At 47.3% G+C, this 69,739-nt stretch overlaps 5 protein-coding genes across 8 annotated transcripts in view; 3 read left to right on the forward strand and 2 right to left on the reverse strand.

The window, feature by feature from the left end:
• LOC144159093 (uncharacterized) overlaps positions 1–8,890 on the forward strand; it is a 155,104-nt gene extending 146,214 nt beyond the window's left edge. For both annotated transcript variants that reach the window (XM_077690367.1, XM_077690368.1), the window contains exon 4: positions 1–8,890. This exon is cut by the window's left edge and continues 462 nt beyond it. In XM_077690367.1, coding sequence (XP_077546493.1) covers positions 1–102 — 102 coding nt within the window. In that variant the 3' untranslated portion in view covers positions 103–8,890.
• A 10,709-nt stretch (positions 8,891–19,599) lies between these two features.
• Positions 19,600–37,846, forward strand: LOC144159095 (uncharacterized). 3 transcript variants are annotated; one of them, XM_077690370.1, is made up of 9 exons: positions 19,600–19,917; positions 21,993–22,115; positions 23,543–23,657; positions 25,473–25,583; positions 25,991–26,136; positions 28,676–28,769; positions 30,419–30,547; positions 34,462–34,566; positions 35,552–37,846. In XM_077690370.1, the coding sequence occupies exons 1-9, from the start codon at positions 19,729–19,731 to the stop codon at positions 35,605–35,607; spliced, it is 1,068 nt and encodes a 355-aa protein (XP_077546496.1). In that variant the 5' UTR covers positions 19,600–19,728; the 3' UTR covers positions 35,608–37,846. The 3 variants fall into 3 exon arrangements, with proteins under 3 accessions (XP_077546496.1, XP_077546498.1, XP_077546497.1); XM_077690372.1 differs by having other exon boundaries at positions 34,465–34,566; XM_077690371.1 differs by having other exon boundaries at positions 23,546–23,657.
• Ift52 (intraflagellar transport 52) lies at positions 37,839–49,158 on the reverse strand. The gene is made up of 10 exons (XM_077690369.1): positions 48,925–49,158; positions 48,751–48,838; positions 46,488–46,617; positions 45,565–45,700; positions 44,502–44,631; positions 43,661–43,747; positions 42,958–43,181; positions 41,694–41,781; positions 40,236–40,478; positions 37,839–37,982 (listed from the first exon to the last, which is right to left on the reverse strand). Exons 1-10 carry the CDS (start codon positions 49,038–49,040, stop codon positions 37,914–37,916), a joined length of 1,311 nt encoding a protein of 436 aa, XP_077546495.1. The 5' UTR covers positions 49,041–49,158; the 3' UTR covers positions 37,839–37,913.
• Positions 49,159–52,763: 3,605 nt separating this feature from the next.
• On the reverse strand, positions 52,764–65,302 carry LOC144159098 (uncharacterized). The gene is made up of 8 exons (XM_077690374.1): positions 65,123–65,302; positions 64,815–64,896; positions 61,441–61,611; positions 59,951–60,085; positions 59,284–59,507; positions 58,077–58,622; positions 56,325–56,656; positions 52,764–54,096 (listed from the first exon to the last, which is right to left on the reverse strand). Exons 1-8 carry the CDS (start codon positions 65,160–65,162, stop codon positions 53,923–53,925), a joined length of 1,704 nt encoding a protein of 567 aa, XP_077546500.1. The 5' UTR covers positions 65,163–65,302; the 3' UTR covers positions 52,764–53,922.
• Positions 65,303–65,573: 271 nt separating this feature from the next.
• The window catches only part of LOC144159096 (uncharacterized), a 16,415-nt gene continuing 12,249 nt past the window's right edge, over positions 65,574–69,739 (forward strand). The window contains exons 1-4 of the mRNA XM_077690373.1: positions 65,574–66,296; positions 68,327–68,500; positions 68,586–68,651; positions 68,996–69,104. Of these exons, the coding sequence (XP_077546499.1) occupies positions 66,033–66,296; positions 68,327–68,500; positions 68,586–68,651; positions 68,996–69,104 (613 nt within the window). The 5' untranslated portion in view covers positions 65,574–66,032. The remainder of the gene's footprint in view (positions 66,297–68,326; positions 68,501–68,585; positions 68,652–68,995; positions 69,105–69,739) is intronic.

A 69,739-nucleotide genomic window follows, 5' to 3' on the forward strand; every position in this document is an offset into this window, starting at 1 on the left:
GCAGAGCGGTCCCCCGCGGACGACGGCGACCCGTTCAGCTGCCTCTACCTGCTCGTGGACGTTGCGCTGAGCGAACTCGAGAAGCGAGCCGTGTCCAGCTGATAGCGGAAGACGGACCCCGCTTCCTCCCTCTCCACCACCACCACCTTTAACGTTCATACTGTGTGTGTATCAGGGGGCTGACTGCGCGACCTCTGCCGAAAGCTTTGGACCCAAGACGCCGACTGGCGGGAAACCCTCGCTTGGGCCGTAGCACCCCGGCTGTGGGACATACAAGAGTAGAGGTCTTTCCTTGCTTCTTCCGCGACCTCGAAGAGGGTGCGGCAGCGGGTTTTGACCGCTAAGGCGCGGCTTGATTCCAACGCTTTTGACTGGAGTTGCAAGAGTCCACGTGTGGCGTGTGTTCCCGCGCTCCTCGACTGACCCTCGTTCTTTCTTTCCTCTTGCTTACTACACATCCTCCTCTTGTCTCATTTTTTTTTAAACCGTCCTTTCTAGAACATTGTCGTCCTCGCCTCCCATCTCGCCCCGCGACGTGGACACCGCCGGCACCTGCAGCGACATACACCGTCCTCGTCACAAGCACCACCACAACAACCGGCATTTCTCGACAAAGACACACTTAACTTATTTTGGGGTGCGTGCGCGAAACCTGGCGTGTGTTTTCTCAAAAGCAGACACTTCAACTGCATGGCTGCGCTGAGAGAATCAAGGCTCCGTCTCGAACGGCGTGTGTGTGTGTGCGTGCTCGTTTGTGCCTGCGTTCGTGCGTGCAAGGGTGAACGGCGTGCTGGCGGGGAACTGTGCTACGCCGTGAAGAACGCGCCCTGCGCTGGTAGCGACTGCTTCGAAGAGTCCTCCCCCGTGGCCGTTGCAGTTTGCATTCTCCACGACCATTTCGTTTCCATTGTAAGTTCCCTCCCACCTTAACGCCCTGGAGACTTGTCTGTGGCCAGACGTTGGACACCGTCGCCCGTGTGAATGCTGCGCCGTCATTCAGTTTTTTTGTTTTCTTTTCTTGGATGGGCACTTCTGGTTCTCATCCGTTGGGGTCGACGAGACGACGATCGCAAAGCCTGCAATGCTGTGACGTCTGTACACTTATTTGCGTGTTTTGTGCGTGCACAAAAAAAGAAAACGTGCTATGTCGATGCTAGCATTGGGAGTCCCCTATCACCGTCTCAGCTATAGACCGTCGCAGCACTGTGGATATCTGCAGCCTTAACCGACTGACCCTGAGAATGAGAAGGCACTTGAGCACAGAAAGCCTCTTCGATTGTCAGTACCGGACTCAGTGCGGACTGTCCAGGACTGTATTGCTGAAGAAGTACTTGTCCCAGGGCAGTCCTCTGACTGCCCGCCGACTACCCGGCACTCTTCAATCGAAGAGGCTTAGCAACACCTCGCCTCTTGCCCCAGGGCAGTCCTTGGACTTACCGCGGACGGACTACCCGGCATTTTTCAATCGAAGAGGCTTAGTGACACCTCGTCTCTACATTTGGTGCATTTTTTTTCAACCCTTGCTTCATCGTTATCAACAAATTTCTGGAAAAGCACAGCCACATTTCCTTCCTACTGAGGCACTTTTAAGCTAGTCTGTGTACTGAAATGCCTCGGCATGATGCATGTTTTATCATTGATACCGCAGTGAAGCGATTCAAAAGCCTTACCGCCTTCTGTGCTGTCCCATATCGCGGTTTTTCAAGGCTGCATCAGTATTCTCTCAGCGATCAAGGGTTGAGCAGGCAGGCCATGGGTAGTCAGGCTTGCTGTTCATCCAAGCGTTCTGTGCCCGTGATCGATTTAGTCCAGAGCCCGTAGGTTCGATTCGGCCTGCTGTACTGCCTTAAACCAGTTCACCGGAATTCAATGCCCCTGTAAGCTTTGGAGCTTCGCCGACGTGGTTTCCAGGCCGAAGTGGCTGTGCTTTTGTGTCCAAGTGTGAAAGCACTGGTGTGGACACACTAAGTTAACCCGGAAGCTGCCTGCTATGGTGGTCTGTAGCTTCAGTGAGTCAGTCCCCCTGGTTCAGGCACTACAACATAAGTTTAGCGCAAGGACGGGATTGTACGCTCCCGGTTGCTCAGCTTCGACAGTGCTGCGTCGGGCTCTTGGACTGTGCGTAGTGACGTCATCGCCCCCTTCGGCTCGAATAGTATCGAAGGGTCGCAGGTGTAACGGGTCTTCTTGCATTTAACAGCTTCGAGACGTGTGTTAGCCTGGCGAGTGTTACCGATGACGTAGTGTGTCAGCAAGCAATGCCTTCTTGGTATTGGCAGCAGTGTTGCCTTTTCCCGCATGCTTATTGGGCTCTCGTTATTTTGACGTCTTTCTGGCCTGGACCACCCACAGAGCACCAAAACTGGGCGCCACTTAGGTGACCAGTCTTCGGATATGAGCGAAGACAACACTGCGGAAAGCGCCCAATGTATTTTTAGAGGGCCGCCAAAAAATGTCCCCGGTGTTCACACTTGCGGCGCTATATACACACACTGCCGCAACACGCACGCTCATTACGCCGCAAAGTGGGCGTCTGTTCGGTGACGTCACGGCAGCCGGAAGCGTCCGGGGGCGCCGAGGGTGCGAACAGACTGCGAGGAAAAAGTGGAGTGTGGTGTTCTGACCCCTTATGAATTGTGTCGCCTTTCTGTAGCGACGGAAAGGCTGAGTGTTTGTATGGCGATGGCAGATTTAGCTGTTAGCGGATAATGTCCTCAGAGTGTTTTTTTCGTGTCGTGCTGTTTACGCGGTGGTTTGCATCTTGCGGGCACCGTTCATTGGGAAGTTTCTTGACCCCGCATAGAAGAGTGAATGTATAATAGTTTGGTAAGGCGTCCCCACATCATAACATAAGCGATGCGCGCGGATCGGCACTCGGCCGTTTTCTCGCTCCTAGTCGACGCGTCAAATATATATATATATATATATATATATATATATATATATATATATATATATATATATATATATATATATATATATATATATATATATATATATATATATATATATATATATATATAATGATGAAGTGGTCCGTCCGCGAGTCAGTCCGTCCGTTCATTTGTTACGTCTATATTTTCCCCCTTCGGCGATTCTTAAAAGTTGTTTGTACATTTGCATAGTTTACGAGAGTTCGCCTTTAGGCGCCGTCTGCAGCACACGGCGTGTACCTCACCTCGCGTGCCCGACATACATAATCCTAGTCCGTTGGCAGAATCGCGGTGCCGTCAGTCTCTCTCATATATTCTCGTACACAGCTGCTGAAAGGTATATAGAGATATTTGTACAGTTCTATGTATACACAAGTCAACAAGGCCGGTGCATTACCTGGATGCTTATAGAATGACCATTACTAACTCGACGAATGTAATCAGCTTTTGAAGCGCTTTCGTTCGCAGCTTTTGTCAGGCCAGTCAGATGTGGACGTATAATTTGGCTAGAGTGAGCGACGTACACTGCGGCAGCACTTATCGCCCGCTTTCCATTTAAAACCAGTTAACCCTCGTAACAAAATCGCTTTATTTGAGGTGTCTCATGGTCTCCCCAACAATGCATTGAGAGAGAGTCATCTCCGTCGTTACCGAAGTACCGGTTATAAGGAAGTGAATGTCTTGTCCCAAGGACTTCGTTATAGCAAGAGCTTGCTGCACGGCTTGAAATACCTCCTCAAGCAGGATTGCCCAACTTGTCGCGTTTCCATTCTTTTTGGCGTTCTGAACACCTTCCCCCCTCTTCCCCCGTTATCGGACAAGCCACCATCTGAACCTTCCGGTGAATCCGACAGTGCTAGTAACGATCCCGGTGACTACTAGCCTCCTCCTGTCTGTTATAGTTCGGTGGGAGCTCGGAATGTAACCACGGGAGTGATGGAAATTTATTCAAAATGCGATCAGCGTTTCTAGTATACTTCTATATTTCTAGCATATTTCTAGTAAATACGAAATGGCATTTCGCAGAGGCTTGTGGCCAAACTTGTGATGCGGCATAATCGGCACAAGTATACAGGGAAAAAAAAAGAATGCTTTCGAAAATTATATTTCTCTATTGGCTATTGTGACAAAAAAGCACCCACAAAGATCGCTGCTAAAAAGGAGAAAAGAGTGGTTTACATTAGTTTCGAAGCGGTGCGTTGCCTTGGGACCCACGAGAGTGATTGCTGATGTTAGGGCATCCGCCCTGTAGGAGGCCGGCTAGCCAATATAGCCCCGGTCATGTTTCGAAAGTTCTTGCGACGTAAAAATGGCGCACGTTTCGACGGGATGCTGACTCAGGGGAAGGCGCCAACGGCTTGACGATCATTCGTTAACGAACGGAACGGGTGACAGTCATCATTATTGCTCACGGGCAGCGATAACGATGCGCATGACTTGGCGGTATCGCTAGAGCAGCCCATTTCCTTTATCAATAAACATCTGCTCCTATACAATCGCATTCGACCTTGTTCCCAATGGAGTCCAGTCAGTCTCCCGCGTTTGAGACTTCGGCCACATGGATTCACGATTAGATATACACTCAGCGTCTGCCCCGCCTGCATCGTTCGAGTCACGCTTGAAAACCATGTACCTTTGCGCATCGAAGAATTGGGCCCTGCGTGAATGGTCCCTCCGAACCGATATTCGGTCAGTGAGATTCGCACCTGGTCAACCCTAGAAAATGCCACTAGGTAACGATGCTTTTGGGTAAATTGCCCTCACGGTGGAAGCGGCTCGGTGTTGAATATCCGACCTCGTGCGGTATTATCAGTCGTGTGCGTTTCAAAAACGTCCATTGCGCGCCCATTTCAGTAGTGACGTAGTTGCACTTGCGAAGCCTCTGGCCAATGACGTGCGCAGAAGCCGACGCCCGCCTCATGCTGCGTCACAACTAATCGCCGGCATTCTGCCAATCACGGCTCCCCTCAAAACGGGGAGGGTCAAACGGACGTCAAATGGACAAAACTGAAAATTCCGCCGTCGAGGGAGGAACTGAACGGCAAGCGTTCGTCGAAACACGTTTGGCGCCCAACGTGGACACGTGTCTCATTAAATGCAAAACGCACCTTTGGAAACAGGCGGCTTGTTGCACGTGGTTGAGCAGAGTGTGAGCTCGTGTATTTGTCGGCTGTGGTTTAATGAAGAGGCCGCGTGCGGAGGCTGTTGGTGCCAGCCAGGCGAAGCGTTTGTACACCTCCCGACACGTGCGCGAAGCTGCGATGAGGCAGCTGCGGAGTCTGCGTTACGCGGTTGATTAAGTTCGCGGGCCTTGCACGGCCGACTGCTCTTGGCGTGTGGTTGATGACCTCGTTGGCACGACGGGCAATCCCGGTATTCTTTGGGGGGGGGCTTTGAGCATCGGAAGGCGTCGGAACGCCCGCCGGCGTTTACGAACGCGAGCTGGAACATCCGTGCGCGCTGTGTAAAGAGACCGTTACTAAGTAGCGTGTTTTCTGTTTTTAGCAAGCCAAAAGGTAATGCCCAACAAGAGTGTATTTGCTCCGGCAGACAATTATGGCGGACGAAAAACTCGCTCTGGTGTACAGCAGTGGACGTGGGCGAGTAACGGTGCCTGTTCCAAGACAGACCATCAGCGAGGCCTGAGATTTGGCGGTCAGTCGCGTCTGATGCCCACCTGCTATGAAGAGGGACTTGAAAAAAAGGCTTTCACTAAACAACATTATTTTAGTGGGCTGACCTCCGTGCACTTGGTTTTTCTTACCTAAACTGCGAGGTCAGCCGAGCTCTGCCCAAGCCAACTTCCAGGCCATGCTCGGACGCAACCAACCTTCCATTCGTGGTCATTGCCATTGTTCAAGCTATAAACGAAGTTTTCCGTTGGGCTGACGCTGTCTGTGGCCTGCTGTTTGCATTCGGCAGCCAACAGCCTGTTACTTGACCTTTCCACGTACAAAACTCGTAGTCCCTGCCCTGGGTGGCGTGACTATCGTGTTTTCTTCTAGAAATCAGTCTTTTTTATTCATTTATTTGTGACACTGTCTGCAATAGTTATCGCGAACGTTTCTCGGGGGAAAACTGGCGTTGGGGAGGGTGGCATACAATGGATACGCAGAGAACCAGGCGGGGAATCCTGAACCTGAGTTTAACACCAACATGTCTCGGAATCGGTGGCCCTCCCACCACTTTCGACTGCTCTACACAACGGCACAAACCTGGCATTTCAGGGACTTCCAGAAAATATCTCATTCGATCCGCAGTGCAGGAAAGTTGTTGCCCGGGTTGCGTTATAGCAGGTCATCTCTGGTGTCGTTAGAAGGGCGTCAGGAAAATCGCCCTGTGTTTGAGTATAGCCTTCCCATTAGCCGATTGGCCTGACAGCGCTTTGATAGCGGCGAAGCGCCTAATGTCTCCCAAGCTAACCAGACGAGTTGGGACATTACCACCGGAAGCAACAAGGCCTTAGCGTTTTTTGTTCGAAAGGGACCGGCATTCTGCGCTGTTGTTCGCTTGTTGTTGTTGCTGCTGCTGCTCTTGTTATTGTTGTGGAAAGAGATATACCCTTGTCTCCGGTGTTTGTTGTTCGCGAGAGGTCATTTTCACCGTTGCGTCCCGCAAGAAAATGTTGAGCAGCGTAATTACGCCCACGCGATTTTTTGCGTGTTGTGTTCTGACGCATTATGTGGACTTTCATTCGGCGCTGCCAGGCGTGCCTTTTGTTTGGCAGGAGTCTGTCGGTGCGCAATCAAAATGATGTTACCTTCACTGTGAAACAGGAGCGCATGCAGGTGCTACCGACTGTGTGAGAATGCTAAAAAGGTTTTGATAGCCAATCAGGAGGTTCATGAAATTTACTTATTTTTAGTGTAAAACAGGCGGTCATTTGTGAGCCCACGTGACACCGCCATGCGTGACGTCAGCGAACTTCCAAAGACGTCGTGATCAGCTCACGCATGAGCTCTTGATGTCGAAACTAAAAAAGCGTTTTGGTAAATTGTTTGGAGCACACTTCAGTACAGTGGTTTGCGGGCATTATTCGGGAGCGAACGCGTCTCCTGAAAATTTGGTGTCTCCACCCTAAACCTGGCCGTTGAAGCACGCCAGTGCGGCATGATCTGCATAATCGACGTGATGAATTTTTTTTTTAATTTTCGATTGAATTTTTACGTGGTGACTGCTGCACTGCGTGTAGTTGTTCTCCTCTACTGACACGGATACTTTGCAGTTAATCGCAGCTACGGCTTGACGCGTGGAGTTATAAAAGTGTCATATCTGCAGCCAGCATTCAACCTTCTATCCCCCACCTCAAGAAAAAAAAAAGAAATGGGGAGCACCAAAATCCCTATACATCATCTCACACAAAAAGTGATTTCACACCCTTACTACCAAAAAAGGGAGCGCCCGTTTCACTATACAACCTCTTACAAAAAAGGTGCGTCCCTGTTACTCTACAAACACTGCTTGCTCCAGATTTGACGCCCCTATTACTCCAAGCTGACTCTAGAACAAGAGCCTGGTCAAATGTTCCCTTGCATTACTCTTGTAGTGACCGAACTTTATAATACCTGTGCTACACGACTGTTTCGAATTACATTTGAGTCGAATGACCTGCGAAATTTCAAATGCCATTGAACTAGAAGGAGTTTCGGCGATCTACAGGACCATTCTCAAAGGCAGTTGAAAGTTTCCGCGTTCGCCCGCCATGTTTTGGTGTCGCCACTGCTGCCAAGTTTTGTCCTCAGCAAAAATTTAATTTTAGAGTTAAAATGTGCAAAACACAATTATTACTGATCAAATTGATAAGAATCTACAAGCGCCCACAAAATATGCACAAGGCAGCCAGTTTCTCTTTTTTTTTTTCTTTTGTTATCGTAGAGCGAGTGACAGAACAAAAGGAAGTGAAAAATTAGGGATATCGCGCACTTTAAACACCTAGTTTTACTCATAATTGTTCTTGTTATTATGGCATGCAGAAACTGCGCCTGATGGCGCGACCGTTCGCGTTACAAAGGCCTTTGAGATTCTCAAAGGTCAGTTGTGCTCCTTCGACTCAAATGCCATTTCGACCAAATGCCTTTGAAAAGCGTCGTGTGGCAGCCCAAAGGTGCAATCTGAGTCGAATGACTCGAAGGCTTTCGAAACGCTCCTGTAGCACGGGTATAAGAGGGCGTTAATTCCGTCGGCGGCCGGCTTGATAACGTCCAGTGTACAAGCAGTGACCCATGCTTTACTTCTATTTATTTTTTAACGAAAGCGGCTTTGATGGGCCATAACGACGAGAAAATATGATGCCAGGAGAATTATAACTGGCGACTCTTGATCTAGCTTTGCAAAGTTGCTAACCTCGCCAATTGGCTTTTACTTCCCCGGTGATTCACAAGACTCGTATATTTGGCTCAGGGTAGTCTATTAGCGTGTTCAAAAGCCTGTTTAGGTTCTACTGTTGCCTGTGATGATTGTGCCATTTAATGAACGAAAAAATATATTTAATTAACTCGACGAAAGCAAGGAAGGAGGACGTAACACTGGCTCGAACTGAGTGACTTGTTTTTTGTTTTGTTTTTTGCATCTGATGCCATAAAGAAAAGTGCCCCTTTCTTGGGTACATTGTTAGATGCATAGCTGCGCTCTTTGGCGCGTAGTTTTTAATGTGTGTGTGCCTGAAGGGACGTTTTGTGTGTTGTTATATTTGGTTTTCTTTTGTGTTCTAGTGCAATGAGAAAAGTTCTGGGTTTTTTTTTTTTGGTATTGCGTGAGTGCTTTGTTGTCACTGCGGCAATAATGAGTATACACCCCACGCGTGTGAGAATAAAAAAAAGTGAGTGCATACACCACCACCACCACCCCCAATTGTCATCGTCGTTGAGGAGCAGCATATTGAATGAACTGCCATATTCCTTATTACCTTCCTTTTTTTAGAGTGCAATAAAAATGACGAGAGAGTTTCCTTGTAGAAACGATGTCCTTACTTTTTGCGTGTCTGTTGGTCGGTAGGGCGCCACTACCATCATCATCAAACGACCACAAGGTGGGTGCAGCCGCACTTCAATTAAAAGCGGTATGGCACGGGTTGTTTGAGTGGGTCCTCCCCCGAACGAACTGGTGTATGTGCACAAACCCTATTGCGATCACCATGCACTGGCCCATCAATTGCAGGTTCCAAGAACTGGCCCAGTTATTGAGTCTACTGGGAACAACCAGCATTAATTTGTTTATTTTCTCTTACCCTCCCTCCCCATTCCTTTCCCCCATCGTGACCAGTGGTCATCCCTTTCTATTAAAGGTTGTCTCTCTCTCTCTCTCTCTCTCTCTCTCTGTGGTTGCTACTAGAAGGGCCGTGAAGAAAAAATACAAATTTGTTTGTTTAAAAAGCTTCCTTTGTCCAGATAACTGTGATGCCAAGTTTATGGTAAACCTCAAACAACTAGTCGAGATATTAAAAAAAACATGGAGTGCGATTTTTCTACGTCGTCGCAAACTTGTTTGTGCGATAGGCGGCGCTAACAGCTGTCGACCTAAGCCACCGCCAAGTAATATGACTCGTGTGATTTTAGAAGGGCATCTAGCTTCGTTTGATCGTATCACTGGAATGCGAACGTTAAAACGCTCATACAAATGTTTTAGTGCTAGCCCATAATGCGTCTGCAAAAGGCGCACAACACTGAGAATTCAGCGGTGGTAACACTGGTGGTGAACGCGACGACGCCATTAGAAAGAAAGCAGGTAGTAGCAACGCCGTTGCGGTTGCACGTTTTCGCCCACGGCTTCATGAGTCTGTTGCCCCACGACGCGTATGCAATTACGTGTACGGGAGCTACCCCATAGCAACTCTGTGCTCGCAGCCTTTTCGCTTCCTTTCTAATGGCGGCGCAGCGGGTGCACAGTGTTGCCAGAGTGGCTTGCTGCTTTTCCGCCAACGATTTGGCCATTTTGCAAAGGGTCTATTACGTCTCTGTGGCACCAAGTATGAAAGTTTTTCAATGTTTCTTGCGGTTTTTTTTTTGTTAAAAAAATGTCTGGAACGAAGGTGAGTGAATTACCAACGGCTTGTTCTTTCAAACTGACCCAAGTTTTATTTTGTTTTCCTGGCTTATTTAAAGTCAGGCGCACCTCTGCAAGCAAACAAAACTTGCAGGCGCCGCTCGTCTTGGCAGCGGCCTAATTTGTTCTCAGATGGTCTCTGGTCGCGCGAATGATAGCCATATGAAGTCACGACCAAGCCTCACCATACCAGTACACAAAGGCCGCAGAAATGGTAGCCATAGGAAGCCACGGCAAAACTTTACCTTACCAGGATAAAGTCTTCGCCTGGAGACCATGCAATGGCCGAAGACTGGCACACACACTGAATCTGTAACTTCGTTGTAAACGGAACTGTACTTCCGTTTCGGGGGAGGGATTCACACGGAAGTGACACAGTGGCACTGCAGCATCATGTCAAATTCCCATTCCAGATCACTCGCTTCTAACACAAAACTGACATCACTTCGTCGGAAAAATTTGCTATCATTGCGGAGGCCGAGGAGGTAGCCATTGCCTTAGCAATGACCCGGCCGGAAACTAGAACGATAGTGAGCGACTCTAAATCGGCCATCAGAAATTTCGACCGAGGGAGGATCTCCAGCGCCGCTTGGAGTATCCTCGCAAACGTAGAAAACTTTAAAACCGACGAGGTAACGTTAGTGTGGACACCAGCTCATCGGGGACTCATTGGGAATGAGAAAGTCCACGTGGTGCGAACTTGTCCTTCGTACAAGAAACTGCACCGAAACGTATACCATCCTGGGAGGCACTACTTCTCAGCCGAACCTCCGAAGCCCAGCGCAAGATCATCGGTCTCGCCCTAAAAGCCGCCAAGTCCAAATGGATACCGGCCGACTGATGGGGGGAAGGGGCACCTAACGCTCCCTCTTTGACTGGTGTGTAATAAAGTTTTCACTGACTCATTGACTGCTATCATTGCGAAAGTCACCTATTGTTGCGCAGGCAAATACCCACGAAATTTTCAGGGGGGGGGGGGGGGGGGTGGCACTGAAATTTGAATATGAAATCTCGCTGGAAGGCTCGAATAGCGCCGTTTACGACCCAGTCCGCTTCTCACGGCGAGCTTGAAGCTGAGAGGAAAGCGGCCAATAGCGGCGGTGTTGCTTCTGTGATGTCACATAAGAACGCCAACTTTGAATAACGCGGGAAATGGAAACGTTGTTTGAGCGAGCTTCTGAGTACGTGGTGTGCCTCGGGTACTTTGTATCCGCCTGACCTAAGAGCTGGATGCACTTATTATAGCGTGTTCTAAAAACGTTTCAGGTGTTGCAAAAAAGTTGAAAACAACGCTTCAGAGTCCCACTACAAGGCGATAGCATGGCGCAGCCTTTGCCAAAATTTTCTAGGCGATGAGAAGAGCGTGTGGAGTCACAAAAACTTCAAATTACAAGCTTACCTTTCAAAAGATGCTGAAACGTAATTGTTCCAGAAAGCGGGAGAAAACACTTTTATTTTTTACTGTCAAAAAGAATGTTGGTCACAGTTAGACGTTAGGATGTTACATTGAGTTCTTTGTGATGCAGGAATCTTTGGGGTTGCATAAAAACTTTTGACAAATACTGTGCATCTGACCGACTCGTAACGTTTTTAGACTGCCCATAATCCTGCCGTGTTCGCATGCCAAACCGTTTTAGAGCAACTTTGGCATTAAACAAGGTTGGTATTCTTATAATGTTTACTACTCTCATCAATCACGCGAAATAAAATTTACCGTCTGGACAGGGTTTGCTAAAATCCTAAAAAGTGACTTTAACATTAATATGAATGCTACGTCATCGTGGCACAAAGGAGGGACGAAACGCTTGATAAATTGAATGGCTAGATATTATTTAAAATGACATTGTAGGCGCCAGAGTGCCGAGTAATGTTTTCGCCTCTATGTTTTCGGCTCTATATTCATTGCGTGAAAAAAAGATCAAGATTCTGAATTAAATTGGGGGTGTGTACAAGAGCTTTGGAGAGTAGCTGACCACATCTAAATATGTATACCGGTCATGCGAACTCCAATTATCAAAACACTCAATCATTTTAATGTGTTTAATGTGAAATGAACGTTGTAACAAAGATTGAGTGCCATAATTAGTGTGACAAAAGTCGAAGGACGAAAAGAAAAAAAGGAAATGCATGAGACGCACTGCAGGCATGTTTAAAAAGAAAAACGCTTAGCTCCTCGCAAAACTTACAAAAAGGGGATCTCCTCCTATAGTCGCGAAGTTGCGAGATATGTTCATCAGTATGCAATGCAGCGGTTCCTTTGCTTCTTCTTTTTTTTGTTCTAACCCAAGACGCGGTCGATACAACACTTGGCATTCTGAGGAGCTGAGTTTCCGGTTGGACATGTTCGAAGTGAAAAAGGATGAAAAAACACAAGTTCTATGTGCGCTCTGAACGCGGTTAAACCTAGTCACGTTTTCTTCCACTGTCTGCCTCTGTTCGTTCAGGAACTGCGTGCTTGTCCTGTAACCAACAGCAAGAGATAAAAAAAAATCGTCTTGAAATGCGCCAAGAAACTTTCGTTCAAGATGTTGCTTCAATTCCCGCGTCTATTTCCATCTCCCGCGTTGTCGCGTGGCCTCGCTCTTTCGCGCCACATCGAATATGCCGCTTTGTATTGGACGATTAGTTAGTTTGAGTTGTGTCAATCCAAATGTTTGATATATAACCACTATGAAGGACAACGCATAAAGGCAGAAAAGAATATTCAAGACATGAGTGAGTGAAACACTTCATTAAAACGCGAAGCCATGAGGTTCACGGGGGAATTAAGCGAAGCGGGTCACAATTCCTGCTACTCAACCAATACGCCTTAAAAGCGGTTTTTACAAAAAATCCCGGGCCATCTCCACCAACGTGAAACCTGGGGAGGGGCGTAGCATGCATGCAGTGTATAAGTGTATTCTTGGCCCCTTGGAGTTTTAGCCAAAGGAGATGAAACCGATTGATTGTAGGGTTTAACGCGCCGGCGCAACGCAGGCGGTGAGGCGCGCCGTAGTGGAGAGCTCCGGATTAATTTTGACCACCTGGGGATCTTTAACGAGGAGATGAAACCGTTGGGAGGTAGAGGTATACAGCTTTTCGTAAAAGTCTCTCGGCTTTGAAGCACGAAGCACTCCAGCGCGAGGCGTAAACGAGTGTCCCGGTGTGTTTTTAGCACGCGTTACGTTCCAGCGCGAGGCGTAAACAAGTTTCCAGGTGTTTTAGTACCGTGACTACACGAGACGACGCTTACGACGACGACATGAGACGCCGACAGTCCCAGCCCCTAATAGGTGTAGTTCCATTCTTATTCAGACAGTGGCACCAAAAATGAACATTGAGGGTGGATAGATACGGTCAAATTATTTATTATTTATTTTTTTTATTTATTGATACTGCGATCTTTTACAAGATCATAGCAGGGGTGGTACAAAACATGAACATCAGTGGTAACAGGCAAACAAACAATCAAAAACAAATGAAGTACAAACTTATGTAACTGATAGCTGCAGTGATTCTTCGAGACAAGAGAATCAACAAAAAGCAAGGTACAAACATAGATAACAATCATTTCTGCAGTGAATCTTCAAAAGCAGACAATGTACTTAGGGTAACAACATCGTTATGTAGATTATTCCAATCCACGATTGTCCTAGGAAAAAAAGAATATTTGAAACAATTGGTTCGTTGCATCAATGGAGAGATAGTAAGATTGTGTCTCTGTCTTGTCGCGTAACCCGATGAAAAGTGAACGATATGTGATGTGTCAACTGCATAGTGACCTTTTATCAACTGGAAGAGAAATTTTAAGCGCAATATTCGATTTTGGTCCGGAATGTTTGGCAATTTGCTTTTCAAGAGAAGGTTTGTAATCGAAGTAGGACCGTACGAGTTATAAATGAACCTAACAACCTTTTTTTGCACCCTTTCAAGTTTTTGGATATCAGTCTGAGTGAACGGGTCCCATATGACCACAGCATACTCCAGTATAGGACGGATAATGGCATTGTAAGCGAGGAGACGAATAGTTGGTGTGGTTGATCTTAAAGAACGCCTTAGGAAAAAAAGTTTACGGAGAGATTTAGCTACTACAAAATCTATGTGTTTTGACCAGGATAGATTTTTTGTAATCCAGAGACCAAGGTACTTGTATTGAGTTACTTCTGACAGAATTGTATTGTTGGTGGAGTACTGGAACAAAAGAGGGTCTTTTTTAAGGGTAATTCTCATAAAGACTGTTTTAGCAAAATTAACAGGCATCTGCCATTTGTCACACCACGAAATTACTTTTAGAAAGTTCCGATTTAGTTTAATTTGATCGTCAACTGAGGTGATCTTTTCATATAAGACACAGTCATCGGCATACAACCTAATGTGAACAGAAAGGTCAGTGACGATATCATTTATATATAACAGAAAAAAAAGAGGCCCAAGGACGGATCCCTGAGGAACGCCTGAGTTTACAGGAGCGTGTTTAGAAGATGTATTGTTTACCGTAACGAATTGACGCCTATTTGTTAGGTATGCTGTTATCCAGTCAAGGATCTTTTTATTTTGTAGAATACAAGTTAATTTGTGAAGTAATTTAGCATGCGAAACTTTATCGAAGGCTTTTTGAAAATCCATAAATATGGCATCCGTCTGCTTCCCTTCGTTAATTGCTTGAGCAAAGTCATGCGTAATTTCCACTAATTGAGTATTCGTTGAAAAGCCCCGCCTGAACCCATGTTGAACATTTGTTAATACTTTATGAGAATTAAGGAAGCTAATTATATGTTTATGAATAATGTGTTCTAGAATTTTACATGATGTTGATATAAGGGAAATCGGTCGGTAATTCGGAATAGATGACTTGTCTCCCGCTTTGTGTAAAGGCTTAATTTTGGCGATCCTCCAGTCATCTGGCAGTTGGCCCTCATTCAACGAACGGGTATACAAAATCAACAAATAGCGAGAACACCATTCTGCGTAGCGCTTCAAGAAGGCATTTGGAATGCCATCTGGCCCGGTTGATTTTTTAACATCCAGATTCAGCAGTAAGTTTAAAATGCCATTCTCGGAAATGACTAAGTCCGAAATTGGTGGGAGCGATATTGAAAAATCTGGAAGGATGCCGTTATCACAAGTAAAAACAGACTTGAAGTGGTTGTTGAAGGCGGAACAAACTGTTTCTTCATTGCATGTTCTTTGGCCGCTTATCGTGAATGCGTCAATCGAGCGAGATGTTGGCGTGATCAGCCTCCAAAATTTCTCGGGTGATGTTTTGATAAAAGTTGGAAGCGATGTTTCATGGTATCTTTCCTTGTCGCGCGCAATTTGCAGTTTTAGTTCGCCCGACAGGTTAGCTATCAGCGGTGTATAAGCAGCTTTATCATGAGATTTCGCTCTTTTGCTTTTTATTCGCTTAAGTTTTCGCTGTAAATGTAGCGTTTCTCTTGTAATCCAGGGGTTCCGGCATTCAGTTTTTTTAACGATTTTCGGTATGAAACGCTCCACGCATTCAAAGACAATATCTTTAAAAGTAAGCCACAGGTCATTCACACTGCTACCCGAGTGTTTAAAATCATCGTAATGAAAGTCAAGGATATCCAGAATGGATTCATCGTCAGCTCGGGAAAAATTCGGAAAGGAAGTTTTTGTACTGCAGCGATCAACACACATATCTAAAAAAGTTAGCAAAACTGCCCTGTGATCCGAAATACCGCTGGTAACTTCACATATTGCCGTGTTTTGGATTGAGCCACTCAAAAAGAATAAGTCCAAGATAGATTTTGAACCATTTAGTTCTCTAGTGTATTCTTTAACAACCTGCAGTAAATCGAACGAAAAAACAATATCTAGCATTTCGTGATTAGCATTGCTAGTAGAATGAGAAGAAAAATTATCCCAGTCAATATTAGGCAAGTTAAAATCTCCTGACAAGATGAGTTTGTCATGTGGCTTTATATTTTGCCGCAAGTAGGTTCTAAGCTTATCCAGAACACTGTCAGAAGAGTTCGGGGGACGATAAACCGCACCTATAACATAACGAACTTTACCTATATAGACTTTGCAAAATATGCCTTCAACTTCTAATATATCAGGCAATTGTTGCGGATGTAATGAGTTCTTGAAAAGTATCGCAACTCCTCCTCCTCTTCGGTCGCGGTCCTTGCGGAACACGTTATAGCCTTTTGGGACAAATTCGCTATCAAAAATTTCACTGCTTAACCACGTTTCAGTAAGTACGGCTACATCAGCATCGTGCGACAGTATGAGACCCTCAAGCTGGACTGATTTGTTGACAATGCTGCAGCAATTTACGTTTAAGATAATGAAAGGCGATTTCGTTTTGTTATGAAGTCATTCGGAATTTCCGGAAACCTTGTAACGCTTGCCTTTTTTTTCGTCCCATCTGTATATTTTCTTGTCAATGCTTAGCTTATCAAAAATCATTTTGACCTTACTACCAGCTTCTCTTTCTTCTGCAGAACTCTGCCAGAGCTTTTTCCGAATTTCCCGCACTTTCTTAGAAAAATCTTCCGAGACCGAAAACGGGGTTCCTTTTAATTTTGGACACGACTTCAAAATCTCTACCTTGTCACGATAATCTAGGAGCTTAATTATAACCGGGCGAGCTTTCTCGTTCTTTTTGCCAAGTCTGTGGCACCTTTCGATACTGCTCACCGAGACTTTAAGCTTCTCTTCGAAAACATTCGTTTTTATCTTCTCGACAAGTTCTTCGGGTGTTTCAGACGGGTCTTCATCGATACCGTACAGAATCAAGTTATTTTTTCTACTCCTATTTTCTAAATCGTCAACCTTTCCCAAAAGATACGACACGTTTTTTTCTAGTCTCACTACAGTATCCTTTAGTGCACACATTTCTGTTTTCAAAGCACTTATTGCAGACAGCTGAACTTCAAGGCCATTTAAGCGCTCTGTAACTGACGTGATATCTGCCTCAAGTTTCGTTTGCTTACTCAGAATTTCATTGATAGATGCTGTCATAGCAGTTTGACCAGAAAGAAGTTTAGCCAACATTTCCTTCTCGTCGGGGCCAGGGTTTGATTCAACGTCTCCGCAAATCAACAAGTTCTTAGCAAAAGTGCACACATCGAATTGTAAATTGAGAACACACAATTACGAGAATTCCGTGTCCATTACGAGAATTGCGACCTTCAAGACGTGCCTACGTTTTCTGACGCTGACAGCGCACTCTATGTAGTTGGCTGTCCAGTGCTTCCACTGCAAGCGCAGAAAAATTTATGACCGCTGAGTGTGTCAGTGCCTCTTCAGGGCCCGTGCGTGTGCTTTCTGTGGGTCGTGCCCATTTGGAGAATTTAAACACCGTTTCTCAAAAGTTTATGACACTCCATTAGGGCGTTCATGTCCCATGATGAATATTAGAACTAACCCTGTTTTTTCTCTGTATATGAAAATCCACTTTAGGAAAAAATTCCCCGCATTTCCCCGAGGGGAAGAATGTGAAAGTGCGAATGCACGAGTTGAATTTGCGCGGTTCGGTAATGTTCGCGAAAGAGAGATCACACACACACACACACACAACTACAAAGAAAGAAAGATGCATTTATTCACAGACACCTATTTGTGTTGTCGTTGTACTTGATTGCTAGAGCGGATCTCAGCTTTGAAATTTCGTGTCAGTACTCCTTTAAGCGGGTGCATTAGCCCTTCTCACGCCCGATTCCTGGCCAATCCCCCACGTGGGTATGTGCCATGTCAGCGGCCAGGCAGCGCGCGCCCATCTCCCCCCGTTGCCAAGGAAGACGAGGAGATTCCTGGCCAATCCCCCACGTGGGTATGTGCCATGTCAGCGGCCAGGCAGCGCGCGCCCATCTCCCCCCCTTGCCAAGGAAGACGAGGAGATTCCTGGCCAATCCCCCACGTGGGTATGTGCCATGTCAGCGGCCAGGCAGCGCGCGCCCATCTCCCCCCGTTGCCAAGGAAGACGAGGAGATTCCTGGCCAATCCCCCACGTGGGTATGTGCCATGTCAGCGGCCAGGCAGCGCGCGCCCATCTCCCCCCGTTGCCAAGGAAGACGAGGAGCGCGCGCACCCGCAGCTGTTGCTATGCGGACGGCGGCGGACGCTTCAGGCTCGCTTAAGTGCATTCGCACTTAAAATACAGCACACAAACGGACAAGGTAGGGTAGAGGAATCACAACACAAGCGTAGTAGACGGCCAGCGAAGGCCTTCTACAATAAAATAATAAGTAGTTGCGCTTCAGCCAAACCTAGATTTCGTTACATGAAAAAGAAGTCCCCTAATCAGCTCAATTTTTAACTGACTACCACCACTTCTGGGCGTGTGTCGTTTATTTCGAGTGTAGTAATTTTGGTTGCATAGCATCGCGCACCGCTAGCTCCTCGGCGCATGCGCTTCTTTTTGTTCGTTTACAGATTCTTTGTGTGTTTCAATAAAGCAGGACTTGAGATGCGTAATATATTTTTCCAAAGATGATCTATCAACGGCCATCTTTCAGCGTTGCTTCACCTTAAATTTACCGTCGCCTGTGAAAGAAAGAGAAAAAGAGAAAGGACAGCTGTAACTTTCTCTCTGCACCGTTGGTCGCATTTTGAATCCAACGGCTTTTGTCGTAAACATATGCATATCCAAACAAGTGCTGCTGTCAAACTTGGTATAAAACGAGAGTGCAAATGTGATTTATTTGAGAAGTCGGCGAGTACAGATATGTGAGCCTTGGCAGGAGAATTGTTAAAAGTTTTAATGTGATGACTTAATGCTAGTGTTTTCAAAGACATGAATAACAAACAAAGGAGATATTATACTGAAAACGATAACGCAAGACGAAAATAAATAAGAAGCGAAAAAAAAACACAAAAACAAAGGCGTTGTTTGTTTTGCCGTGTCTTTCGATGTTTTCCGTCGAAACGCTGCTTGCGGTCAGAGTATGAACTCTATGGCAGGTACATTTTGCAATTTCTGGGCGATAACTCATCGCATGGACTTTCACTGGATGCCGTTTCGCTGTTGTAATTTGAATTTGTAATTATTACATTTCCGCCTGAAACAACCTGATTGCAACTATATCTAGTGCCAAGTAGGAGGAGGAATAACTTTATTGTTTGCCCAGGATGGGGTCAGGGGTGGGGTAGGCTGGAAGTCCCTTACCCCCCCTTCAGCCATCGGCCAAGAGCCCCTGCTCCTTAGCGGCGGCCTCGGCCATCCCAAGATGAGATTGGGCGTCAGAGCTGAGCAGTATATCATTCTCCTTGCTTTATCTGTGGTGGTGATGGCAGGGCAGGCCCATAGCATGTGTTTTAGGTCAGCCCTTCCGGCGCAGTTTTTACATCTGTCGCGGTGCAGTTCTGGATAATAGTGATTGTAGGGTTGGGGTACACCCGTGTCTGTAGTAGTCTCCACGCAACTGATTGTTTTTTATCTGGTATTTTGTGTGCCTATGGGCATTTTAGCCTACCCAATCGGTAAAGATCGATAATTTATCTGTAAGTCAACATGCGTTCACTACTAAGGCCACCATCATCACGCCTACGCACAACGCACAAAATCATGCCAGCACGTGCATGGTTATGGTGGAAGTAACTAAAAAGTGACCGTCTGCTAGCGCCCTCTGCCCCTACTACAGCAGCGCAGATTTTATGAGTCAACGGGCCGCCTTGGCGGCTCAGTGGGGGGCGCGGACGTCGCTGCGTTGGCGTCGTGGCCGATGGTTGCTGCTGACGTTGGAGGAGCCGAGGCAGCGCCAGGTTGTATGCGGGACACTGCTGGCCGTGACCGCTGGACAGCATCATGGACCTACCGCTTGGAACCGTCGTCGTGAGCCCGCAGTACGCCTTCCCCGTGGTCGGCGTCATACTGTGCGCTCTGCTAGTTTTCGCCTTCGGTTTCAAGTCCCCGAGCCAGCCGCCGAGCTTCGACGTCGACGACGAGGGCAGCGACAAGAAATCCAAGAAGCGAAAAGCCAAGGAAGCGCAGAAGGTGAGCCCGGCCACGAGGACGGACGACGTCCCTGCTCGTTAGTGGAGCAGCCTTTCGCTGGAGTTAAAGCCGCCGCTGTGTTGTCTCCGTACCTGCGGGTCAACCTGCCCCCCCCGAACTCTGTGCCCTGGGGTCACTTGGTTTTTTTTTCGCCGGCTGATCCGATGAGGCGGTGAAAACGAGTTTTGTCGCGTGTGCGCCTTCCCAGCTACCATATGCGAGCTGCAAAAACCGGATCACGCGTGACACCGGCCGCTTTTTCGGGTCCGCCGGGAGAAAGCGCTTTAAATGTCAATCCGTAACTGCCATGCGGATATAAGTGTCGCCGTCGTGCCGTGTTTCGTTCCAACTCTCTTGCCGCCTTTCTGCTCGAACGTCTCTCGTGCGTGGATTTTACTGTCGTTTTGAATTTTATTCTTAACTGGGACGGAAGGAGGTCAAGCTCGAAACATCATTACGGGCTCAGTCATGCAGATTGCGAAACTGATAAGATTAATCGAAAACTGCGAATTAACTTTCCACGGCGCGCGACTATCTCTCACGGGTTCAAGTTCGCGTTGTTGAGCGCTCGGAGAGATATTACGGACTTATTATCAGTGTTTACCCTCCCTTCGTGGCACTTTCTCTCGTTTGTAAACTCGATAATAGCGGCGGTCGATCGCACGAAAACAGCCCGAAATATATCACTCTTTCAGCTTCGCGCGGCGAGTTTATCCCCGTCGTTTTCTTTTCCGGGCGCGTACGGAGCGGCTTTCGGAAGGCGGAAAGCCACCGACCTACCGACCAAATCGGTGGCCCCATCCTTTCGTCTGCTTCCTCTTTATTGGGCCCGGAAACGGGCCGATGGGCTGCCGATTTGGGCCGGCTCAGACGAGACGGCCGGTTCGGCGAACCGCACGTACCACGGGTGCCGAGCTGCGTGGCGTCCACGCTGGAAGCAGCCGCGGGGAAGGGGACGAACGAAAAACGCCGCCGGACCGTATCGCACTGAGATCTGAACAGTGTGCGCTTCTGTGCCGGCACCGTCCGCACCGGAAGATTAGATCCAAGCTCGGACCACTTTCCGCACCTCAACCGCTCCACCTCCCAAAGACGCCGACTGTGGACGTTAGCGCGGTTTTATCGTGCTTGTTTTGGTAGGGGGAACTTCAAAACGCCAGAAAGGCGCCTTCTTGAACTGTCGATATCGTTTCTTTAAAATTGCATGTCATTCTGTTTTCGAACGGCAGGTTCTTCTCAAGCATGCGGCTGGGTGAAGGTGGGCTTAATGGTTTGATGATGATGGTTGGATTTTTTCGGTGCAAGGCCATCTGGGGCAAAGAGTGCATTGAATGGATTGTACAGCACTGTGCTGCCTCATGGAACAATAACAACAACAACAACAAAAAAAAAAACGCAGGCCCATATGAAGGGAGTCGGAATATTTACAGCCAGCAAAATTCGACTCCGACCATGCTAGGTGGCACAAGCTACAACGTATCCACTTGTTAAATGCAGCTAGGCACAATCAGAATCATTCAGATTACTGGGCAGGTTTTCTATGCCAAGTAGTGTAGAAAATTTAAAAACTGCTCAGGCGATTGTTGCTGAATTTTTGAGGGGTACGCTTGTTCTGAAAAATTAATTTGTCCCGTGATCAATTCATTACTATGCGACGGGCATACTACTGGGCGTATTTAACTGCTGTGGTAAGGCGGAGAATTAATTTTGACGGTTAAGGATAATATTAAAGCTGCAATGAATTTTCTGTAGGAAACATTAAGTGGCAATTTGCGACTAATGCCTCACCTACAAAGATATCAATTTTGGCCTTGGCATTTTGAAACCACACCCAAGCTGCGAGGTGTACTCAAGGGGAGTTTTGCAGAATTAATGTGCCTAGATTTTACGCCCACATTCTTAAATTATTCGAAGCTTTGACTTTATTTTCAGTGTCTAACAGCCACCTTTCTTTGCGACGGTATAGTTTTGCCTACTTGTCTTACTTTCGAATGTCCTTGGCTGGTGACAGTACAGCACAAAATGCTTTAAATGGGTACTGCGAGTCTCAGGGCGTTTTGTGTCGCTGTTTCCAGAAAACTGCGCAAGCCAACGGCCATGCACCGACCGCTTCCCCGAAGATTGTCAGCCAAGCCAAGCCAAAGGTAGAAAAGGCGCCTGCTCCGACCAAGCAGAAGGGAGAGAAGACTGATTCAAAGGTACGGCCACTGCTTGTGGGTGCTTTGGGGGCAGTCCAACTCTCGGTGGCAAAACGAATGACTGCCCACAACAGGTGTCACCTTGAGTTCCACTAGAATCCTTCGGAGAGGCAGCAAAAGAAGCCAATCCAAAAGTAGAGGTGTGCGAATATTCGAAATTTTGATTATGGTTTGGAGAGAATTTGCTGTTTTATTTGCAGCAGACTGTTATTGTTTAAAATATTCAGGGTTTTTGGTTTTTTCTTTTTACGGATAATAGAACAAGGTGGCTTCACCGCAAAGCACTTCGCATACGCAGTGTTTCATTTTAAAAGGGGGCCAGAACTCCGGAAAAAGAAGGAAAAAAGTGAAAAGAAGCAACAAAAAAACGTTTTCATTGGGGGGTACTCTGTAGGCAGATGTGTACTTTTTATTAACGGCAAGGCAAAATGGCCGACCGTGTTTAGAGCAGACGTGCAATTTGCACAAGTGTTTTTGGTTGTCACTTGCGACTGGACAATGTTTTCAGTTGTCTTAAACGTACAATACGCCTAATTGTACAACTGTACAATAAGTGCCCTTGTTACGCACCACCCCCTGCAAACCCGGAAATTTCCCCCCCTAAGCCCCTTCTTGCGTACGCCAGTGGGTCAGCATGTCCCTTCTTTTTTCATTCATTTCTTTTTTCTTGAGTAAAATTATTTTCAGTTTATTAGTAGTCACAGAGCCATGTCTCACATTTGTCAGCTGCACGCGGGGCGAATTTCATTTGTGGCAATTCCGTTCTGATCCAGATAACTTTTTTGTTCGTTTAAATGCGTAAGCAAGTTGCTTGCTATGCTGCCTACGATTAGGAGTGTGTTCTCGGCCACTGGTGTGCTTTACACCAGTTCCAAAAACGTTGCAAGGATGCGCTCGGGAGGGACAAATATTCTCCTCAAGTCCCGCTTGAATCCTTAATGAAGAAAGGAAAGGAGGTAGCAGCTAAAAAGTAGGGACATGCAAACATTCGAAACTGAGTGTAGACTTCCGTTTTTCTCCCACCAGAGCCACTGTGCTGAAGCAGGCATGTGTGTAATGGGCAGTGTTTCTTTCGTAGCAGAGAGTTTGAAAGGTAGGAGTGTATTCATATACTGAGACCGTAGATTAGTAAAGTTTTCTTTACGAGTTGACTCTTTGCAATTACTATTCTTCCACGTAATGAAGCAGAATAGCAGTTGCTACGTAAGCTGACGAGGTTCAGCATAAGAAATTTGCATAACATCTTTCCCTGCGGTCCATTGGCGGTGTTGTTTCTTTCGTAGTGTGCCGGAGCTGAGCTTGCATGGAATGTGAGGTGTTTAAGTACGGTCCCCGCTTTCAGAGCAGGTGGAACAGACGCAGTGCCATTGTATGCGGATGTGTGCAAAACAGTAAGACAAAGTTTTATGTTTCGTGCGCATTCGTAGCAGCAGAAAAAGGCCACCCAGGAAAAGCGTCCAGCCACAACCAAGGGCAAGAAGGAAGCGGCAAAGCAGGTTGAGGAACCAGTCGCTGCACAACAGTCATTGGAGGACACCGGTGGTAAGTGTGTCGCAGAGTGTTTTAAATGATCTCTCTCTCTCTCTCTCTCTCTCTCTCTCTCTCTCTCTCTCTCTCTCTCTCTCTCTCTCTCTCTCTCTCTCTCTCTCTCTCTCTCTCTCTCTCCCACACGATGCAAAGTTTAGGAATCTGAAATCATAGGAGCACAGCTTCACTCATGTCCTAAGATTGTGCGTAAGGCACTACTGTCTAGATTCCGCCACTGCTCAGCCCCAACTTTTGCTATGATTTGTATCCTTCCATTAAAAACAATTCATTACATGTCCACATGTCCAGTAGATCTTTGCTGGAGTTGAATGCGAATTGATTGCTTCAAGTAGCAGGGAAATATTGGTCTTTTGAGCTAAATAACTTGCGCGTAAAATTTCCTGGCAATTCTAAGAAGAAAAAAAAGGAACTTGCACATGGATCAGAACTTTCTACATATTTCTTTACCGACAAGAAATGAGTGGGTGAATGTGCTGCCCTAATCGTTCATTGAACTTGCCCGTCAAAAGTTGTCAATACAAAAACGGACTGCCATTTATGAATTGTCGTGCCGAGTCCATCCATCATCCGTAACCATCATTCGTATTTGTCATCCGTATCCATCATTCGTATTTCTTTGCTCTTTATTTGCTGGCTGTTTAATGAGCAACTGCCCACTTGGCAGCCGTGACCTCTGTGGCCTGGTCAGAGAGATACTTTAGGCCCATTCTTTCGAAGGTGTGATTTATTTTCACCACATGCTCGCTTTTAAGCAACAACTGCTGGGTTACGTTGCTAGTATAAAATTATTTGAACACCTGCCTGCAAGGTCATGAGCTATTGACCTGGCCCTTTGGAGGCCACAGCTGTTCAGCCATTTTTGAAGCTATACGGGCTGTCCTTAGTGCATGCGCTGCCGGACCGACGTTTGCTGCAAAAATTACTTGCCATCACTTGAGCGCATGAATGGCGCACCTCGGATTTCAAAACTTGTCACTTTACAGTAATTTTATTGTAAGTTGTAAATTTTGTTTTCGCAAAAAAAGACGGCCTCCAAAGTCATCCTGGTTGAAATGCATGTCGCTAGCAGCAGAGAATGAATGGCTACTTGACACGGGCATGTTTGCCATTTGTGTATTTAAAAGTAGGATATTAGTGGGTGTAATGAAGATGTAATTTATGTAATGACGATTTAGCAGACATCTGGCCAATTTACCCCTAACAAGAAGGTCGGTGTTAAGTGTTTCAAATATTTCAGCTACTCCTGCTTCCCTTGCTTCTTGCTTTTGAGAGCCTGAAGACTTTGGCGGTCTGCCCATTTTAAATGCGCTACTGTCCTCAATTCGAGATTAATGTAAGAGAGCACTGTTTGTGGCTGAGGTGTTCTGGCTCGAAGCAGAACGCTGCCGCGGGTTTGATTCCCGAACTCAGCGGCTGTATTTCCCGTGTTTGTGAAATATGAGTGCCTGTGTAGCACTTGCTTCACAGGCACCAAATAGTCCTTAACTCTGGACCATTCCACCTACCGACCGAGGTGTTGGTCAGGAGGGGTAAAACTGGTAACTTTAAACTGATAAAAATAGAACTGATAAGGTATAAAACTGATACCTTCGACGGTAACTTCGACAGTAATTTCGGCAGTAACTTCGGCAGTAACTTCGGCAGTAACTTCGATGGTGACTTCGACTCTGCACTGGTCTGTACATCTCCCTGATGAAACGTGTAATCACCTTTTCTTTTTTAAAATATGTGTGGGGAGTGCTCTAAATGGCACCCGTGTTGCACTGGTGCTGTTCCGTGTGATGCGAGCTTCTCCCCCTCTGTTGGCAGACGGGTGGGTTCAGTTCCTGAGCAAGAAGGAGCGCAAGGTTCGCCGCAAGGAGGATGAGAAGGCCGGCGTGGTGGCTGCCGCCAAGGCCCCTCCCGCCAAGGAGCAGGCCGGTGAGTTCGCTGAATGTGTTTCCTCCCCCGTGGAAGCAGAATAGTTCTCCCATTCACCAGCGCACACCCCTCTTGTAATGGTGTTACACGCCTATCTGTAGTCTAGTGTACTTGAGTGTACCGTGTAGGCGAGGACACGCTTGCTTTTGGTGCACCAGAGTTGTTTGTCGACGGGCATCGCTGCCCAGTCCGAAATGAAAACATTGTTGTCGCACATTTCCTTTGCGTTCAGCTTTAGCTCAGTTGACAGCTGTCTATTTGTACGATAGGGAAGTAGGGGAGTGGATGTGGCAACTCCCCTCCTCTTTTTTCCCAGTATGTTCCCTAAAAACACTGGCAGCAGTGGTGTGTGTCGGTGTCCTGTGGTGTTGCTGCTTCAGTACAAATTTTGGTGGCTGTCTCTGCAGTGGATGAGTCGTCCAAGAGCCCCGCTGCCAAGCGCAAGAAGCAACCCAAGGAGGATGGAGCCAAGAAGGCCGCCGAGCCCGAAGTCAAGGCTCCTCCCCCGCCGGAGCCGGTGGCCGCTGAGCCCGTCAGCGTGGCTGATCCCGAGGTGATTTCTCCTCTTCCTCGTCCCCCGTGCATCTTTTTTTCTCACAAGTGACTTTGGAAGTGCCATTTCCCTTGCAACGATGCCCTCCCCTCCGATTCGCTGACATCAGCTACGGCAACGTGCTGGCCAGTGTGCAGGGGCAAATTTAGTGCAGTGCTTTAAAGGCCGTCAAGACTAAATGGAAGCTTGTTTCGCAACAAAGGCCACTTGTCCCAGCAATAATGAGGTCTATGTTATCGCACACTTCAAGCAAATAGTGGAGATATTGAGGGAAACAGATTGGCAACTCCTAGCCACTTTCTGGCAATTTTTGTGTGATGTCGGAAATTCCTTTTTTGTGCAGTTGGCACCCACCTACCTAAGTCACCACCAAGAAGCGTGACTAGGCGAGTGTAGTGGGGCCCCTAGTTCTGTTTGATTGTATCACCTGAATGCTAATGGGCAGCTAGTACACTGATTACCATGTTTTTGTCTTGGCCCATAACGTAGATCCAGGTGCATACTTTGGAGGGGGGGGGGGGTTTCATAATGCTGATGGGAGGGGTGGAGGGTGGCACAGCCAACCAAAATTTCAGGATTCGTTCTCAGTTGCACATCAAGTGCTTTTTTCATCAACATATTTCAGATGACCATGTGACCTGTTTAAAGAAGGCTCCCTCCTCGCTGCCGTGCTGATACTCTTTGAAGAGGAAAAATTGGCTTTGGGGAAAAAGTGGCTAGCACACTCCCACTAGGGCGGAGATTGGGTTACGTAATATCATGCCTAACAAAAAATGAGAAGTAGGGGGGCGCCTTGCTCGTTGCGGACAGCGATGGTCCCCGCTGCGGTCTAAAAAATTAACACATGCTGAAACATCACTGTCGAGGAGTGTGGAGGGGTGGGGGGAGTTGGATTATAGCATCTTCGATAAACACTCACCGGGGCTGCCCCCAAAACCGGCTCGGTGCACAGTGCCCCACTCTGGTGCGCACCGGCACGGAGCATTGATCGAGGACAAGCTGAGCGGTTGTACCCTAGTGCCATCCCTTAAGCTGTGAAAGCAACTCATTAGAATGCTCACAAGTGGCTACAAAGCAGCGTAATATGACACAGCGCCACTACAAAGTGATATCTATTGAAGGCCAGTGATTATATGTACTCACAACCCATATCCGTCACACATGCGCGACAAAGTACTTTACCGCTTCACTAAACAGTTACCTACAAACTGCTTCTCACATGTGTTCTGAGAGCCATAATGCGGGCATGTTCCGCCCTTCCGCCACAGCAAAGCATGTAGGTCTTCGTGGTCTAGGCACTCCAGAAACTGTTTGTGTAATTCAGTCGAACGAAACGAATACAAAGCTGTAACTGGCTGGCCATGCATTCAGTCGAACAAAACGAATACAAAGCTGTAACTGGCTGGCCATGCATTAAGCCTTCTTTGCAGTGCACGAGCTTCGCGTCCTCATTTCCAATCTCCGGCCGTTATTAACGCTCGTTATGAGACCATTGCATCGTTGTCTGATGAATTCGTAAGCAATTCATGCTTGTCAGCAACAATATGCAGCCCGTTCCGCGTTCACACAAGTGCGCCGATGCTACAATTCACTGTACCGATGTGCCGTCGCTGCAGCAGACGGTGGAGGAAGCCGCTTCGCCGGCGTCGTCCGCGATGCATCTCGGGATTGCACTTTGTCGCACTGTCGACTCTCACGGTGCGCAACGGGGCAATGAAAAATTGTCCGCGGCGGTGCGCCCCAGTTTATCGAGGACAGACGGTGTGCACTGGTGCGGTTTATCGAAGATGCAATTAGTTAGTGGCTTTGGGGAGGAAATCACCACCCCCCCCCCCCCTCCCGTCCCCTCCCTCCCTTATTTGGATCCGCCACTGACCCATATGGCACTGTTGTGCGAAACTTGAAAGTTTTTCAATATTTCTTTCATTTTCTCGGTCAAAAAACACGAAATGAAACAAACTTTTTGGAATGCAGCCTAAGTGTTTGTTTCAGAAAAACACTTGGGCAAGCTGCACCAATCCTGCGCTTTCAACATTCGTGATGTCACAAATCGGGGTGCTTGCAATTGAATGCAGGGGGCGATACCTGTCTTGGCGTTTTTGGCATTTGCTGAGCCAACAAGCAGCTGGCGTTGTCATGAGTGGCACATTTGCATTCACGGCACTCTGATCGCCCGATAGAGGCAAACTTGTTTCTATACTTTAGCGTACCTTTAAGCATTTTGCCGCATTTACGTGCGTCTCGGATTAGAGAGCAGACCAAAAAAATTTCAGAAAAAAGAAAATGGAGGAGCTTCGCAGGGCATGTAATCTAATGGACGACACAAGTAACAGTGTGGCTACTGCGAAGGGAACACTTGGCAAAGGGGGGGATGAAGTTTCGGGGACAAGAAATAGATTCGGCTGACTCCAGATGTGGGCGGGTGGAAATCGTGGGGCTTTTTGTCAAGCACCTAAGTGTTGATGATGGTGGTGGTGCTGGTGATAAACGTGCGAGTTGGTGAAGTCTATCAACGAGAGGTTGCTTGTTGCACCCCCAGGAGCACCCCAAGGATCAGAGGAACAAGAAGAAGGACAAGTCTCCACCCGAACCAGAGCCAGTGAAGAGCCCGGCCAAGAAGGAGGCAGCTAAGAGTAAGGACTACATTTCGCGACCTTTACGTTGTTGGCAGCATGGCTGGGCAGAGTTTAATTTGAATTCTGTTTCGATTTGCGTGCCAGCAAGAAAAGAATGAGTCATTATGCGGGAATTCAATATTCAAGTTGGCGTAAGTGATCCATGGCAATCAAATTCAGGCCAGTCGGGCACAGAGGTGGACTTTTGCCTCTGTGCTGGTGCTGATTGTTTCACTACAATTGCCTGTAAGCATGGTCAGTGGTGTATTCTGGAGTGGTGCAGTTGTACCCTCCTCTAGCGAGCATTTTCAAAGTGAGTATCTTGAAGCCTAAGCACCACTAGGAGTTGCTAAAAAGTGCTGCTGAAAGGTCTCTAAACTGTGCAGAGGGTTGCTTGGTTGGCACTGCGCTGTAGTTCTTTCACAGAGCTCAAGCAACAGTGAAACCTTTTGATGCCAACCAACCACAGGTCTGTTCTTGCAATCCAGTTATTTTTGAGTTTTCCACATTTGTACAAGTCGTGTGACTGCTCGTTGAAATTGCTTAGGTAGGGACAAGAACTGTGGGAACAGAAATAGGCTTTGGCAGAGAACTAATTTTGGAGGGGCCATGCAGACAAGACGCTAAAAGGCCTCATTTGAGAGATTGCCTCGTTAAAATCATACTGACACCACTTTTAACACATGCTTTGCTCGAATAAGCTATATAATTAGGAAGAAAGGAAATGGCCATGGGACTTACTAGTTCATTTCCCGCAACAGAACCTATGATGTCATATGCCCAGCTCTGCGATTGGCTGAGGCCGGCAAAAGCAAATGCAAATTAGGCAGGGCTTATAAGCTTGCAGAACAAGCTATCTGCGCTTAAATGTATTGCATATTCATCTTACAGCAATAAGAATGATGATGTGAAAGTTACGAAAATACACGTAAACGTAGAAGTACCGATGCGCACTGCTGTTGGTACTGGGTGCACTACGCTTGTTTTAGCTGCACAGCAGTCCGCCGCTTTGAAGTTGTCTTACACAACACTGGCAGATTGGCGTAAGTGACGTTGTCTTACATGACCCTGTTTGTCAAGCATACCCCATGTTTCACGAAACGATTACTTTCTGCCGGAACAAAAACAAGCCAGGTAGAAATGCTGTCAAAAGCAAAGCAACGGTGGATGAAATGATTACTTTCTACCATAACAAACACAAGCCAGGTGTAAATATGATCAAAAACAAAGCAACCGTGGACAATGTTCTGCTGCTCAGTATGGCAGCGCCATCTGGGAGGACTGACAGTATGCAAGGCTGCACAGCCTAATGACACACTGGAAGTTCGTTTGGATACCCGCCTTCATGACTTCATGGCAGACATCACGAAAACACACGGTTTGGCGTGAGAAGGAAAATTTTAACATAAATTGACTAATTTCTCGGTGAATACGGCATCGTTTGCTGCCGGAGAAGTGCTGGGGGCACTATAAAACGTGAAATCTTTCAAATCAAACAAACTTGTATTTTGTCTGCATGGCCCCTTTAAGTACTAGGTGTCCGCAGTGTTTTCAGTTGTGTGGGCTTTCCGAACACATTACGCATCCAGCCGGTCTAGATTAAATCGGTTGGAATAAGTGCGTGATAATTAACAAACGAATTCCTGCGTGCTTTTTCTTTCTTCCAGAGGATGGTGCTAAAGCCGAAGAGAAAGCGAAGGGCAAGGGCGGCAAGGCTGAGAAGAAGCCGGCTGAGGATGCCAAGCCCAGCGAAGCAGCAGCACCCAAGAAGGCAGCGCAGGAAAGCGCCCCAGCAGGTACTACTAGTATGCAACATTCATGCACCTCCCTTCATGCATGGACTGTGCACAGAGAAAGGCGGCATTTGCATAACGAACTTTTGTGCACATGCTTTGGGCAACCCCCATCATTGGACTGGTCGCCCGAAATGTTGGACAGTCATCTTGCAAGTTTCGTTTGCCCAGTGCAGTGTCATACGAGAGGAACGCAAATAGGCAGGCACATCATTGTTTTAGATGTGCTCTTTCAAATGTGAGGAAGTGTAAATTAGCACGTAGCCCCCACATCACAGCAGACCACATATCCGAAGTGTTTATCTTTGCGAATTAGGAATGCACTTTTCCTGTACGCTCGAATGGCATGTTTTTCTTCTCAAAGAAACCTGTTCTCCTTTTTATTGTTTCAAATTTTCCTAGTTCTCTCTCTGTCTTCCTGACTGTTAAATTTCGCTTTGGCATTGAAAGTTTTCATTGGTCTTCCCCAGTACTTTTAAGACAAAAGCCTTAATATTTTATGAAACATCTTAGGTACGAAAAATTGTGAGATACACAGAATCGCACTTAAGGGGGGACGCGGGTCTTAGAATGGTCAAAAATGGCCAAAATATCGATTTTGAGAAAATCCAATTTTTGGAATTATTGTACCTTCAAGCACCTGCCTTCAAAATATCAACGCGAAATTCCATCGGGAAATACTCTAAAATCATGTTTTGAAACGCCTCGAGGGCCACGAAATGCCCCGAATTGGGCAAAAGTTGCTTCAAATTCCCGCGCGCCCCGCGGGCGAGGCAGCCGACCGATCGCCGCCATCTTGGTCTTGTTTTGAAGCTTGTTTCTTTGTGCGCATTTTGCGATATCTCAAAATGGCGTCGCTTGAGTAGAACGACCGCCCTTGCCAGTTTTCCGAAGGCACCTTCTCGGCCGCCGATTGGCTAGAGCGGGCGCGCGCGGTTTGAGTTCGCCATACGACCCCTCCAATTGGTCGGCGCGACTGCTGTCATGGCGGTCGCCATCATGGCGTCTGCTACGCGCGTCTGACGGAGTCCGCTCTTCTGGCGCAGCGCTCGCTTAGAGCAGTTTTTTTTTACAGTTTCTTCTAATTCTTCCATCGTGTGCTTTCGTGAATGATGCCAGGAGACGTAAGTTTGAAGACGACGACCCGTCATGCGCACGGGAAGCGAAAGCGTCGTCCGCCTATCCCAAGGTCGCGTGGTGCGACTTCGGGCCGCTCGACTCCGCCGGATGAGAATCGTTCGCCGCCTCGTATTGCCTCGCCTGCCCCATCGCCTGACCAACCACCTCCGGAATCCATACCTGGTCCAAGCACGTCCTGCCGGCTTGACACGAGGTATTACACGGCGGAGGAGATCGCCGCGCGTACGGAACACGCGGACGAGGTCAAGCGCGGAATGGAGACCAAGTCAGCAACGCAGCGGAAATTCGACCACCTTGAAGTGGATTTGGCGCACTCAGAGGAAGAATCCGGCACAGATTTTGTCTTAGTGGATTTTGCAATGCTGAAGGACCTTTTTGCACACGTCAGGTGCGGCAAGTGCGGGCTGGCGGCGCCGGATTTGAGGAAGCCTGACCGGCAGTACGGCCTCGCCGTGAAGCTCGAGGTGACGTGCTCGGTTTGTGAACACCGTGTGGAACGTTTTTCCTCGCCAAGGACCGAAGGATCTGGCAATATCACTCATTTTGAAGTGAATATGAGGGCTTAGAAAAGTATTCAAAGCATCGGGAAGGGGGTGACTGCTCTGTCAGATTTTTGTGCTGGTATGAACTTGTCCCACAGAGGCCTGCACCACAAGACGTTCCAAGCGCACTTGAGGAAAGTGGTTCAGGTTTGCGAGGACACTGCAGCAGCCTCTGAAGCTGATAGTGTGCGTGCCATCAAGGACTTGTACTCGGACCTTGGTCAGCCGCCAAACAACGTAGATGTGATGTTTGATGGCACGTGGATGACAAGGGGATGGTTGTCACACATTGGAGTGGGCTGCATCATTGAAGTGTACACCGGCTTGGTGATTGATCATGTAGTCCTCTCTAACTTTTGCTTAGGTTGCGCCATCGGACCCAAAGCTTCAGATGAGGGCTACGAAGATTGGCTGGCAGACCATGAGTGTCAGCGAAACATTGACTGTGGTGCAGGACGCATGGAGGTAGAGGCAGCCCTGATAATGTTCAAGCGCTCGCTCTCCAAGAATGGGCTGCGGTACACAACCGTGATGTCCGATGGAGATAGCCGCACCATGCACGGCTTGAAGGAAAAAGGCGTCTATGGGTTTATCCCCATAGGCCAAGAAAGTTTGCCTTTCGGCTACATTTATTTTCCCCAAAAGACTCTTTTGAGGGCCAACAACATGATGTATTTGCGGAAAGCGCACTGCGCAGTGTCCCACCCCTGTATCCTCTCAAACTTCCAGCATAAAAACCGCGAATGAAATAGCCTCACCAAAGAACAAAAAAAGGGGGGCACCTAAAGCAAGTTTCACCCTCACACTTTTGCCGTACACAATATTCTGGGTACCACAGTGCACTGTAATAGATGATGGCACTTCACGAAGGACTGTTGCAGTTTTCACGACGCCAGCAAGACACTACCAGATTTAACAACGCTAACAAAATGTGCCAACCGATTCGAAGTCGATAAATATTGCTAAATTCCTGATGGGGTCCGTTACTTGGCCTTTTGTATCTCCAGTTCTAGTTGACATTTTTGGAATCCAAAGACATATTTGAAAATGGGAAGAACATGTCTTTGTTACTGGGAAATTTTGAAGCTACACTACTGACGGTTCATCTCATAACACATGGCCAAACTTCAAATGCAGTTTTCTCAGTTTCATATTTTTGGTCACTTCCCTCAGCCTTACGCAGCTTTTTGGAAACTTCTTCTTGCTTCATAAGGTCAATCTTGGTACCATTTTTTTTAGTACAGCCTGAGGCAGCCGATGACATTCTTAGTTTTTCTGTTTAGGCTACGCATAAATAATGACTTGCAGTTATTTTGATGAGCCAAAATATCCAATACTGCCATTTTTTGTACTTGACATATTTTTTTAGGATGCCGTGACTTTAGAGAAAAACGAAGAATGTCATCGGGTATGGGAACTCTCTGGCTATCCATTCATGTAATTAAAAGCGACAAAATGCATTGCGAAAGTTCATTAAAGCTGCGTAAGAAATTACCTAATTGCGGTTAACACTTTGTATGATAACTTTTGAACTAACAGCACCAGCTCAAATATAATTGCATATTTGAAATCTACAGAGAAAAACACATCCGTGTGCAAATTTTCATAAGTTTCTACCCATAAATAAAAAAGTTAGTTTTAAGACCCTCGTCCCCCCTTAAAGTCTGAGCACACCCTGGAAGAGGGAAGCAGCAGCACCGGAGGAGGGTTTCAAGAAAAATGTGTAAAATCGTAGAACATTCTGGACTCGCCTAGTAGATCAACAGAAGGCCCAACCAGGCTTTTGCCGTCATTTTTAAAGTTCTAAGCATCGCCCGTAATTTTTTGCATTTGCTTCGTAGCATAGCCACGTACATGCCATGGCTTGCTTTTGTGAACAGTCGCCAAAGTAGTCTTAACTTTGTAGTTCATTGTCTCCTTGTTGTCTCCTTGCAAAAGTTGTGGTTACCCCGCCACAGTGGCTCAGTGGCTAAGGCATTGCGCTGCTGAGCACAAGGTCGCGGGTTCGATTCCCAGCCGCAGCGGCCACTTTTCGGCGGAGGCGAAAAGCAAAAATGTCCGTGTGTACGAGATTTCGGCGCACGTTAAAGATCCCCAAGTGGTCCAAATTAATTCGGAGCCCTCCACTACGGCGTGCCTCAATGCCTGCGTTGCGTCGGCGCGTTAAACCCTACAGTCAATTAAATCAATCAAAAATTGTGGTTGCGAAACGAGCGTTGCTTGACTGTTTTGCAGCAGAAGCTCCTGTGAAGCCCGAGAGCAGCCCCGAGACGGAGAAGTCCAAGAGCAACGAAGTGGTCCCTCCGGCCGAGTCCAATGTGGCGTTTGACGAGCTCGGTGGTGAGTCCTCCGCAAAAAAGTGTGCAGAGGGTACGACACGGCTGTGCACTTTTTCCCCTAATCCGGTAGTATCAGCTGTCAGTGCAGGCATTAATGGCACCGCTGATGTTGGCGTGGTGGACATACCTGTAGAGTAGCTCCTGACCGCAGGGCGGTATTGGCCAGAGCTTGATGAAGTGGCCAGTCGGAGAATTTTCGTCGACAAGTTATGGATCAGTCGGCACTTCCTATTGCTCAGGTTCAACCAGCCTATGATTTTAATTTGTAGTAGCTTCTGCATTGATGTTGGAATTTACGCTGCCCTCCCGCTCCCCACTTTTTGCTTTTGGCATTGGGAAGCCATTCAGTTCCAAGCTAGTGTGACAGGTGAAGCAGTTTTAAAACTGTCTTGTAGTCTACTTTCCAGACTCCTCCCGAGCAGACCAGTCATGGCAGGGCTGTCAGCAAGCACTTTCATTGAACTCAAACGTATTTCAATACTGTTCCCTGCTATCAAATACCTAACCAGCGAACACCATTTTTGTTCATTTGGTGGTAGATGCAGCTGCATTAAGGGATGCTTTGTTGGTAAAATGGCGGTATTGTTGGTTGTTGTGCACAATTGGCACCATCTGCTCCTCCGATAAAATGAAAGTAATCATAGCCTGCATCCAATGAGCGGTATGTAGACATGGTTTAGACAATAGAGATGCCTGTCACTGTTTTTTTTTTTTTATATTGCTTTCAAGGAGAACGATGCAGGGACAAGTAAAGGCTCCACCCATATTAAACAGGACTAGATCAATGCAATAATACCACTAAATCGTCGTTGAATCTGGTTTTGATGAGGACATTACTTTGGATATTTTACGCACTGTGTGTTGACGCAATTCAATTCTCATCGTTGACTTTGCAGAAAGTACGCAGAATGTTACTTTTTTTAGGCACAGAACTCAGGGTAAGGTTCTACGTTACAGTAAATTTTGCCTGCGGTTTTCTCGTGCAGACGCCTGGACGGAGGCCAAGCCCCAGAAGAAGAAGAAGAAAGCCCGCAAAGACTGAAGTCCCGCCCCGCGTTCTCGCCTAGTCGCCCTGGCATCCAGGTGAAGCGACCGTCTCCTCCGACGGGACCAAAACCGCCGCCCCCTTTGATGAAGGCTGCTCGCCGGCCAGCTGGCCGCTCACCGCAGCAGCGGTGTCGCTCCCTCTCTCCCCGGCGTTCCACGAGAGGCACAGAACGGCTGGCCACGACGCCCCTCCCTCCTCCCGCCACCACCAGAGCCACCGCCTCCCCTTCCCCCTCCCCTCCCGTCTCATGCAAGTGACTTTGTGGTGAGGCCGTGGTCGCTCGCCGGTCGGACGGTGCCTGACAGTGCTGCGGAATGGGGGGTCGTAGACATCCTCGTTCGGTGCCACACCCGCCCTTGTAACGCTCTTCTTTCTGTTAATTTTCTTAGGTTGTTCTTTTTCGAAGTTTGGGGAGAGAAACGGAAAACGAACCTTGTCTCCCAGCTCCCTTCCTGGATTTGTGCAGCAGAGGCAGTGTGTTATCAGAACTGGACTCCCGTCTTGTTCGGGGAATTTGCGCTTGGTGCCAGCACCATCTGCCCCCATTCTGTCACCCGTTTTATAACACGCACTGCAGAGGTGCTTTCCCGCATGGCTTGCGAGTGCGGGGGCCGAGAGAGCACCCAGAAGGAACTTTTTCTTCTGTTTTTAGCTTTTGCTTTTTTTCGTAAGAGTTCTATTGCTCTGAGCAGGCCACCATTTTTAAAAGGGGCGTTTTATAGTAAACGCGACGTCTTCGTATTTTTAATTTTTTTGTTCAAGCACCTCGTGGTTGCAGAAGTCAGCGCTGCTCACATTGTTTTTTTTTTCCTCTACAAAAAAGGGCTCGTCTGTTTTGTGTCGTTTTTTTGCTCTTTTACATTTCATCTTGCGCGTCGATATTTTTGGGTGATGAATGATATATTTCTGTTGTGGTTGGTGGGTTATGTTAAGTGCATTTTTTAACCTTTTTTTTTTTGTTGTCCGTAACGGGCACTGCCTTTTATTACGCCACCAACGGCAGCCCCGCTCCTTCTGGTGCAAAAAGGCGGGCCTATTTCCTTGGCGGCTTCCACAATGACGTGCCACACTTTTCACAGACACTCGTGTGCGTTTTTTACGATTTTTTTTTGTGCAATCTTGTCCGTCGCGAGATATTTCTTGTTCTCAGTAGTGTCGAACGAGCGCCGAGAGCAGAGAAGGTTCTATGCATTCCTTTTCATGTTGTTAGTACAATTTGAGGCGATACCATCCTCTGCATACCTGCTCTCTAACCATCCCCTCCTCTCCTTCTTAAAGGGACTATGAAGACGACGTACATTGTTGTTTCACTTGCAGGAACTAGCCTTTGGCAACCCGCTCAACTTCGTTCAGGTGCCAAAGGATGTCGTTTTCAGAAAAGATGGCAGCTGTTGCAACAAACTTTTCAAATTTCCCGCTACACGATGTTGGTAGTGATGCCATAGAGCAAGTATAGGCCTCTTCTACCCACGCTGCCATTCAAGCGGCATGACCGAACGGAACCAGAGGCTCCGATAGTGCAAATACGTTTTTTGGCAGTATCTTTTGCCAGCAGCCGCCAATCCAATCGCACAAACCAGCTCCCAAGACGTACGATCAAGTGTCCTGTGAGACGCCATCATCTTTTTTCCTTATTACCGAGCTTAATTTAAGTTTGTGCTGAAATTTGTTGCACGATTGTCATTCTTAACGTAGCAGTCTTCGAATGAACCGAACGTTTATTTTGTCTTCATGGTCCCTCAAAATCCAGCAAAGGCCTCGTCAGTGTCCTGTCTTGTTGAGATAAGAGAGTGCCGCTGATGGCGCGCTCCCGAAGTCACGACGTAGAGTTGTTTATTGCAAAGTCTAGGCTATATATATACCAAACTGCCTCCGTATTCATAATGCAGCGACAAAGCAGTGGAAGAGAATGCAAACTCTCGTTTAAATTCTTTTTTTGTGGGCGTTCAGACCGCGTTATCGCACACACTGCATTGAATCTGTCGCGTCTTTCGTTTCGCTCTATTTGGTTCTTTTTTTTTTTTTTTTCGAGTTTGCAAGGAGTTGTGATAAGTACAGGGAGTGAACCGCGGCGTTCTGGATTGTCTCGTGCTTCATTCACCCTGTTGTTGGAGAGCAACTTGTTATAGTATAATAGTTATTTGAAAGACGAAGCTGTGTACATAAAAAAGGGCAGTTCCATGTTGTCCGCTCTTTCTTTGTAATAAAAACAACGGAAACGTCTCTCTCGGAACGGCGAGTTTATCTTCTTGCATCGTCTCCCGGCATTGAACGAACGGTCGCTATTAATGCCACTGTCGTCACAAGGTGTCCTGGTGGTCTGCGATGATTTCGTGTTCTTCCAAAGCCCCGGGAGTTGGGTCTCCACACTGTGAACAGTTGCAAATGGAAAACAAAACTTGCATAAAATTAAGCACCTCTCAGTAGTCTAAACTGCGTAGCAAGGTTTTGGAAGTAAAGCTGTTGCTGTTTCACCACCACCTGCAGGTTTAAGTAATGCCGCAGTAAGCGCTGCAATGAGTGATGTATGCAGTTAACCTATACTTGTGAACTTTATCACCAAAATGTGTGGGGTCACTGGCCGGCTGAAATAAGATTGATAGAACAAGTGCAGTTCATGTATAGTCGTGAAAAGAAGCACTAGCTAGAAAAATAGCCTGAATTGTGTGATTGATAATTTCACGTGAAGTAACCGCTGTTCTTGGTAAACCGTTCTGGAATGGCCCATGAGCTGAAAGGTCACCAAAAAAATTGAACTTCTAAACCGTCTTGTACGTCATAACCTGATAGTGTTTTTTTTTTTTAAGTTATTCAGGAATACGTCATTAGAATTTACTTAGCAGCTGTCTTTGCAAGTCATCTACGTGACCTTTCAGGCAATGGAACCAATGTTCTTTTCACAAAGCGTTTCTTTTTTTCTTTCCTACCTTGGTTGTCATCTGTTATAAAAGATGTCTCTCAATTCAGTGTCCTGATTTGTGTAGTTTTACTTCTGTTCCCTGGCTGCTGAGTTGCTAATACAATAATTGGAACAAAATACAGCTTTTTTATGAGTCAGATATATCGTAAGGCCAGGACTTAAACAGGTTATGATGAAGCTAACTTCAATACTGCTGTAGTTCGGGAATATTTTCTGAGAAGCTAGTCTTGCAGCTGGTTTGACATATGTAGAAAGTGATGGGACATTTGGTGCACTAAAACACGTTAGTCGTGGGAATTCCACGCATTTAAGTCGCGCAGAATTAAGACGTTGCATAGCAAATTTCAATTGTTTGTAAGTTCTTATTTTGTCTACTCAATTAATCGAGACTGATGTTTTGGGGGCAATCCTGCTTAACAAATTTCTATTAAAAACTTGGGGAAACACTGTTTTTGCAGTGTATATACATGCAAATAGACATGCTCTATGCACAGGTAAACTTTCATCCGTATCAATGCCATCAAAAAGGGTACTAACCCAGCATTTATAAGCTGGGGTGGAATTCAGAGCATACAGTTTTGAATGTAGCCAGGGCTTTTGATGCATACATCTGGAAGCTTAAAACTATAGTGGGAGCATGCTGCAGCTTTTCAAACGGACGGGAACTCTCAATGTTACCATTCCTGGAATGAAATACAAAATATACCTCTGCGTATTACAGACCCCTGTGTGGATTATGCTAGCCAGAAGTGCTCGTTGCAGTGGCCCAGTCTTCGCTCTGGGCTCGAGTTTTTAAGTGCAGAGCACTTTAGGGGCTCGCCTTGTCAATGTAGCTCGTAACGCTCGATGTCAAGCGACTGCCGGATACAGGCGGTGCAGCGAGATAACGGACCCAAGTAGAGCCCGGCGTACCATCGTAGGGCATCCCGCAGAGGCTTCGAATACCAAGCGGTTTCAATAGTCATAACTGTTTGAAACTCATGAACTGCTGGCGCTTGTCATACATCTCCCCGTTGTTTAGCGCAAAGAAAACTGCAGGTACATTTGAGGCAAAATTTGTGTAATTAACCGGAAGCGCCCGCAAGCATTTAGTTCGGAATGCTCGTTGGGATGGTTTTTACGATAGTAAGCGAAAAAAAGTGGCAGTGCAACGCCTGCACGTGCGGGAGGGGGGAAAAGCAAGCACGAAAAGGACAGAACTCCCGCTGGCACTGTTTCACGCAGGGGGCGCACGAGCACTGTGAAGGCGGGGAATTTGAATTGCATTTGGAGGTATACTCGGTTACAACTCAAGAACGGCACCACCTCATGTAGTGTATCACTCCGCCAAAGCGCCGGACCCGTGACGTCAGTGCGCGCGCGTTTTGAACGGGGTTTGCTATGAATGCGTGATATCGTCTGCCTTGTCTCACGCAGTTTGTTTGTCGTCACTGGAGTCGTTTATAAGCATATTAAGTCCGAAAAGTCACGGGAACGGCTCACGCCATGTTCAAAAGATTCCCAGTAACGCCCTACTTGCGCCGCACGGAGAAACATACGGCTACGGTGATAAGGCACAGCGGCATCTTCCGGTGCCGTTCTTAAGTTGTCACCGAGTATAGCAGTGAGTGGATAACGGCGCTACAGCCCATTATGGCGAATCACTGCTCTGCAGTTCCAACAGCTTTCACATTGAGTGGAACGGGCTTGAGCAGTCCCCCACCTGGTTGAGCTTGCGGAACTCCACGAGACGCGTGAGGACGTGCTCAATGACGTGCTTGGGCTCGCCCGACGCTGCCTCGATCCCCAGCACCTGGCCACACTGGAGCAGGAAGTAGGGCAGGTCAACGTCGGTGCACTTGTTGGTGAGCTGGGCCAGCCGCCGACTCTCCGAGCTGAGCTCTTCGTCCAGGTCAAACAGCTCCAGTGGCGGCCCATTTGGCTCTCGGAAGCAGGGGGGGAACACCTGTTGGAAGGGGCGTTCCACTTCATTTTCAAGGGAGCAGTATGTCTAAGCAAGGATTGGAGTACTCAATAAATTGCGGTGGGAACATTGGTGAGTAAAGAGTGTTCCACGTGATTTTAGAGCAGGTAGTATGTGCAGGCAATTTCAAGAACTTGGCTGCTTTTTAAAATGAACCGTGGCCAAAACACCTGTCGGAAGGGAGCGTTCCACCTAATTTTAGATGAGGCAGTATGTCTAGGCGATTGCTGGGACATGGCTGCTTTTTAATGAATCGTGGCGATGTCAGGAGGGAGCGTTCCACGTCATTTTAAAGGAGGCTGTATGTCTAGGCGATTGCTGGGACTTGGTCTGCTTTTTAATGAATTGTGTCAAAAACACCTGTCTGAAGGGAGCGTTCCACATAATTTTAGAGGAGGCAGTATGTCTAGGCGATTGCTGGGACATGGCTGCTTTTTATAGAATCGTGGCAAAAACACCTGTCAGGAGGGAGCGTTCCACGTCATTTTAAAGGAGGCTGTATGTCTAAGCGATTGCTGGGACTTGGTCTGCTTTTTAATGAATCGTGGCAAAAACACCTGTCTGAAGGGAGCGCTCCACGTCATTTTAGAGGAAGCAGTATGTCTAAGGGATTGCTTGTACTACTTGGTGTTTTGCTTTTTAATGAATCGCGGCAAAAACACCCCAGAAGTGATGAACTGGGACATGAGGCAGGGGACATTAGTGTTTCCTCAGCCTCACTGGCCAGTCATGACAGAAGGACTGAGTGTCGACCACTTTGTTTCCCCACTTGTTTTCCTTTTTTCCACAAATCCTTAAATTTTAAAGAAATTATTGAATTTTAAAGAAATGATTGGGCATGCCAAACATCATACAGCTAGTACAGTTTCATGCAGATAGTCAGTGTTCTCTCGTGTGCTAACTCAAACTTAAGTAAATATTGGAAGCAGCGGGGACCACATTTTGAGGAGTGCAACCCAACAAACGTGCTTGCGTTGAATGATGTGTGCGCATCACAATAGTTGAGTGTAGTCAGTGCTTTTCGTGTGACCAATTAGGCAGCAATGCTTGGTTCAGATAGTTGAAGAATCGCGTCTTATTAACAGCGCGCCTTCTTTCCCCTAAAAAGAGGAATGTTGAAATGGCTATGCCCCACCCTCCTTTTTAAAACAGCGGGAAAATTTGAAGCACGAAGACCATTGGTGATTCATTACTCACAGCAGGCTGGAGCGGGGGCAATGGGCACTCAAACTGTGGGCTGATCAGTCGCAGTGGTTCGTACGGCACACCAAGCTCCTCATAGGAACTGCGCAAACGTTCATGCAGAAATTTAAGGTTCGCTCAAGTGATCACGGGCTAGGTGTTGGTGCTGAGACAGTGGTGAAATTCTAAATGTCGAGTAATTGGTACCATGAAAAGCCATTAAAAAAACTCAGCAATGTGCTTATCCTTGGGGTGCTTTGTGGCTAAGAAGAGTAAAACAATTTGTTGGAACGCTTTTACGAGCCCACTTTTGTGAAGTGTCTGTAAACTTGAGCTAAGCTGTAACAAATTTTAGATGTCAGAACAATACTGCAACTTCAGCATGGTTTTAGCCAGGTCATCTAACTTATCTAAACCAACCATGGCGCAGAGTTGTCTTACTATGTGTCGTTGGGAACATTTTGCAGTGCAAATTTGTTGAACTGCAGTGACGATAAACGAGCCTTTGCTTCCTGTTTATCTGAGCTCCTGTTTGAGTCGTTCTGAAGTGTTTCACAGGTTGGTGCAAAAATTTCTATCCAAGCGCGAGAAAAGTTTTAAAATATTAAAAATTAGATTTCTAATAACTAGATTTTGTCGTCTTGTATATAAGACTTTCCTAGAGGCAAATTAACCCACTTCTAGGGCATTTGGAATGGGAAAACACACGTTCACTTAGAAGTCCTTAAAAAAAGTTACTGAAGCATAGGGGAAGCCTCGATGTTAACTGGCTCTCTAAAGGGAAAGTGCATGCAATTAGCTTTTGTATCAATCCTAAAACATTAACTACGGTAAGGTTCCAAAAGAACGCCAACCAAAAGTGCAGAGATATCAAGTGAAAAATACGGTGTGGGTGATCTTTTGGGTCGGGTGCGAAAAGCTAGAAAAAAAGTGGACGCACCGCCAACAAAAACTTCAGAGATATCGAGAAAAAATACCAGATGGGAGAACAGTCTGCTCAAGTGCGGAAAGGACAAGTGAGTGACCGCAGTAACGCACGAATAGATGATTCACATTTATTTTGCTCACTCATCGCCACTAAAGCCATCGATTTGAGGGGTGTGCTATCTTAAGGGTATCTTAGTAAATTGAATATTTCATCCTTTAAAGGGGTGTGGCCGATGTTTCGGGGGTGGACGTTCGCTTGAAACTCTACAGTAAAGAGCTTTCCTTGCCCAAAGCGAATTGCCATTTTGTCGCCCTAACTTGGCTAAGCGACATTTCCATTTTTTGCTCTCACGTGATCACTGCGGGGAGCATGGAGTTGTCCAGGGCGTACAGCTGCTTGCGAAAGAGCTCCCTGTGGTCGCTGGGGAGCTCCTCCCCTTCCTGGAGGCAGGAGAAGGGAGCGTCGGAAATGGTGTCCAGGGACGGGATGGGGTTGTAGTCGAACACCTCGGGGTCCCCCGCATCAATGGCGTTCAGCTGCACTTGGTCGCTGGTCAGGAAATGGAACAGAACGTCCTGGGAAAGCGGTGAATCACGAGACCAGGTTCAGTCACTTGTCGCTGGAATGAGTGCCACTTTTTGGGTGACTATGACCAAGACAGAAGTGATCACTAGAGAGAACAACTCTTTAATCTTACTGCACTTTCTTTGCTGTTAGCCGAGATTATTGCGAGTTGTGCAGAAGCAATTGCGTTGGTGTACGCAAAATGTACGACTGTTCTGCGTGCACGTGCATATGTGAATGTGTTTGTAAGAGCGAGAGAGAGAGAGAAGAGGTAACGAAGACAGGTGGAAAAAAAATGTGGCAGGAGCAGTAATGGGACATGTGAAGTAGTTTTGAGAGCAGTGCGTGTGTTTTGCCATCAGTTTTCTCTGTTCTTGCAACACGGCAAAGTCTGAGAGACTCCAGTCCCTCTTTTTCACTGGTCTGTGAACTTGTGCCAGCACAAGCCTCACTTAAACCATGTGCGTGACTCTAACAGACGGCCACTCACCTTGATCTTGCTGTTGTCCTCCTTGTCCAGGTAGTGATCGGAGATGAGGTGGCACGAGCCTAGGACAACTATCCTCCCCAATACTCCCTGCGAAATGTCAGCGGGACTGAGCACAAAGTCCTGTACACACCGAACAAAGACCAGCTACTCGGGGGATTGCTTTCGCACAAAAATGTGGCCGAAACACTGCGATGGCAGCAACCAGCTTCACACACTCTTCACACTGACAGAAACGGCGTTTACCACAGTCACAGCTACACGAGTGCTGCGACCGATAAGGACGGGACCTCAAGTCATGTGCACACCACTGTTGCATTCCACAATCCTCCTGTCGTAAACTAATAAGTGTGGATATGTAACTTGGACTGCTCTGATTTCATCATGTGCACTGGAGGTTCCAGATCACAAAAGTTGCCCAGGCAATTGCAATTTTCTAGATCACTACAGCTAGGCAACGCGATGAGCATCACATAGGGTTCAGCGTAGAGAGAATTATGTCTTTTGGCTTGAGGCTACCTGTCGTCTGGGATGAAAATCACAAATCTTTGATAGGTATCCCAGCAACATGTCCAGCATTCAATCAGCTTACCGCTGATGCATGCAAGGATAGGTAAAAAATGCAGATACTTTTATTACTCTGCGCTTCGCGTTTGTATGCAGCTGGTTTATGAGAGACATCACATCACGTGTTTCCCTGCAGTGAGGAATGGTTTGAGGGTGGGTTCGCTTGTGTGTGCACTAATGCAACTCGGAGCTGCAGAAACCCAAGCACCTCTCGCACATCTTTTTTGAGGCTCACGTCGGCCGTTCAGCACACTTTGAGAGTAAGCCCAGAACCCACCTTTTGCCCGACGTAGAGTGCACAGACGGGTCGTGCCACAGGGAAGGAGCAGCTTCCCGTTGAAAGCAGGGCTACTGCTGGCTTGGCGACATTTAGCGTTGCACCATAGGGATAAAGAAACGTCATATCCCTGTAAAAAATAAAAATTTTTGGTCTGTTTCACATGAGTGAGTGGTAATCATCCCTTGTGTTCAAAAAGTAAATCATAATCGAGGGTTCGACGGAATGTTGTCTGGTCAGGCATGAAAATTCACAAAAGAAAAGCGAATGTTGACCACGTATAAAAATATATTTGGAGTGAACAAGGAACCTGTGTGCAGTTTTGAAACGTCAAATATATTTTTATATGTGGTCAGTGTTTGCTTTTATTTTGTACTTTTTTTGTACTTTATACAGAACTAAATGTTGTTTAGGGGGGGGGGGGGTGTAAAGGAAAAAGAAGTTTGCAACCTTGGGTGATGCATTTTTATCAAAATACTAGTTGCATGCAATATTTAGATTCATGGTGCTTGAAGGGGGGGTTGTTGCAACTTCTGTGGTGCCTCAAAATATGCATGAAGTGCCTACATGTAGTCTTCCACAAAAGATGCATTGTTCGAACTAAAGTCTTCAGCTGTTTGGTGGGTCAGGAGTGCCTCTAAATTAAACGGCAATTTATTATCCTGCTTGTCTCACACATAGATCCAAGTGCTTGTTCCAAAATACTTATGCCATGGTAGGTTTTACGCCATGCAGTTGCATTGTAATGGCCACTCTGGCACTAAAAAGGCTATATTGCACAGAGTTATCCACAAATGAATGCAGATATAGGCAAGATTGTACGAGCCTAAGCATTAGAATAGGCAGCATCTGACACTACTCTGGAAACAGACAAAGACGAATGATGAAGCACAAGCGCTAACTATGCCTAAGCATTAGCCCAAGCCTAATTTTTAACTAAGCCTAATATTTAAGCCTAAGCATTGTTATGTAAGTGTAGCTAGAACGCCCAATAAAATAGAACGCAATGAAAAGAAATCTGGGACGTTCCACTGCAGATGTGTGTGGGATGCGAGCTGCTCACCGGCCACTGTTGCTTGAGCCCGAATCTAGCATTGTCTCCTCCAGGGCTTTATTCACTGCTCTGTTGAGGATGCCATCAGAAATCAGAGCTTCCTTGGGGTGTGGGTACTTGTGGTATGCGGTCCGAACCACGGCGTCTGTAACCCACAGAAAAACGGGTGCAGGATTAAAAAAAAAAAAAGAAACAGTACATCGTTAGGTAGGCAAAATGGTTATTGTGCCAAAATTTTAAAGAATATATACAGTGCGAAAGTAAAAATTGATACCTTATATGGCATCAATGAAAAGAGAAATTGCCAAAAGAAAGTTCACTATGTTTGATGCCGAAGATTTTTTTAAAGCAAAATATCACAAAGCCAAGAATTTTTGTAGCTGTATTTTGCAAGTCTTAGTGAGTACCAGAAGGTATATAGTCTTTCTTTTTTGTCCTTTTGATAGACTATGACATCTGGACCAGTATTTTTACAATTTTTCTGTTAGTCTTGTATTTAAAAACCTCTTGCTAATCCTGTAGAGGCCAACCAAAGAACAGCAATTTTAGCTTTGCCTGAGCTTTAATTACTAGCATTTAATAGGCGTGCCTTACAAAATACAAAATTTGCTTGATATTTTCACGTCAGGAAATATTGTCCACTGTACGTATTCACACCATAATTATAGGGAAACGAATGCATAAAATCATGTCTCCTTGTAGAAGCTTAAAAAAGGGGATTTTTTTTATCTGCAACTCTGAGCAGACGGTGAAAATCTCAATCAGATGTCGATGAGTACAGCATGCATGCATTTGTGAGGAATACAACCAATGTGCTTCCACACGTTCTGAACTGCACTGGCATGCTTTCGCAGCACGCTCCATAAAACACAGAAAAAGTAACTGTACAATAAAAACGTACAGGACATGTCTTTCTAAAATGTCTAGCGTACCGCTGTTGACGACGATTCCATACTCCTCGAGCAGGAAGTTTATGTTGGTCTGGAAGCGGCGTTCCCCTCCCTCGCCAAGCATGACCAACAGTCGACCGCCCTGAGTCAGGAACTCCCGCAGGGCTGAAAACTGCAAAAAATATTGCGCTCTATTGCCTTTTTTCCCCATATCTCAAGCAACAATCAAGCTCAACAGCCATATCATTAAGTTGGCCCACAAAAATGGACAGAAAGGCTAAATAAACGCTTTTATTTGCTTACATATATCTTGCGTAGAAATGAAGGGCATATCTTATATCCTTTCCTCAAGCTCTTTTTCAGCTAGCACCCGTCCAAACTGAAACCACGGTACGCTACGTTACACTTTTAGAGCGGAGCTTTGTATGGGTAAGCGAAAGAAAATGCGGTGGTCCCGTGTACGCAGGAAACTCCTCGGGCGCAACGCCATGCGCATTCGCGGAAAAAACTACGTTGAAGAGGAGTCAGAAGCACTACCAACTGTATAAAGTTGGTCGTGCACGGTTAAAATATAAGTGGTGTTTTCAGCTAGCACCCGCCATATTGGAACCACGGTACGCTACGTCTACGTTGCACTTTCAAAGCGGAGCTTTATACGGCTAAGTGAAAGAAAATGCGGTGGTCCCGTGTACGCAGGAAATTCCTCGGGCGCAACGCCATGCGCATTCGCGAAAAAAAAAAAAAACTATGTTGGAGAGTCAGAAGCACTACAGAGTCAGCGCGCAGCAGCCAGCTCGAAGGACAGCTCAAGCGACAACGCACGGGCAGGGGCGGCGACGGTGCGGGCGGAGCGCCCAGCTTCGCCATGGTTAACCATCTGTACGAAGTGCATGGGCGCATTTTAGATGCAACGCATCTCATGCTCGCCCCTCTGTCCTTCCTGCGTCTGTCCGGCGTTGTCCGCACAGCTGCGCCTCTCCTCTCTCCGATAGCGAACACTCTCTCCCAAACAGCTGCGGGTTGGCGCAGCGCGCTCTCACTCCGTTGCTAGGCGCCGGTGGGCGGCGCTGCGCATGTGCAGTACTCTCTCTCTCTGCGCTCTCCTCTCCTTCGGGCGCTGTGAATGTAAAGCGGCATGCCGCGCTACGGCGGTCTCAGTCGACGGTCGTCCGTGCTACGCTTGCACTCTCTCGCAGTACTCGACGATTGCTTGATGCGACGGTATAAGCGTAATCAACACGACGGAAACGCCAGTGGAACCCCCCGAGATGCGTTGCATCACACCAGGGTTCCCGCGAGGGGAGGTGGGCGTAATTTTTTTCCCCCTGACACCGTTGTGCCGGCTACGTAGTAATAAGTTTAAATAAAGCCACTCAATCAACGCTACACTGCCGCTGGAACTTGGCAAAGACACTTGCGCACCTCATCAACCCGAGGTTGTCTTTTACTGTACACGAGGCTGCTGCGCAGTGAAGCTTCACTGCGCAGCAGCCTCGTGAAGCTATTTGAATCCAACCCGGCGTACGCCGGGTTGGATTCAAATAGCGCGCTCTGGAGACATTCAGCTGAGCCACGACGTCATGTGTATTAATTTGTGTTAAAAAAAAGGCGCCATATTTTTAATATGCAGCGCCACTTAAAGTGATTGAAAGCCGGCTTTTATGCTCTATGTGCTTGACTGAAAAGTAACCGCCATTGCTGACCGCGGCAGCAGCATTTCGGTGTTTTGATAGCACCCCCTCCATCTCGGGCAGCGCGCTCGCCCGCGCATTTTCTCTGCTTGCGTGTCTTTGCGCAGCTTTTGTTATTGAGTTGATGCTTATAAAATGCCGAAACACACAAAATCACGGCACGAGGGCCAAAAAAACGGGCCAATGACGGCAGGTTTTGTATGGACCGGCAACCGGCCCGCTGTTTAAAAAACCGGCCGGGCCGGTCCAAAACCGGGCAGGTGGCAACACTATACATGGGTTGGATTCAAACTGCGCTTTGGAGACATTCAGCTGAGCCACAACGTTATGTATAAGGTATATTTTCCCCCGTAATGTTCATATGGCTATGTATCAGTTTGGCCACCCCGTAAGTTGGTCTTTCTGTACAAATTCACGTGTCGTGCAGTAAAGCCGAAATCAACATCTCTAGTTTTCTTTTTTTTTCTCCCGAGTGCTGCGGGTCACCTTTCTAGATCGGAATTTTTTTTCCTTAAGACGTTCATTTTAAACTTGAAGCCCGGCGCTTTCAGTTTCATGTTCAACTACTTTTCTTTCCTTTTCGGAAAATCCGCGGCGAATCTCCATGCACTCACCTCTGCCTCAGTGAACTTCTGACGAGGTCCACCCAACACAAGGACGTCAGTGCCGGACAACACGTCGGACGATATCTGCGCATTGCCGCTGGTGCGCCACGCTACGTTACGACTCATCTGCATGCACTCGCAAATACTTCTAACAAAATTTCAACGCGTAGTGCATATGCTCACCTGTGAACTTGCCACATACTCTTGAGGCGCCTCTGCAGCACTTTGTAGCCATCGTTGACGCCGAAGAGCTCGTGTTTGGACGAGTCGAACAGTATCGAGAACACTTTATCACCCATTGACTCATCGGTCGCCTTCACGGATGCCTCGAAGACGGCGACATTGGCGAGTTTCGGAACACGTTGTCACTGTTTACATTCCGCCGTCACCATGACAACGCCAACGAAACGACAGCGCTACGTCATAGGGAGTGGTAGCTAGCGCTTGTTAGCCCCTAGCGCCAAAATAAATATTTGGCGCTAACTTTAAAATGCCGCGAGTGTCTTCACACGTCGGGAGGAGAGAAGGGATGGGCTTCATAGAGCTTTGAATTTGTTGGGTGGCTTCCTAGTCCGGAAATTTATGGGTGGTCCTGGCGCTGGCGATCCGGTAGACGAGGCGCTTCCCAGACGACACTCTTCCATTGAGCTCGAGAGGCGGGTGCTTTCAGCCACTTCGGCATCAAACTTAATTTTTCTAAGCGTCTTTCAGATAGACTGAATTGAACTGGGGCTTGGTAGCGATCTGCGAGTCCAGCTTGCAGCATTGCCCGATTTCTTGGTAGCTTACAGTTATTAGGCTTGTCCTCTGGGGTCTTGCGTTCTGGTCATTACAATGGCTATTAATCGAGCAGAACCCCACTCAAAAATGATGAAACCGGTGGCGTAGCCAGAAATCTTTTCCTTTTTGTTGAGGGGGAGGGGGAGTGTTACACGCCACGGGTAAAAAAAAAAGAAGACAGCCTGCCACAAACAATGGCTTGTCACTTCTCTTTTCATCGTGGTCATTTTTATTGTCGTTTTTGCATATTAATATATCCATGCAGTGTGTAAATAGCAGACGAGAAAAGGCAGAAAGGAGGGAAGATGCGGTGTTGAGTAAATTTCAAGGGTGTTCTGACACCAAAACCCACTTTCTGGCTACGCCCCTGGATGCAACCTTGAACTATTGCGATTCTCCTCAAATACAGTGTAGACCATTTTAACGCAACCACTTATAGTGCGGGACCGGATATAACGCAGGTTTTTTTGGCCGCCGATAGGCCTCCCATAAAACTCAATGCTTAATTAAGCTTACCGCCTATACAGTAGCGAACCAATTTTACAGACCTGGAGGGGAACGAAAACTAGTTCGAATAAAATAGCAGCCCGAAAAATCCGCCAGTCCTATGGGACAACTGGCGGTTCCTCGGGAAAGACCGAAATATCCAGCAAGCCCGAATTTTCGGAGTCCCGAAAAATAAGCGGCTACTGTAATGTGGTTGCCCCAAACACAATATCGTTTAGAGTGCGGTTTTTTGGCAGGTCCGCTGATCGGCTGGTGCAGCTAGATAATCGTAAAAAAAAAAAACACAGACAGATTCGGCTCCCTCTCTCTTCCTTGAAAATAGAACATAAAATACAGAAAATAAAATAAAAAAACCCGCCCGCATCTTCCCACGGGGGGAACTCGAGTAAATGCGTCGCAGAGTGGTGAGGGTATCGCGTGAATGTTGCGTAATGGGTATGGTTTGGGAATGCTTAATTGTTATTTCGTCTTTATTATTATTATTTATTGAATGAAGGAGAAGCGAATGCAAGGAGTGTAAAGTTAAAGTCTGTCTTTATTGCTTGGTGCCGTCAAGCAAAGCGTCAAGTCAAGCGAAAGCCAAGCAAAGACGCCCTTGACTGAATTCCGAACGCGCGCTCCGCCGCTTATACAGGGTGTTGCGACGATAACTGGAACACTTTAAAAATTTTTCCTGAGCGATCCGCCGCTCTGTTCGGGCTCAAACTTCACACAAAGGTCGCATTTTGTGGTCTATTTTGTTTGACACCGGGAACAACAACGGTACTTACCTGTGTATTCTGAAAATAAATAAAAACGATTTTCGCCTATGGGAAATCAGCGGCTGATTTGGACGTGCGAGCCAGCGCAAGTTGATGTTGGAACGACGGAACCACCTGCAGAGTGAAACGCATGTTTGGGATTCACGTACGGAGCCAAACGGTGCAGCAGACGATCAGAAAATGCACCTAGAAATGACCTAACAGACGATCCGAAAACCCGGTTTTCGGGCTCGCACGTCCAAATCACCGCCATTTTCCCATAGGCGAAAATCGTTTTTATTCATTTTCAGAAAGACCAGGTAAGTACCGTCGTTGTTCTCGGTGTCAAACAAAATAGACCACAAAATGCGACCTTCGTGGCAAGTTTGAGCGCGAACAGAGCGGCGGATCGCTCAGGAAAAATTTTTAAAGTGTTCCAGTTATCGTCGCAACACACCGCCCGCGTTCGAGGGAGAGGAGTACGGGGGAGAGACGCGCATGCGCACACTTCCGTACACAAGCGCGCGAACTTTCCACGCACCCACCACGCCGTTATCACGTGTACTGCCGCCGTTACTGTTGAGCGCGACGCAGCGCACGGGTAGCTACGACGCATGCGCGCACAGACGCGCTCCCCCCGCACCGCCGCAGCTGTTGTTGAGAGCGACGGAGCGCACGGGGTACACGCGCTCCTCCCGCACCGCCGCACCTGTTGTTGAGAGCGAGGAGGGTACGGGGGAGAGACGCGCACCTGCGCCTCGACGCGCAGTGAGCGTGTGGACGGCGCCGACGCCGAAGCGCTACATCGTGCGACTAAGAAATGCTCCGCATTTAAAAATAGGCACTTATTCGCGTGTTCCGTCTGTACTCGCATGGTAACAACTGCCCTTGCTCTTGGCACACCTCTGAAACTGGGGCCCTGGAAAGAGGACTCGCCCACCTTCCCCTTCCCTCCTCCCCTTTCCCATCAAATAAAGTTTACTGACTGACTGGCACACCTCTAAAGATAGCGAGACCGCCCATTTCCCGGGTGCGGTAAGTTGTTGCGATTAGAACCGTGTGCAGATAAGCAACCACCCTTACCTCCTCGAACGTCTGGAGATAGCGAGCCGAGCCGGTACTCCAGAGGTTTCCACTACCTGTACATTGTGATTGATTTTAGGTTTTAACGCACCGACACAACGCAGGCGACGAGGCGCGCCGTAGTGGAGGGCTCAGGATTAATTTTGACCACCTGGGGATCTTAAAACGTGCGCCGAAATCTCGTACACACGGGCGTTTTTGCTTTTCGTCTCCATCAGAAAAGCGGCTGCCGCGGCCTGGAATCGAACCCACGACCTCGTGCTCGGCAGCGCAATGCCTTAGCCACTGCGCCACCACAGCGGAACCTGTACACTGCGCTGGCAAGCGCTTCCGGTGTGGCAAACACAAGGTGCGGATTGAAAAACCAATCCGGCTTGTATTCTTACCAAGTTGTGTTGCTGGTATAAGCAGGGCTGCTTTGCTCTCTGAGGCATCGCTTCTTCTAGACACTAGGAAACCAGATCCCCCAAAGCATAAACAAAAAGTATAAGTTGAATGTGCTCGTGGTTTTCAAACCTGTGCAGCAGCGTCTGATGTGGAAATAAAAACATGGCATAAAGACTGTACCTCTGTTTTTAAGCGGCATTCGTTTGAGTGATGGTAAAGAATGATTGAAAGGTAGCTTGAGATATGGTTGGATTCGCGCATGTTTTGTTTACAGTGCGGTACTGCTTACAGTCCAGATTTTCGCGGCTCCCACAGCATACGTTACAAGCGGTCCACACTGTAATAAACTATGCAGCCCATAGCATACACCAATCGCAATATGCTTTGCTTATTACGTGGCCTCGTGGGGTTCTGAGAATCAGCAGATCTTGAAGCCTGGGTGAGGAGGTTAGGCAGAGACACTCCTTCTACTGCCCATCTGAATTTGAAGATTCAGTTCAACGACCAGAAAACCACAGGCAGAAGTGAGTGAACGCAAAATTTATTTAAAAATGAGGATGAGCTGCTCGACGCATACACTAAAACACGACTCCCAACACACTGTTGCCCTTCTAATGAAACAAGTATTCTACACGGCGTCCTTACATCAGGTATGCACGAAAGTTTGCCCCAGAATAGTCAATGCTGCCATCCACACACGCGACAAACGGGATTGGCTGATAAAAGTACCCGCAACTTGGACCGTGAACACCACTACTAGCACAACCGTCGTAACCGTTTCCACTGCATCTTTGCAGGAGTGGCCAAGCATGGCGGCGGAGCATGTGCACCGCCACGCTCTCAAAAATGCAAAACACGGTAGTCCCGAGTACACGTTTGTGCCCAAGTACTCGAGTACACTCCTAAAAACAGCAGTGGCATTGGATCCACCCAAATTAAAACCGACAGGATTTCTCTCTAAGTGAGGTACATCACTGGCTGCGATAGAAACTTTGGTTACTCTAGAGAGCAATGACACCTACTCACACAGCTCTCGCTTTTTGGTAGCCAGAAATGTACCAACCAGTCAAGCACCCTCAAAAATCACATCCCACCTCGTGCAACGAGCCTGCTTAGTTTTAGACTTGTGCTTGCCTGAATGGGGTGGCACACATTTCAGCAAACTGCCCTTGCACCATAAAGCCTGGGGCGCACACCGAAATTGGTGCAAATCCCGACTGCAAGAGATTCGAAGTTAATTTCAAATCGCACCAACGCATCCCAGCATCACTTGCTACAAGGATGTTTGTGGCTTTATTGAACCTTAAACATTTATTCACCCCCTCCCTCCGTCAAAATGGCCACAAGGCAACCATTGCAAACACAGACACACTTGCACTGACAAGCTGACAAACCGCACTATTCCCAAGAGATGACGAAAATGGCAGAGCTTATAGGCAGTGCGTTCCTCGTGGCACAAACACGACAGCGTCCAACTTATCTCCCACCTACCCATTTTTTTGTCTTTGTTGAAAAGGAACACAGAAGGACAACAACAAACGCGGACACCAAAATCTCCGATGGCCACAGGGGAGCAAAACCAAGGTTGCCTCCTGCCCTCAAGCTGCTCGGTGAGGGGGGAGACGACTGAGATACAATGAACAGGTTGTAAGCACAGGAGCCGACAGCTTTGCCGACGGAAGGCTCAGTTCTCCTCCGCCTCCATGGCCGGTTCGTCTGCGGTGGCCGCGGCCTGGCCGTCTGCCAGCACGTCCTTGTCGGCAGAGCTGTCGACGGCGGTGTCCATGGCCTCTGCGGAATCCTCTCCCGCTGCTGGGGCCACCTCCTCCGATTTCGACGCCTCTGCGCTCTCTCGAGACTGAAACGGGACACACGGGCGCTTAGATTGGGACAGCGGCAGGAGAGGAATGTGTGGCGCGCATTGATGAACAGTGGTGACACTAACCCTTCAGCCCACCACAAACGACATCCCTGGTTCAAGCTGCTGAAATTTTGATGACCAAGGCACTAATTAGTGTGTTTTTTGTTCTCGCCAATTGGGCAACATGCATTGAAACGTAAATAGAAAAATTACAGCACTTTCATTACCCCCGCAAAAGCTACATTTAGAACAGGTCGTAAGATTAAAAAAAAAAAAGGAACATCTATCACCACCAACTAACAGAAGGCACTTTAACAGCTAGACGGATCATGAGAGCAACACAGAATTAACCTAGGCCCACGCACAGTGTAGCTACATCGTTTATTCGAATGTACAACGTTGCACTTTTAGTGGTGCAACATGTAGATTTCACTGAACATAACTACACCGACCTACTTCTTACGACGGATCACCGCAGCCCTGGCAAAACACCCCATAGAAACAACGCATTAAAGCCCCCGATGATATGATGCTCGGGTGCACGCGGCCCGCTTCATATGCCGGACCCTGGCACGGTTAAACGGGCGTTTTTCCCATCTTTTACACCGCTTCGCCGCCCCGTCTCGACCTGTCTTTATTCTCAATCCCCATTTGACGCTGCTTGATGTGCAAAATTCCGCAGGCGGGCCAGACCACTTGCTGAAGAGATGCAAGCAAGCAGGCGGGTACTCGCGAGCAGGAGGTAACCTTTGACGACCCCACGCAGCAGCAGTACGCCAATGCACCAACCACAAAAAGTCAAAGTTCAGGTGGCTGGCGGACCATGAATTTGAAGCTCCCATCAAGCCACCGCTGAACGCGAAAACACACGATGCAACCCCATGGCGATGACCGAACACCCGCTTTCTTCACACGCTTGATCCAAGTTTCTTCCTTTCACAACGCTCTCTCTCCTTTCTTCTTATCAGTGTCTTTCAAAGCGGCCTTGTGGCTGCACTCATTTCTTTGCCGCTTTTCTCTTTTCTATCACCACCTAGTACAATCGTTCGTTTCACTTAGCCTTGGCAGTTTCACACCCGCCTTTACCCCCTCTCGACTTGCTCGACCACGTGGGACTTATCTCTCGCGTGTTTGGCTGGCGGACTATAAGCAGCGCCAGACGGCACGGGGGTTGCGTAGTGCGTGGCACTTGGCTGGCGGGTAAGCTCGGACACCACAGAGTGGAGGGAAGGGGGCACAAAATAGGCGCTTATTTTTACAAATTTTTTTAAACTCTGGATTTTAGCTAAGAGTTCGCAAATCACGCGAGAACGCACTAAATGAAGCAGTTTAAACAAGTTCTTAGCCCACCTGTCACGTGAGGCCGTCCACCAGGCCAGCATTTACCCGCACCCCGGTCATACAGCACTTTTGCGCGGTCCCCTAAAAGTTGCGTTATCGGGGTTCCACTGTACTATGTTAACTGTACATTTGCTTGCTATCGTGCAATGGTAATGGTTACACACGATGTTGTAACAAAAAACACCCACAAGTTGTAGAGATCCAGACAAACCCAAAGCCTGTCTCTCCCTGGCTATCGTAAGTTAAAATCTTAGCTTCCACCAACACCTTTCCTTCCAAAGAATAACTCAGTGTAGGCTTAAAAGAACTTGGCGCACCACATTGGTACACAGGAACAACTAATTAAGCCTGTCTTAAAAACAAGAGTTAATTAGCCAAATAAAATTTGGAATGACTTGAGTTTTATTCTAGGGGACAAATGCAGGGTTCCCTCCCATAGAAGCTTACGTATTGACAGGAGCCAGGAATTGTGTAATGTTTACCACTGTGCTGTGAACTAATTATGCGAAGTACATAAAACTTGGCTTAATGATAGGGTCATCTTAGAGGCCAATTTCAGCACAATCTCTTTCCCAAGGTACCCACATTAGATGGAAAGCTATAGAGTATTCGCTACAAAACTGGAGACAAAAATCTTTTCTAGTCGACGCGACGCACAGATGTACGGACATCAACCACTGCCAGAGGGCAGCTGCGTACAGCTTTGCTGTAGAAACAAATAACAGAGCCCTTCACAACTCTCACGTGGGATGCCCAGCAGTTATATTTCTCAACAACATCCTAACACCTCCTACAAGGCATGTAGTAGTATGAGACGGTTTAAAAACGGGCTTCACCCCGTTTAAAAAGCAAAGGTTAAAAACGGGCATCGCCCCAGAACGTACCACCGCACCCTCCTCTCCCTCCTTCACGAGGTTCTCCTCCACCAGCACCGAGGTGGAAGAAGGCTGCTCTGGTTCCTCTGCGGCCGGTTCCTCCGTGCGTGGTGGCACCTCCTCCTTTGGTTCGGCGTGGAACTTCTTCAGGGGTGGCTCCCCGAGATCGTCGTCGTCCTCGCAGGGCGCCTCTGCAGGGACGCTCGAGTCACAGCGGGTGAAGTCGGACGCTGGCCCCTCACTTGTAGCTGGTGGGTCGACCGGCTTGTTGGACTTGTCGGCTTCGACCGGCGGAGGCACGGCGTCTGCTTCCGACAGGTCTGGTGCCGACTGTGACGGCTCTGCGATGGAGACGCGCAGTCGGTTAACAGTGTCACCACAACACACTTTCAGACGCATCCGGGCATACAAATCACGCGGACCACATAGAGCGTCCGCACCATAACGCTCGGTGCACCTGACAGGTTAAGTGCTGATGAAGGCAAGACACTGATAGGAAACTTTTCCAAGCCCTGCCTTTTGCCTCAGTTAAAGGGACAGACAACCGATTTTTGTTGCGTATATGTTCTCTAGCTCATATGAAAGCCAGCGTTTTATATAGCCCGGAAACCACAAGCAATTTCTAAACAAACTCGCAGAAATAATTTTAATTTTGCAGCAAACTTTCTGAAAACGGAAGGGTGGCGGTTCGTAGTGTCGAAACTTGGCACTACAATATGTGTCCCTGTCACGTGACCTGCAAACCTAGCAGCTACTGTAACTGCCTAAATGTTTATTTACGTATTGGAAACCTTTTAACACAAGTATTTGTACAAACTTAAATTGTATATGTATTTTTTAGCATTATTTTGGAATTTTTTAAGACATGCCGCCCGCCGCCGCTGGGTTGCTCTCAGCGTGGCTAACTGAGCATCCATGCCCAGAATCAACGGCAGCGTTCAGTAAACAGAACCAGTGAAGGAGCTTTGACGATTCTGCCTGAGGCAGAGGCATTTGTTCTGCAAAATATTTGATTTCAGTTTCAAAATACGCCAACGGCAGCTTAAAATTAAAAAAAAAAAAAAAAAAAAAAAAAAAAAAAAAAACGTCGCGCCCGGGGAGAATCGAACTTCCTGCCTCCACAACGTGAAGCCAGATTTTACCTATCGTCTATCCCAACAAATGGCGCATTCGTACAAAATAGACTGTTGCATTAAAAAAACACATAAAGGAACAGGAAAGCCTGCGATTCAAACTTTTTTTGCTGGGAACAAGTTTTTAGATGTCGTTTTTCATTTCGCATACAGACAAAAGTATATTGCCGAGCTACTCTATGTCATGGTTGCCAGCATTAGTTTTGGAAAGGACACATACGGCTCGTAGATAAAAAAATTCGATTTAGAAAGTTCTAGGACGTTATCAGCAAAACTGTTTCTTGTCACGGTGCTTTAAGTGATGGCCTTTCATTTGAGATAGAGAATACATACTCGACAAAAATTGGTTGTCTGTCCCTTTAAAGGCTGTTCAGAATGGCTTTCCAAAACTTTAGAGTAACTACAGTACGGGGCATATGACTACACAGTCGAGACAGTTTTTAGCAAACCTGATGGCTACCGGAATTTGTTTACTAAAGTAAGAGTTACTATGGTCAGAGCCACTTGCCAGTACAGACCTTCCACTTTGTTGTTGTTGTTGTTAGGGCTAAACTATTCAATTAGTGAGCAGCAAAAATTGGCATGACATGTTCCCAATTCCAAAAGTGAAAAAATAGTCAAGGCTTACGCTTTTCAGCATCGTCAACATCATTGCAATCCTCGGGCGCAACCTCAGGCTTGGCCTCCGAGACCACAGCGCCCTCCGAGTCAGCCTCGCTGGGCACCTCGGCAGCAGCCACGGGCGTGTCCTTGTCGCAGACAGCTGCCTCCTTTTTCTTTTCCTCCCCAGGTGAGGTAACTTCCGCAGGCTCAGCGGAGGCCACAGTGGGCTTGCCTTCTGCAGAAGCCGTCGGCAAGGACTCGGCCGCGCTCTCAGCTGGTGGTGCTTCTTCAGCTGAAGAAGCCGCGGCCTCGGAAACCTCCTGAGGAGTTTCCTTTTCAACTTCAGCCTGCGGCTCCTTCGCTGCTTTGGCTTCTTCGCTGGCTTCTCCACTGGCTTCCCCACTGGCTTCTTTGGCTTCTCCATTGGCAACCTCTTTGGCTTCCCCAGACTCCTCAGGTGGAGGCGACTTGGTCTTGGGCTGCTCTGCAGAACCGGCTGCCGCCGCCGCCTTGGTCTCAGTCTCCTCAGCAACCTCTTCCTTGACCGGCTGAGGTGCATCACCCGAAGAGGCTAGAACAAGAACGCAAAGAGGCAACCAACGTGTAAATGACAAATTCGCCGTTCAACGTGCTGAAATGGTGCTTGGGCCGTAAGACATGCCACGGGGAAAGGAACCCGATCCATTTTTGCCACCAGTGACACTTACTCTGCATCAAACATTGCATGCACGGATGTCACGGACCTGTCACTTCCCTCAGAAGGCTTTCGCGGCGTACCAAGTGTTCGACCCAACACAATTTTTGTTTTTGGCGTTAAAATGCACCTACCACTACTGGGAAGTCTGCTTTCAACTCAATGCACAAAATGAAAATTCAAAGCCATTCCACCGTTTCAGTGGAAACTGGTCTCTTCTGGTGTACCAGAGTCATCCAAACATTTGTGGTCACTCCAAACGCTGCCAGTGGCTTCACATTAAAAGTGATCCTCTGGATTCCCCTTAACACTTTCGGTTATGCGCATAACCACCGCATCTGAGTGCACTAGGCCCGCTCAGACTGAGAACTAACCCATAAACCCAGGGTAGGCCATTGGTGCGCCTAACAGGGCACATCTTCAAACTATAGTACCAGAACCCAAATTGGAGTCCTTGTGACACCATCAGATGACAAGTTGACTCCTTTCAGACACTGTACCACGACCCACTTGACAGACCGTGCCTAAAAAAACGCACCTGAGCTCGTGGTGGCCTCGACAGTGGCGGCGGAGACAGCGGGAGCATCGCCGTTGGTGCCCGGGTCATCGGCACAGATGCCCTCGTCCTCACAGTGTCCATTCTCCCCGTCCAGGCGCCCAAGAGGTTCTTCCGCCGTGTCGGCAAAATGGCCGTTGATGGCACCATCCTCAGCACCCGGGATCCCGTTGACCATTGGGGTAGCTGCTGCATTGGCTTGTTGGCTGGAAGGACAGGCAATGCCAATGCTGCCGGCCGCAGAGCCACAAAAAACTCTGGAGGAAATCCATGCCATCACCTTTTCCGTTGAGTATTTAATCAATTTAAGAACTCTCTTCAGCCAATTTGTTCGCCGCAATATGCTCGCCTGGTGAACTTAGACACATTCAAGCTGCATAAAAACCCACTGCTCTCAATTTCTTTTAAAGATGGCTCCGTAAAAAGGAAAATTGGAGAACGGTGTCAGCACGAGTGTGCCAGTGACAACCACGCCAAGAATAGCGACTCAAAATGATCACACCAAGCTGCAACTCTTGTTTGTTTCACAGACGCCGAAAGTTTAAACAAGAACCATTAAAATAAAATGGGTGTTGCAGGTGCACAAGCGCACAGCAAAGACAAAGCTTCGCTGCAATTGCGCAGGAAGAGAGAAGCGAATGAGACATACGCAAGGGACTTTGGCTCAATGGTGCTGACGACCAGGACGTTCTTCTCCACGCCCCGCATGAACTTGTCCGTACGCTTGTAGTGCTTCCGGGGGTCGACCACCAGTTCACACAGCCGCTGAATGGTGAAGGGTGCGCTGAAGAATGGACACGTGCACAAGGTTAACAGCAGCACCACAATGCGTTCACCTCAGCAAACGCAGCATAAAACTCACAACTCAACAAATCCAACTGCAATTAACATGCACTGCAGGCGACGTGCATAGAACAACTCAGAAAAATTCCATACAGAAGCGTTCCCACACCACCATGTCCCCCAATTCTTGGCATTAGAGAACCCTTGGTGTTTGGTCATGGCCCATGAACATGGTGCTACCTCCTTGTATTTCATGTGTTTGCTCCTTATTTTAATGTTTGCACTGTTTGCACCAAAATGTGCAATGCACACACACACACACACACACAAATATGGGAGGGCATTTCCTGTTTCAAATAGCCACACAATATCATTCAAACTTCCAAATTTGCACTACTATATATTTGACAGTAAACTTGCACTATTTTTTGTTCTCAAGATAGAGCTAATCACAAAAAAGTAAAATGACCCTGGAAACAGGTGTTAGCTTGGACAGATCTCAGCAGAACGTCCCTAAAACAAGCCTTGTAAGCCAATTAAAGATGTCAGCAACTGATCTTAGCCATGCTGGCATACTGTTGCACTGTTACCAACCCCAGAGTAATCGTACACTAAAAAAAAAAAAAAAAAAAAAAAAAACTCATATTAACTCAGACGCAAACAAAATGACAAACCCTCGTGACCAGAAGTTGTTCAAAGAAGACATCATGACCTTCTTGCTACAAAAAAAAACTCATATTAACTCAGACGCAAACAAAATGACAAACCCTCGTGACCAGAAGTTGTTCAAAGAAGACATCATGACCTTCTTGCTACAGAGGCGATGCAGCAGTTTTATTTTTATGTCACGTTAAATTATACGACTCTTGAAATACAATGTGTGAAGTGTAAGCAAGGGGGAGCGGGGGCACCATAGCACACACGACACAATTTTTTTATCGCTGCAACCGTCAGTTTCTGAACACATGTGCATTTATTTGTACGTAAAACAGTTGATTTATAGACCGATAGAACCTGTAGTTTCTCCGTCCTGTCCCTTATTACAAAAATCTTACATACCCGTAAAAAAAAAAAAAAAAAAAAAAAAAAAAAAAAAAAAAAAAAAAAACGTGCCAGCTGCTAGACAGTTAGCACTTACATTACATGACCTGCAGCCCAACACATTCCCCGCAACACGGCCGGCTAACGTGGCTGCAAAACTAAGCAAGGGCTACGGGAATTCTTACGACTCTTTTCCCTTTCTGACCACTGTTTGCCAAGAGCAAAGCTGAAAAACATTACTAACAGAGTGAAAAAAAAAAAAAAAAAGGGGGGGGGGGGGGTCAGCATCTACGCAGCACAGTGGTTGCTGCCTACCTGGTGAAGTTGTTCACTGCCTCCAAGACCTTCTCCTTCATCTCGTCGAATTTGAAAACCTCTACATTGGGCAAGGCCGGTAGGTCGTCCGTCGGCGACGTCTTGTGGAACTCGTTCATCACCAGCTCCAGTTTCCGACACAGAAGTGGCCGCAATTTCTGCCACGAAAACCTAAGAAGCAAGTGTGACGCCGCAAATGGTTTTATTAAGATCTTAACACTTCAACTCAAGGTAGGCACATCAAGTACGTTTAATAGGTATCGAAAAAGTCAACGACACACTGGAAGTTTTGCGTTTTAAATTATCTTATGGCAGGTCCCACTGGCCAATCTGAGACATTTTTTTTTTCTCTTATCGGCAGTGTGTTGCTCATGTTTCAGTGGTGCTTGTAAGGTGCTTTTCTAGCAGCTCCCTCTTTTTACCTTGCGGTAAACTTGGAACTCAGCCACCATCAATTGCAGGCCATTGGTGAGCTTAGATTTGCTTGTTCTACATCGATTGCAAGCCCAGATCAACCAGCAATGTTCCCCGTATTTAAAATATTTATGGTGTTTACAGCTTGAATGGCATTTGAAATTTCGAAGGTCATTTGACTCGAATGTCATTTCAAACGCTCGTATAGCACAGGTGTAATACCCCAGCTACACTAGGGTTCGAATGTCATTTGACTCAAATGGGGTGCTTCGAATGCCATTCAGAATCCGCTGTGCTACGCTACAATTTCGATGGCACTTGAAAGCTTTCACAATTGCTCGCCGTGCTGTAGTGGCGCTGCTGTTGTCCCGTTCCGTTTTCCTACAATTATACAACAATCAAATTGAGGAGTAGTCTAACACCCGTGCTACACGAGCATTTGGAAGGTCATTTGAGTCGAATGACCTTCGAAATTTCAAATGTCATTCGAACTGGAAGAAGTTCTGTCGATCTACACGACCATTCTCAAAGGCAGTTGAAAGTTTCGGCATTTGCATGCCATGTTGTGGTGTCGCCACTGCTGCCATGTTTCGTTCTTGGCGAAAATTTAATTTTAGAGTTAAAACGGGCAAAAAAGCAATTATTAGTGACCAAATTGATAACGATCTACAAGCGCGCACAAAACATGCACAAGGCAGCCAGTTTCTTTTTGTCTTTTTTCGCACCACTGGTGTTGAGAGTACCAAGTTACATCGTAATCGTTGAGCGAGTGACAGAGAACGAAAACAAGTGAACAAGTGAAAAATTATGAAGATCTTGCACTTCAAACACAAAGTTTTTCTCGGAAATAATTGTTTTTGTTATTACGGCGTGCAGAAACTGAGCCCGAGGGTACGCCCGTTCTTGTTTCAAAGGCCTTTGAGTCTCTCAAAGGTCAGTTGTCGTGCTCCTTTGACTCAAATGCCATTTAGCCAAATTCCTTTGAAAAAACGTCGTGTAGCAGCTCAAAGGTGTCATTTGAGTCAAATGACATTCGACTCGAAGGCCTTCGAAACGCTCGTGTGCACGGGTATAATACCCGTGCTACACGAGCGTTTGGAAGGACATTTCAGTCGAAGGACCTTCGAAATTTCAAATGCCATTCGAACTGGAAGGAGTTTCGCCGATCTACACGGCGATTCTCAAAGGCAGTTCAAAGTTTCTGCATTCGCCCGCCATGTTTTGGTGTCGCCACTGCTGCCATGTTTCGTTCTTGGCGAAAATGTAATTTTAGAGTTAAAATGGGCAAAAAAGCAATTATTAGAGACCAAATTGATACCTATCTACAAGCGCGAACAAAACATGCACAAGCCAGCCAGCTTCTTTTTGTCTTTTTTCGCACCGCCGGTGTTGAGAGTACCAAGTCACCTCGTAATCGTAGAGCGAGTGGCAAAGAACGAAAACAAGCGAACAAGTGAAAAATTATTAAGATCTTGCACTTCAAACACAAAGTTTTTCTCGTAAATAATTGGTTTTGTTATTACGGCTTGCAGAAACTGAGCCCGAGGGTACGACCGTTCGCGTTTCAAAGGCCTTTGAGTCTCTCAAAGGTCAGTTGTCGTGCTCCTTTGACTCAAATGGCATTTGAACCAAAGGCCTTTGAAAAACGTCGTGTAGTTGCTCAAAGGTGTCATTTGAGTCAAAGGACATTCGACTCAAAGGCCTTCGAAACGCTCATGTAGCACGGGTATAAGGCAGTAAAATGATATCAAATTAGAAGAGACACCACTTTTGACTCTATTGGGGCTGCTGTTTTGCGTAGTTTTATTTTTTTTTTGCAACTGGCCCACTGGTTTTGAGAGTATGAAAATTAAATGGGTTGATTTCATATTTTAAGTAAATTAGCAGTGAACAAAGTTCCACAACCAAAAATATTTTGTTTGTTTTACGTACGGAAGTGTTATACTTTTTATTGCCGGTCGAAGACGCTGCATGCGAGTGCTAGAAATGGCATTTGAAATCCCAAATGTCTCTCTCGGTGCTCATTTGGCTCGAATGTCAGTTGAGCCGAATGACATTTCAAAACCTAGTGTAGCAGGACAACTTTCATTTGAGTCAAATTACATTCGGACGCTAGTGTAGCAGGCATACACGAACTAGTACACAGCCTAAACACAGCAGTTGGACATGTGCTGAGTAGCAGCCAAAAGATGACACTTGAAACGCTCGGAGTCCGAGACCCAGCTAGAGGTAGAAAAGGACCTAGCGCTTATGGCCTGTACGCTGCTCTCAACTTTGTAAACACACTGCATGAATAAAAGTGGCAGTTGATCGGCAAACTATATTACAAATCAGACAACCCACAGATTAATACAGCAGAGTGACAGCAGAAGACCAGACAAAGCTCGCGGCAGTCCGCGACCGAGCGACCTTTTTTTCTACTCCGTCGTTTGGGCTATGCGCCGCTTGGTTCCTTTGTCTAGCAAAGCGGAGCATACCCACGGCCCGCCGTAGATTCAGCAGTGCCTTTATCACCATGTTTCGGTGTCATACTTAGCGTCACTAAATAATATTTAGTGACGCTAGTCATACTTGTTCCGTATAAGCTCGTTCGGTGTCCGTAACAATCGTCTGCGCTGCGGGCGCTAGCTTTATGTATGTATGAATGCTAATAAAGTATTATTCAAAAGTGCGGCATCGAAGCTCTATCAATATGACTTATTTCCACTGCTTACAATGGGTACATATTCCTTTGAATCTTCATAAACAAGCAACTAGCTTGCTAGCACACAACAAACTGCCGGCAGAATCGTACTAACTTGGAATGTACTGTTCGCGCCCTTTTGACCAAAGTTGTTATTCAATGGGCAACGAATATGAGCAGACCATGATTCCGAGATTTCTTTTTTCTTCGCAAATTTCTAAGCTTAAAGAACAACGCAAGGCAAAACTCAGTTAAAAAAAATAGAATGCGCACTTACAATGTGTCTCCGGTCTTCGCGATGTGAGCGAGGTATTCATCCAGCACCGAGGGAATTTCGGCGGGCTTCTGGTTGGCGAAATCTGTCAAGTAAAGGGGGGAAACCGTCAGAGACAACAAATTCCAGCACGATGAAGACTGAACAACATCCAGATGCAGTCAGCACTCGCGCGCGACGTCGATGAACTCGGGGGGGGAAGCACGACAGGTCAACGCGCGGTGTCCCGAATGCCAGAGGGTTCGAACATGGAAATGACAGCCTCAAATTTCGGGGCCACTACGTTCAGGCGGTCGCGCCGTCCCGCTTACCCGTGAGCGCGTCCAAGACAGTCTCCTTGCTGCAGTTCATTTCGCAGCCGTGGTGTGCGCGTTTTTTCCGCAGAGCTCTTCCAAGTTCCACTAAAAGCAGGAGCACATGCACACACCGCCGGCAGCTGGGAGCCTCTTACGACAACAAAAAATATGGCGGCCGCACACTCGTGACGTCACGTCGAGGCTCGTGACGGAAAGCGAAGTCGAAGCGCGAGTCGCAGCGCGCCTTTTCGGGGAGAAAGAAAGAAAACGACCACAACTGAACCACCTGTGCGAAAAATACTGTATTTGCCCGTGGCCGGCGTTTTATTGACAAATTAGGGTCCTCCCTGTCGCACAATTCTGTGTGAGTGCTGACTGCATTTGTTGCGTCTCGTAGCAATTTGCAGCAGCACAAACGCACGAGAAAACGCGTGCGCATAAAACGCGCGGAGGAGCGGAAACGTTTGTAGCGCCGCCAGTGGAGCGGTGCGGCGTTCGGCGTAGTCGCTATTTTGCTGCGAAGAGCGTGACTTGTGGCTTCTTTAGATTTGTGATTGCCTCCTTTCGTGGCCGGTGGCTGGCTTGCGCGCTCCGTGATCCGCGTATCCGTGCGATGAACAATCGTGCCGGACACCCACGCGTGCACAAGCTCTGTCTGCGAGCGAGCAGTTTAGTAATAGTGAATTAACACCATAAATCACCGCAGAGGTGAGGAGGAGAAGTAAAACGGAGGGGTTTGGGGAAGCGGCTTGTCACTGGGTCCGCGTACGATGCGTCTGAGGAGAGGATGGGATTGTTGATCGTGAACTCCGTGGCGAAAGGCAAAGGCCAGTGGACGTTGCGGGCGGCACGGCGGTCGGCGAGAGCAGCTGCGATCTACGCAGAGCCGCCTCGCTGAAGACCGGGACAAGGCCCGTCGTCGTCGATGGAGCTTCGCTCCTACGCTGGCACCAGCAATGACTCGGCCGAGAAGCGGCTTGACTGCCCGCTGTGCGAAACGTCGACCAGCATGAGAGATGGTCGCGGTGACAGCTCGCCGTTTGCGGGCACCGAGCCCCCCGTTTGGCAGCCCTGCCGACTGCTCACCACCAACGGGCATCACAAGAGCGTCGCCGACTTGGTCTCCAACGGCTACCCGCACATCATATGTTCCTCACACACTTCTGCTACCAAGACTACCGTCGAGCAGGTACTACTGCCACGCTGGGCGCACTGTAAATGATGCTCTGAATTTGGTGCGCACTTTTTGAGTCTGAATCGATCGAAGCAATTAGCAGCTGCGAGTGGGAAATGCGTCCAACAGTGTCCGGGGGCCGGGCGAATTTTCTCGAGAGAGCGACTGCAAAAAGCAGCTGAGAGCAGGTTTAAAGCTAAAATTGAAATGTGAAAGTGTTGAAGCAGGTTTCGCGTGATTAGCAGCGTCCAGAAAACTTCGCACCTATGAGCGAAGTTAGTAGCGCGTGGTAAGGAATTCTGAATGGTTTAATTATTGGTGCGTTTTTCTAACATTTAAATAGCGCGCACATTTCTCGCCCTCGTTATTTTATTAGGGCACTAAAGGTGATCAAGCTCCTCTTTCAGCACAAATTTTCGGCCTCTGAGAGACTTTGTGTACCTATGTCTCTGGCATAAAATGTGTGCCATTCTACCAAAAATCGTGGGGAGCTGACACACCCATGAATTGTAATGTGCCAAATGACTTAGCATGGAGGCCCGTCTACACTTTTGTTTTGGTCGTTACGCAAAACACATCGACAGACAACGCACATCCCGTCTACCTTGTCTGTCCACGTGTCAATACTTTGCATGAGTTAAAAATGAATTACCAACTAGCCCAACAGCTACCGTTACTGACCTGTCTACGTCATCGTCAGTTTTAGTTTATCAAAGGGCCGCTTCTGATGCACATATTTGGGGTACCGTTGGGAATGAAGGAACAAGATTAATCTAAATAAGTAGGTTAATGTGTCACATGGTAAATACCGTGCTTGCACAATTCTAACGTGTCTGCTATTGTAACATGCAGGTAACATGCAAGTTTACATACGAAAATTCGAAAAAATAATTTGAAGCCGACTCTACCATGCAGATGTAAGAGACGTGACACCGTGTACCTGGTAGAAGACATTTTATTTGACACCCGCAACCCTGGTAGCAAAATTCCTTGCGCTTCATAAACTTGCTTAACCAGCTCCTGCTGGCATTAAAACTAAAACAGGCAACACTGCAAGCCGCTTTCGTGTTCGAGCCCAATAATAATGTGCACGCAAATTTTAAGGCTCTAAAATTTTAAAACTGACCTTTCATTATGTCAGTTTACAAAGTTACTCAACGATCAGTTAATTCAGGAGAGAAAGAAGCTTCTGTTTGTGTTGTCATTACCTAAATCAAAATAGTGCATTCTAAGAATAGACAAATGATGACGGATTTGCATCCACCAGTCAAAACTTATCTTCCGTGGAATGTCAAGTGCTGTTTGGGCACAAGGCAATTACACACTGCTCGAATCATGACAAAAACAGGAATAAGCAGAAAGACAAGAGAGTGCTGCAGCTTTTGTGATTTAATTCACCTGTTCACAAGTGCATACACTCAGCACTAAAAAGTATTTCCAGGCATGCCAAAAGCTTCGAGAAAATGCCCACCCCTGAAAACAGGGGTGAAATATTGTATTTGCTAAAAGGCACTAAAGATCGTCCACCCCCTAAAATCGATGGATTTAGTTCCGATGAGTGAACTAAACAAACGCGAATCATCTGTTCATACTTATTCGTCCTTTCTGCACTTGACCCTCAGGTTCGCCCATCTCGTATTTTCTTGATATCTCCTCAGTTTTGTTCGGAGGTGCGGCCACTTTTTTTTTTTCTTTTTTTAGTTTTTTGCACTTCGCCCGAAAGGTTGCCCATGTTGCATTTTTCACTTGATGTCTCTACTTTGGGTGGGCGTTTTTTTGGAACTTTATGGTAGGTCAACAGGCTCACTTGGAGTGCTCTCACCACTCATTCAACACTCCTCCCTGACAGGTGATTGAGTGGTAAAAGCACTCGCGAGTGAACCTCTCAACCTGCGCCTTGAAGTGCCTCTGAAACCTTTGAGTGAACATGTCGACCTATGACCGGAAGCACCCGTGCATCTCATAAGCTTGCCAACCTATTCCAGTAAAAAAACATTGCAGGAAGAGAGAAAAGTGAGTGCATTGCCTTTGTTCATGTCCACCAGGTGCTGCCCGCATTCCAGAAGGTGCAAATATCCCGCAAGTGCCATAGTTTACCTCGTAGCTTCAAATTCAGGCCGTACCAGCCCAAGTCCACTCCGCCGGCTAACTCCGTACCGCCGTTCCGAAGGCAGTCCTCCGAAGTGGTCGGACCTTCGGACTTCAAGTCACGCCTAGATGTGAGCCCGTTCTCCTCCTCCCCTTGCACAGGGCGTAGCGTATGGTGAACGTAACAGCTTGCTTGAAGAGCTTCGTTTCTTCCAGGTCATAAAAGAATGGTTTGGCACGTTCACCGACGACCAGAAGAACGCAACGCTGAAGGCACTGTTGGTGAGTTTTGGCAATAAGTATGCCACATTTTAGGCCCTGCACGCTGGTGAGTGCTTAAAAGAAGTTATTATAAATTGCAGCGCGAGTATTTTTGTGCCCTCTTACTGTAGTCTAAAAACCCACATGCTCAAGCAATGAAGCAATCTCTCTGCCGTTCTTTTTTCTTCAACTTTAAGTTGAGCATCTGCAGCATGATGTGTGGAAATAAACAGAGCAAGTGCTGCTGTGTTGTGGTGACTGTTTCACTGTGTCCATCTGCCTGCGACAACGTCGGTTGCCGAGGCGACAGCAGAGAGAAGGAGCGAGTTCACACCTGTGCTCTGTCACCTTCCCCTGATGCCCAGGGCCTGTGCGGCCAGTCCCAGAACCACCTGTTGTCCGTCCTCCTCCAGCCAGTTCTTCACGAGCACTGCCCCGACAACTGCCAGGACTGGCTCAGCTCACTTCCACAGGGTAAAAAAAGGGGGGCCTGCCTGTGAACGATGGGGAGGGCTACTGCGCGAGGGCAGAAGGGCACAGCCAGCCTTTTTTTTCTTTTTTTGTTAAAGGAAAACTATACTCACTAACCGTGCAGTGCTGTTGAGGCCATAACGTGTGCAGAGGCGCTAAAAACAGAGGAAAGTAGTACGGAAGCCCATCGTCCACTTTCAGCGGAGGGCAGACTATGTGTTTGTGGAGAAATGTAGGACATTGACGCTACCGCCATCTGTCATTCACAATAGCTGCCCTCATGATTGGTTGAACTTGATACGCCACCCGCCAGGGTGGCGCAATGGCTAAGGAGTTGTGCAGCTGAGCCCAAGGGCATTGAGGGTTCAATCGCGGCCGCGGTGGCTACTTTTCTGATGGCGGCAGAAAATGGAAACACCTGCGTGTTCGAGATTTTGGCGCATGTTGAGGGTCCCCAGGTAAGTGTTAAAAATTAATCCGGAGCAGCCCTCCGCTACGGCAGGCCTCATAGCCCAGGTGTAGCTTTGGTGTGCTAAAACCTGAAAAATAAACAAAAAGTGAAGTAAAATTTGATAAACGACTGCGCGGAGTCTGTTAAGTGTAAAAAAATGTGATTGATCCTTCTTTCATAGGAATCG

This window comes from Haemaphysalis longicornis, unplaced genomic scaffold (assembly GCF_048455015.1).
Source record: "Haemaphysalis longicornis isolate Haplotype H1 unplaced genomic scaffold, Haemaphysalis longicornis Haplotype H1 scaffold_10, whole genome shotgun sequence".
NCBI lineage: Eukaryota > Metazoa > Arthropoda > Arachnida > Ixodida > Ixodidae > Haemaphysalis > Haemaphysalis longicornis.

Excerpts from the sequence above, each read along its gene's own strand:
- LOC144159095 (XM_077690370.1), top strand. The coding sequence starts at position 19,729 with ATGGACCTACCGCTTGGAACCGTCGTCGTGAGCCCGCAGTACGCCTTC. Across the intron at positions 26,137-28,675 it reads TCAGCGTGGCTGATCCCGAG|GAGCACCCCAAGGATCAGAG; the intron begins GTGATTTCTCCT and ends TTGCACCCCCAG. Across the intron at positions 30,548-34,461 it reads GCAGGAAAGCGCCCCAGCAG|CAGAAGCTCCTGTGAAGCCC; the intron begins GTACTACTAGTA and ends ACTGTTTTGCAG.
- Ift52 (XM_077690369.1), bottom strand. The coding sequence starts at position 49,040 with ATGGGTGATAAAGTGTTCTCGATACTGTTCGACTCGTCCAAACACGAG. Across the intron at positions 45,701-46,487 it reads TGGAATCGTCGTCAACAGCG|ACGCCGTGGTTCGGACCGCA; the intron begins GTACGCTAGACA and ends TGTGGGTTACAG. Across the intron at positions 41,782-42,957 it reads ATGCTCCCCGCAGTGATCAC|TTCCTATGAGGAGCTTGGTG; the intron begins GTGAGAGCAAAA and ends ACGTTTGCGCAG.
- LOC144159098 (XM_077690374.1), bottom strand. The coding sequence starts at position 65,162 with ATGAACTGCAGCAAGGAGACTGTCTTGGACGCGCTCACGG. Across the intron at positions 59,508-59,950 it reads ATTGAGCCAAAGTCCCTTGC|CCAACAAGCCAATGCAGCAG; the intron begins GTATGTCTCATT and ends CTGTCCTTCCAG. Across the intron at positions 58,623-59,283 it reads CGAGGCCACCACGAGCTCAG|CCTCTTCGGGTGATGCACCT; the intron begins GTGCGTTTTTTT and ends TTCTTGTTCTAG.